At 35.3% G+C, this 72,089-nt stretch overlaps 1 protein-coding gene across 3 annotated transcripts; it reads left to right on the top strand.

Moving 5' to 3' along the window:
- Positions 1-30,948: 30,948 nt before the first annotated feature.
- Positions 30,949-34,799, top strand: LOC127118023 (ATP-dependent 6-phosphofructokinase 6). 3 transcript variants are annotated; one of them, XM_051048164.1, is made up of 14 exons: positions 30,949-31,005; positions 31,318-31,451; positions 31,850-31,896; positions 32,006-32,045; positions 32,232-32,294; positions 32,390-32,527; positions 32,612-32,770; positions 32,853-32,906; positions 33,012-33,080; positions 33,199-33,328; positions 33,439-33,704; positions 33,803-33,851; positions 33,956-34,110; positions 34,344-34,799. In XM_051048164.1, the coding sequence occupies exons 2-14, from the start codon at positions 31,359-31,361 to the stop codon at positions 34,554-34,556; spliced, it is 1,476 nt and encodes a 491-aa protein (XP_050904121.1). In that variant the 5' UTR covers positions 30,949-31,005; positions 31,318-31,358; the 3' UTR covers positions 34,557-34,799. The 3 variants fall into 3 exon arrangements, with proteins under 3 accessions (XP_050904121.1, XP_050904116.1, XP_050904129.1); XM_051048172.1 differs by lacking the exon at positions 30,949-31,005 and adding an exon at positions 31,012-31,212; XM_051048159.1 differs by having other exon boundaries at positions 30,990-31,451.
- The last annotated feature ends 37,290 nt before the right edge of the window (positions 34,800-72,089 follow it).

The following is a 72,089-nucleotide window of genomic DNA, read 5'->3' as shown; positions in this document are numbered from 1 at the left end:
CTTGACAGAGTGCTCATTCTCTTAGATGCAGTCAATATTATGGATTGTATTAACTCTATTCAAACTCGTAATGTTCTTGATCCAATTGCTCTAGATTCTAGAAAATGTTGAGAATGAACATGAGGAAATCCCAGTCCATATATTTTTTGTTTTGCCTTTCTCAAAACATGTTCTCGATGACTATTGACCGAAACATCTTACCTAAAAAGACAAAACCGTGGATGTATGAATTGATAAACTTCCATCCCTAGTTAGAAGAAGTTATCAACTTATCACTTTAATTAGTTAGTCTCATTACTATATATTAAATCACACAAATAATGACCCAAAACATTGTTCCACGTGAATCGCTTTAACGCATTAGAATCATGTGAATTAACAAATAAATTAATCATTGATGTGAATTTTTTTTCAAAATAACTAACATTTTCAAATTAAATACGAAAATAATCATCTTTTCAAAAAAAAAAAATTAAAATAATCAATTTTTGTGAGGATGCGCGGGGGCAGTTGACGCACCCCAAAAAATAAATGAAGAGGTGTCAGCATGACCCTCCAAGAGGAGGCGCTCATGCATCTGGCGTCTGTGTGTGTTGCTTGTGAAAAGAAAACTTAATTTTGCAGCCAACAAGAATTAAACACACAACCTCTGATCAACCGTCACACACATTACCAATGCACCACAAACCCTTCATGTTAATTTGTTTCATCATATATTTAATATACCGTGTATAATTACAGTAGATTAATAAATTACTTAAACTTAGTTGAAATTTTTTTCACTTAGTTTTAAAATAATGTATAATTACAGTAGATTAATTTGTTTCATCTCTATATATTTGTATTAATTATTTTCACTTAGAACTTTTATACCTATTTTAAAATTTTAAATTAACTAAATATATATTTAATTTTATTTTATCATTGTTTTAAAATATATAAGTTAAGAATATTATTTAATATTTGCATTTTAATTTCTTAAGAGTATAATCGCAATTTTATATTATAACATTAAATATAAAATATAGATAATATCCATTCGACATATCAAATATGAACGTAGATAGTTAAAATATTTATGTTTATTTAAAATTGATTATAATAAAATTAAATAAAATATATATTTTTTATTTTATAAAAAGAATTGTTTAATAAAAAAGAGTATTGTATAAAAGAATATTTTAATTTTATAAAAATAAACATTAAATAAAATAATGGATGAAACATAAATAGTGACAAAATTAAATCCCAATTCTAAATAAGCTATTATGTACAGTGATATATTTAGTGACAAACTCATTGACGTGATGGATTTTAATATAATTTTTCATTTTATGTAAGGGACTTGACAACTAAACTAACATCTCTGTATATTAAATTAACATGAAGGAAATCAGGAAGAAATTAATTAAGGATTTACATGCATTCTTTCGACAATCGACATCATCAGGTGTTTGTGTGTGATCTTTCAGTAGTCGGCTTGACTTTGTTTTTCCCTTTGATGAAGCTCACTCTAGAGGAATTTAGAGGCTTGGTCTCGGGGTCGGTAGGGCGACAATATTTATTTCATGATGGACATTCTCTTTCCATATTAAACTGTTGTGTTCAACTTCAAAAGGTTTTCGTATCTAGGATTTTCTTGAAACCATGATCCAAAATTTCTTTAGATTTATACCTCTTTCATATGTCGAAGTGGATCTGGATTCCTTTTTTATCCAATGGCATATATATCTCCATCCTGTTGTTGACACATTATATTGATAGTTCGATTTAACTAGTGGTTATTTCACTGTTCCTTTTCGGGTGTGCTTCTCCTAAAGAACCTGGGTACTATTTACTTGCCATATATAGTAGAAACAAATTCGGAAGAAATGCCTTCCTTCATAAAAGGTCGACGAATTCTATAGATGCATGAGATTTTCCCTTCTCATTCCCCATCAGCTTGCATGCTGAGAATCTACCTTCATCTTCTTCTCGAGTAACATTTGCATCGGTCAAGCTCCCACTACAACTTGAGCCTTCTAAAGTGGTATGACTTTTCGCGATCATAAGGACAAATTTCAAATTCGCATCGGAGATTCGTTTACTCTATCGCGATAGCATAGGTTCACAAATTCTTTCGGTTTATCTTTTCGATAAGGTGAGACCTGGTGGTAGAAGATCATTATTGTTGTAGTAGTTTCTTCCTGATTTTCTTAATTACAGTAATCATAATCACGGTATATTAAATATATGATGAAACAAATTAACATGAAGGGTCTGTGGTGTAATGGTAACGTATTTGAAACAAATACGTTACCATTAAAGGGGGAGATAATGATAGGTTAAAAGTCTTATTAAAAAAAATTACTAACATAAATCAAAATGAAGTTTTCAATTTATTAAAAGTAGAATAAGAAAAAAAAATTCAACTAAGAATATTTTATTTTAAAATTTTTTTAATTGACCAAAATTAGAAGGGGGACAAAATTTTTTTATTTCATTTGTCTTCCTATTATTTAATTGACCAAAATTTTATTTGTCTTTCTATTATTTTAAAATTTATGCCATAAATCGTATACATAGTAATGTGAGCGTAACAAAGATGTTAAATAATATTAAATAATATTAAAACGTAAATATTAAATAATATTCTTAACTTATATATTTTAAAACAATGATAAAATAAAATTAAATATATATTTAGTTAATTTAAAATTTTAAAATAAGTATAAAAGTTCTAAGTGAAAATAATTAATACAAATATATAGAGATGAAACAAATTAATCTACTGTAATTATACATTATTTTAAAATTAAGTGAAAAAAATTTCAACTAAGTTTAAATAATTTATTAATATACTGTAATTATACACGGTATATTAAATATATGATGAAACATATTAATATGAAGGGTTTGTGATACAATGGTAATGTATTTGACTCTTGATCAGAAGGTTGTATGTTTGATTCTTGTTGACTGCAAAATTAATTTTTTTTTTCACAAGCAACACACAAAGTAGGTTATTTTGATATTTATTTTAAAAAATTGATTATTTTCGTATTTTATTTGAAAAAGTTAGTTATTTTGAAAAAAAATTCAATTGATGTACAACAAACCTTTACATGACACTAATAATTAATTATATTATGTTATCGACTTCTTTGAACAACTTTTAATATGGTTGTTCTTTCTTCTTCTTTTTTTAAATCTTGGTTGCTCATTTATCGTGATAAGTGATAAGTGCGATCGCATCTTCAACTAATTTTAATGTTTTTATTATATTGTTTTATTTTCTTTGTATATTGTGATGTAAGTGAAATAGTTCTATTGCACTAAATAATCATTTCTGTATCAATAGTAAAGAAAAATTAAAATTAATTTGAACTACTTCATTCATCCTATATATGAGAGTTGGCTAAATATTGTTCTGTCCTTTTCATTTTTGTTTATGTTTTGTCAACTAAATAATTTGGACATCGTTGTTTAATATTTATTTTTATGAAAAAATATTAAAATTTAGGTTTAACACATATTTTAATCTTTTAATTTAATTTAATATTTTATTTTAATTTTTTAATTAAAAAATATTACAAATTAATCTTTAACTTCACTTCGATTATTTTATTTAATTTCTTCAGTTAATTTTTTTAAAAAAATATATTAAATTTTGATAATGTGATGTAACAATAATATTATTGATTTGTTATTTAAATTGTGATCTAAAAAAACAAAACCCTTATCATTTAAACATTGTATTGATTTGATTTTAACTATATATTACCTTAAATTTGTATTAATCATCTTGTTATCACGTCATATCATATCATTGAATTTAAATTTTATTTGTCATTAATTATATCTAAATTTAATTGTAATACGAATTTTTTTCTGAAGAAAACTAAAGTGACATGTAACATGCGTAACAAGTTGTCGCCTTTTTATATAATATTTTATTTTGGATAAGACTTCTCATTTATGATTATATGTTATTATAAGCTTTTGGTTTCGAACATTACATCGTCCATCCAATAATTTATACTTGCGGAATGAAATTTGCCTCCCTGGGACATCTTTTGCCAATAATGACAAATAAAGTATTACTATTAAAAATTTAAATTACAATTTCTGAAAGTTATTCAATAAAAGAAGCAAGAAGAAGATTAGCCAATTTTCTACTGACAATTCACTAACACCATCAAATATATTGTGGTTGGAATTCACATGCGAACAAATGAGAGGTTTCGGATTCAAATTCATATATTTGTATTTGATATTCATGTATAATTATTAATTAAATTATTTTAATATTACCGACAAATCGAAGTTTTGCATAAGAATCCACATGATATTGTACTATTCATTTAATGAAAATTTAGTTGGATCTATATTATATAAGTAAAGTATTCGAAAATCTTTTTCTTCTAATTGAATTAAGAGTATCCAACATCAAGGAAATACTAAACATTTCAATGAAATTGACACCCTTAGAGACTTATATCCTCTATTCGTAGCTCATACATATATAGATAAATAAAAAGAAAAAAATATCTATAAAAGAGGGAACTAGATCAAAATCCCAAAACAAAAGTATAGAAAAGAATGCAAAATTACGAAAGTTAGTATTTAGAATGCAAAAATATATATTCGTAATTCATTTCATTTGTATTTAGAGTTTGAATTTTAATTTTATTTATAGACTTTGATAGTTTAAATACTGAAAGTTAATTTCAGTTTGAGATAAAATTTCATTTTGTAATCAATTCCAATTATGTTAAAGAAAGTTAGTTACAGATTCAGATTCACTTTCTTTCTCTTCCATCATCTTTTTCATCTTCAACCTTGTGCTTCAACAATTGGTATTAGAGCCTGGTTCAGATTCAGGTCGGAAAACATGAGTGTACGTGAGACGTGTGTGATTGATTTCGTTTCTAAAATTCACGGTGAATTGAAGTTTGAAATCGAAATAGAATCACATTTCTTGATTATGAGGGATTGGGAAACACGACTGTTAGTGAGATTTGAGTGAATTTGCACAAAAATGAAGATGGGTGGTGGAAATGGTAACTTGAACACAAAGCTTCCAGTATTTGATGGAAAGAACTGGAATCAATGGATGATTCAGATGCATGTGTTTTTTAGAGCTCAAGATCTTCTTGATCTCGTCAATGACAGTTACACAGCTGTTGCAACAGATGCAATTGAAGCACAAAGAAACATGCATAGAGAAATATAAAAGAAAGATCAAAAGGCTTTGTTCTATATCCATCAGTGTGCAGATATGAATGTATTTGAGAAGATCACTGATTCAACGACGGCGAAGGCTGCTCGGGATACACTAGTACGATGCTATGGTGGTGATGCATTAGTGAAGAAGGTGAAACTTAAGTCTCTATGAAAGCAGTATGAGAATCTCAATATGAAGAACAATAAGAAGGTACTTGATTACATCTCTAGAGCGATTCTAATCACAAATGAGATGGAATCTTTTGGAGATACTATCTTTGAACATGTAATCATTGAAAAGCTATTGAGATCACTTACTCCTCAATTTGATTACATTGTTATAGCAATTGAACACTCTAAGGACCTTAGCACCATGAGAATTGAAGAACTGCAAAGCAGTCTAGAGACATAAGAGTTGTGTCTGACTAAGAGAAACTCTGAAAAAGAAGTAGAGCAGACTTTGAAAGAGTCTTCTGGTAAGAAGAATCAGAAGTAGTCTTGGTCATAGGCCAAGAAGAGACATAATGGTAGTTATCATAAGTCAGAAGTCTCTAACTCTGACGAGAAGAAACGTTTGAAGGGAAATGAGAAGTTTGACAAGAAGAAAGTTCAATGCTAATGTTGTAAAACATTTGGCCACTTTGGTAGAATGGTGGTATTTGGGCACTGGCTACTCAAATCACCTATCTGGAAACAAACAATGGCTGATTAAATTCGACTCTAGAAAGAGGACAAAAATCAGATGTGTTAATGATAAGTATCTAAATGATGAAGGAATGAGAAATGTCAAGGTCATAGTGAAGAATGGAAAAACTATTTTGATCAAGGATGTTTGGTATGTTCCTGGCATGAAAAGCGATTTGATGAGTGTATGTCAGGTACTTGAGAAAGATTTCTCAGTTACTATGAAGGACAATCTCTTGAGGTTATATGATTCTGATCAGAAGTTGATTATGCAGTTTGAACAGGGAAGGAGTAGAACATTCAAGGTAAATGTGGAAACATCAGAAACTAAATGCCTTAGTGCAGAAGGTACTGAAGGTGACCTGTGGCATAATATATTGGTGGCATGTTACCTTCAAAAGCTTAGGGCATATAAGTTCTAAGAAGTTGGTACATGACATTTCTAAGATTGTGAAACTTGAGAAGTCATGTGAGATATGCATGAGAGGTAAGCAACCTAGATTTCCATTTGCATCAGAAAAGACTCCAAGAGCCAAACATGATTTAAGAGTAGTGCATTCTGATGTATGTGGACCATTTATAGTACCTTCACTTGGAGTAAACAAGTACTATGTGTCATTTGTAGATGAGTTCACAAGAATGATATGGATAACACTCATCAAGTTTAAGCAAGAGGTGTTTGACGAGTTTTAGAAGTTCAAGGTGAAGGATGAAAAAGAAAGTGGTCAAAAGTTGAAAATTCTCAGAACAGATGGTGAAAGTGACTACAACTCTACAGAGTTCAAGAAATAATGTGAAGAGAATGGAATTAGCATGATATTACTGCTCCACACACTCTTCAACACAATGGTCTTACTGAAAGAAGAAATAAAACTTTGCTTGATATGACAAGGAGCATGATGAAGGAGAATGAGCTCCCTTACACCTTATGGGGTAAAGCTGTTGCCACTTCAACATATGTGCTTAACAGGTTTCCAACCAAGAAACTAAAGGAAATTGTTCCTTTTGAGACGCAGACTAGAGACAAACAAAGTGTGAGCCATCTGTAGGTGTTTGGTTATGTTTGTTCTAAACATGTCCCAAATGCTAAGAGAATGAAGTTGGATGACAGAAGCAGAGTCATGTTAATTATAGGGTACCATAGTACATGTGCTTATAAGCTTTATTATCATGTCACCAACAAATTTAAATTCAACAAAGATATCATTGTGAAAGAATCAAAAGCACGGGATTGGAATAAGTCTCAATCCAACTCTGGTGTAATGTTAACATCTGAGTTAACTTCTGAAGATATTTCAGACTCTGAAGGAGATTTTGAGTCTAAAGATGAGTCAGGGTATGAAGGTGACTTTAATGCTAAAGTAGAGTCTAAAGGCGAGTCTGAATCTGAAGGTGAATCTAATTATGATCTAGATTATGATGATGGTCTAGACTTTGGTGGTAATCATGTCTCTGAAGGTATCCATGCCTCTGATGGTAGTTCAACCTCTGAAGGTAGTTTAACATCTGATATTTTTCCATCAACTAAATAAGATTTTAAACAAGTTCAGAGGCCACAAAGAATTAGACAAATACCAAGAAGATTTGCAGAGTTTAACATGTTGCAAGATACTGAGATAGACTCTGAAGGGCAAGTCATTCAGTGTGCCATGTTGATAGACTATGAACCAGATAATATTAAAGAAGCTCTCAAGAAGAAAGAGTGGTTGAAGGCCATGAAAGAAGAACTTAAGGCTATAGAAAGAAATAACACTTGGGAGTTAACTGAGCTTCCAAAGCCATCAGTGTGAGATGGGTTTACAAGTTGAAACAAAAGCCAAATAGATTAATTGGAAAACACAAAGCAAGGATAGTAGTTATAGGATTTCTACATAAATATGGATTAGATTATTTAAGGTGTTTGCACCAATATCTAGACATGAAACAATCAGACTGGTGATTGTTATAGTTGCAAATAGAAATTGGCCTCTGATGCATTTAGATGTGAAATTTTCATTTCTGAATGGTCATTTACAAGAGGAAGTGTATGTGTCACAACCTCCTGAAATTTTGAAAAATAATCGGGAAAGGATGGTGTACAAGTTACATACAACCTTGTATGGACTGAAACAACCTCCTAGAGCTTGGAATCTGAAAATTTATTCATTTTTCAAGCTTCAAGGTGGGATAAAGTTTGGTGTTTATGTTCAACATACATCTGATAGAAATATGATTATGGTGTGTCTCTATGTTGATGATATATTGCTAACAGAGAGTTGTTCATATGATATAGCTAAGTTCAAGAAGGTGCTGATAAATGAGTTGAAATGAATGATATAGGAAAATTGGTATATTTTCTTGTGATGGAGATTTTGTACTCTGATAAGGGTATAATCTTGCATCATATAAAGTATTAACTTGAGATTCTTAAGATATTTGAGCTAACAAATTTCAAGTCTGAAATTCTAGTTATCAGACTTTCGATGTCACACGGGTTGTTATGACATCCAATTCTGCACAGACAAGAATTATGCAGAACTTAAAAGTAAGTGCAGTAAATAACACAAGTAATTGTTTACCCAGTTCAGTCCAACATGACCTACGTCTGGGGGCTACCAAGCCAGGGAGGAAATCTACTATTAGTAGTATTAATTCAGACCTTAAACCAACTGTTTAACCCTATCACTTAATACCTACCCAATGCAATTTCAATCTTACACTAAGATCAGAGTTCCTACTCACTCCCCCTCAATCACCTCAGTGATTACTACCTTTAATCAATATTAAAGACAATTATGAAGTCACACTTCAAACAACTCTTGATTGTGCTTAACAACTTTAATCAAGATACACAGCACTCACGCTTAAAAGCTTAGAGTGACACAACACTTACAACTCAATGAACACCCTATACCAATGCAATCATCTATGTGATAATAGCTTGGCTTACAAGATATGTCTAATACAAGACTCACAAAAATACAGCAGTGAAGTATGATGGACACACTAAATCTTCACGCCTAAAATCCCCAGTTCTGAATGAAGGAATGACTTCCTTTTATATTTCAGCACTTGGGCCTTGTACTTGTATTCTCCTGAATTTAATGTCACGCGAGTTCCCCTAAATTCCACATCTAGGTTACTAACAAATAGGCTATTTGTTAGGTTCATTAAATGTAGCTTGGTTGTTGGTTTCCTGGATTTTCTCTTAGCTGTTGAATCCCTGAAGAATAGCCTGAGAAAAATGTTGAAACAGAAAAACTAAACAACCTGCAATATAGCATATGCTGTCAGGAATGAATGTCACAACATTCAGTTTGACATCCAAAACAAGGACCATATGCTAAGTCTGTTTTTCCTGAAAACAGACTGTACAAATTTGTTGAACTGTACAGGACCAATCTGTCCATACCTCAGTATCAGCGTACATTAGTAAATGTCAAGACATCCAATTTGACATTTACACAATTAGCCTTATGTCAGGTCTGGTATTTCCTTGATAACCAGACTGAAAGTAAATACTGAGTTATAGCAGAACACCAACTGTTCTATTCCTCAGTATCTGCTGACAGGGATGAATGTCATAACATCCAGTTTGACATTCAATAAATCCTGTATTAGCTAAACCTGCAGTATACTACTCAGACTGTCATGACATCAGCCAAGACATCAGAGTACAACTAGATATTCTAACATACAATGCAGTCAAACAAACATCTCCACATCATGTCATGACATCAGTCAAGACATTAGAATCCAGCTAGTGTTTTACCATACAATGCAGCCAATTAAACATCTACAAACTCCCCCTTTGGCAATGTTTTGGCTAAAACACTTTGGTCTCACAACAGAGTCCATAGCAGCGGAAATCTCACATCTAGCAGGAAATTAACCTAGGTAATACACTCAGAGTGGCAGCACACTCACACAAATGGAAGTTAAATAAAAACTTCACATATCAGCACACATACAAAAGTTAAATAAAAACTTCTAATTGCAGCACACACATACTGAATATCTGTCCTGAATATCTGTTTAGCAATAAGCAAAACAATCTGTTGTCCTGGGGTATCACCTGTTACTCCCCCTTTTTGTCAAAAATGTTGCCAAAGCAACACTTTAAAATACAGATCCACATAACATAAACAGAATTACACATAAATGACAGAATTACAGACTTGGTTTCACTTCACAGTTTCACCCAAGTCAACACCCACTTGATCTTGCTTCACATCTTTGATCAAGTAGTCACACACTCTTGCTTTACAGTAGGTACCACCATATCAGATGCCATGACTTTGTGTCTGACATCCAGAACCACTCCTGCATGAACATTGTCCTTGAACTCCTGCAGGTGCATAGGCCGCCTCAAGGTAGGATATCTCCTTAACCTCTTGTTGCCACACTTGTTGCAAGTGACATAGCTATGATTTGTTGACCAATCAGAGCACACTTCCATTTGTTTAATAGGCAGAGATATTAAACAATACATCCCAAACATCATTGGTTGCTATAAGTTCTCAGAGAGACATATTCCCAGTTTGCCCCTTAAGTTTTCAAACTGAGTAACATCCAGAGCCTTTGTAAATATGTCAGCCAGTTGGAGTTCAGTGGCTACATGTTCCAAGGTAATCACTTTGTCTTCCACCAGATCTCTGATGAAGTGATGTCTAATGTCAATATGTTTGGTCCTGCTGTGTTGGATGGGATTCTTGGAAATGTTGATGGCACTGAGATTATCACAGAACAATGTCATGACATTTTGAGAGACATTGTACTCAGTGAGCATCTGTTTCATCCAAACCAGTTGGGAACAACTGCTTCCAGCTGCTATGTAAATTCAGCCTCTGCAGTGGACAGAGATACATAATTCTGCTTCTTGCTGAACCATGATATGAGATTGTTTCCCAAGAAGAAACATCCTCCTGATGTGCTTTTTCTGTCATCAGCACTCCCAGCCCAGTCAACATCACAGTACCCAGATAGGACAGGCTCAGAACCATGTGAGTACATCATCCCATAATCACAAGTCCCATTGATGTACTTGAGAATCCTCTTGACTTGATTCAAGTGGCTCACTTTGGGTTCTGCTTGGTATCTAGCACACACTCCAACTGCATAGGAAATGTCAGGTCTACTTGCAGTTAGGTATAGAAGACTACCTATCATGCTTCTATACAAACATTGATCAACACTGGGCCCTCCATCATCTTTGGTTAACTTTAGATGAGTAGGTGCAGGAGTTCTCTTGTGCCTAGCATTATCCATACCAAACTTCTTAACTATGTTTTTGGCATACTTGCTTTGGGAAAGAAACATAGAATCCTCCATTTGGTTGACTTGCATTCCAAGAAAATAAGTCAGTTCCCCAACCAGACTCATTTCAAACTCAGATTGCATTTGGTGAACAAAATGTTTTACCATTTGCTCTAACATTCCACCAAAAACTATATCATCCACATAGATTTGAGCAATCATGATTTTGTCATCTTCATCCTTCACAAACAAGGTCTTATCTATCCCACCTTTTCTGTATCCATTTGAGGTCAGAAATTCAGTCAACATTTCATACCAAGCTCTAGGTGCTTGCTTCAATCCATACAAGGCTTTCCTCAACTTGTACACATGTTTAGGTTGGTTAGGATCACAGAACCCTTTCGGTTGTTCCACATAGACTTCTTCATTTAAGTAGCCGTTTAAGAATGCACTCTTCACATCCATTTGGAACAATTTGAACTTCAGAATGCATGCTACACCTAACAACAATCTGATTGACTCAAGCCTAGCAACGGGTGCAAACGTCTCATCAAAATCAACCCCTTCAACTTGAGTATATCCTTGAGCTACTAGTCTTGCTTTATTCCTAGTAATTACTCCTTTCTCATCAGACTTGTTTTTGTAGATCCACTTGGTACCAATGATGTTAGTTCCTTCAGGTCGTGGAACTAGCTCCCATACTTCATTCCTTTTAAACTGCTCCAGTTCATCTTGCATGGCATTGATCCAATATTCATCAGTCAGGGCTTCTTTCACATTTTTTGGTTCAACCTTGGATACAAAGCAGGAATTTGAACTAATTTCCCTTGATCGAGTAGTCACACCACTATTGGGATCTCCTATGATAAGATCCTTAGGGTGGTCTTTCTGAATTCTGATAGATGGCATTTTGGTGGGTGCATCTACCTCACATTCAGTAGGAGTCTCTTGTACTTCTTCAGACTTGACCGGTATGTCTGTTGTAATATCAAGGAATGTTCCAACATCCTCTATGACATCAATTCCTTCCTCTTTATCATCCACAATAACATTTATGGATTCCATCAGGACATTGGTCCTGTAGTTGAACACTCTGTACGCTCTGCTGTTAGTTGAGTATCCTAGGAATATACCCTCATCACTTTTGGGATCCATTTTCCTTCTCTGTTCACGATCTGTGAGAATGTAGCATTTACTTCCAAAGATATGAAAGTACTTCACAGTGGGTTTTCTGCCTTTCCATATTTCATACAGAGTGGAGGAGGTTCCTTTTCTCAAGGTGACTCTATTGTGAACATAGCAAGCGGTATTCATAGCTTCAGCCCAAAAGTGCATAGGGAGCTTCTTTGCATGAATCATAGCTCTGGCAGATTCTTGAATAGTTCTATTTTTCCTTTCAACTATCCCATTCTACTGAGGAGTTATAGGAGAGGAGAACTCATGACTTATTCCTTCAGACGAGCAAAACTCATCAAACTTGGAATTTTTGAACTCCGTACCATGATCACTCCTAATTCGGACAACACAACTGTCCTTTTCCCTTTGAAGTCTGATACACAGGTCTTTGAAGACATCAAATGTATCTGACTTCTCTCTGATGAAGCTTATCCACGTGTATCTGGAATGATCATCAACCACCATATATGCATATCTCTTTCCACCCAGACTTTCAACCTGCATAGGTCCCATTAAGTCCATGTGCAACAGTTCCAGAACTCTGGAAGTTGTAGGATGTCCCAGCTTCGGATGTGACATCTTGGTTTGCTTGCCCATCTGACATTCTCCACAGACTCTTCCTTCATCAATAAGCAGCTTTGGGATTCCTCTAACTGCTTCTTTGGAAATGATCTTTTTCATTCCCCTTAAATGTAGATGACCAAGGCGTCTATGCCACAGCTTCACCTCCTGATCTTCCTTGGCAGAGGAGCACATTGTGGAAAAGTTTGAGAGCTTAGGTTCCCACAGATAACAGTTATCTTTGGATCTGGATCCTCTCATAACTTCTTGATTATCTCCATTTGTCACCACACATAGCTCCTTAGTGAACTGAACATAGTATCCTTGATCACACAGCTGGCTTATGCTGATGAGGTTGGCCGTCAGTCCTTTTACTAATAGTACATTATTCAGTTCTGGGACTCCAGAGCAGTCCAGCTTACCCACACCTTTTATTTTTCCTTTAGCACCATCACCAAAGGTCACATAACTGGTAGTGTGGGGTTGTATATCCACCAATATATTCTCCATACCAGTCATATGTCTTGAGCAGCAACTGTCAAAGTACCAGTCTTCTCTGGTAGATGCCCTTAGAGCTGTGTGAGCTAACCTAGCATACCATTGTCGCTTCTTGATGGGGACATAGTGTCTATATGTCTTATGCTTAGGTCTGACATGAGGGGCTTGGTTAGGGTAACCATGAAGCCTGTAGCAGAAGGCTTTTATATGGCCAAGCCTACCACAGTGGTGACATTTCCATTTCTGGAATTTCCTCTTCTGATGATTATTCATCCTGGTTCCCTGATGTTGAGACGTTGGGTGTGACCTCCGCTTGAATTTCTGAACTTTAGCCTTTGGGCGTTTGAGTTCAGCTGAGGCTTTTTCCACAAAGCCTAAACCAGATATGGTTCCAGACTTCTGTCCAACCTTTAGGATTTCTTCCAAGGTGTCAGTTCCTTTATTCAACATTCTGATGGATTTAGTCATTTGATCCAGCTTGGAGGTCAGCAAGGTTATTTCACCATTTAGACCCTCTATGACTGTCAGATGCTTCTGTCTCTCATCTTCCAGCTCCTTGATGAGCTTCTTCTGCTTTTCTCCATGTACACGCACTTCTGCACTGGTGACACATAGCTTCTTATAAGCTGTAGCAAGTTCATCAAAGGTCATTTCATCTGCACTTGAGTCATCATCAGTGGCACAAACACTCGTTAGTGCAGTGACATGTTTAGCAGATTCTCCTTCAGATTCACTTTCAGAATCTCCATCAGACCATGTGACAGCTAGCCCCTTCTTTTGCATCTTGAGGTAAGTAGGGCATTCAGCTCTAATGTGTCCATAGCCTTCACATCCATGAAATTGGATTCCCTTGCCTTGGTTGAACTTTTCTTCAGAAGTTGATCTTTTCCTGATGTCAGACGAGATGTTCTTGACATTTGGTCTACCTCTTTGATCAATCTTCTTCACGAACTTGTTGAACTGTCTCCCAAGCATGGCTATGGCTTCTGATATGCTTTCATCACCTCCAGTATATCCTGCTTCTGACTCCTCTTCAGTATTTGATACAAAAGCTATGCTTTTGTTCTTCTTTTCAACATTCTCACACATGCCCATTTCAAAGGTTTGGAGAGAACCAATGAGCTCATCCACCTTCATATTGCAGATGTCTTGAGCCTCTTCTATGGTTGTGACCTTCATAGCAAATCTCTTAGGTAAAGACCTGAGAATCTTTCTTACAAGTTTCTCTTCAGCCATTTTCTCACCTAGGCCACCAGAGGTGTTTGCAATCTCAAGAATATTCATGTGAAAGTCATGAATAGTCTCATCCTCTTTCATCCTCAGATTTTCAAACTTGGTGGTCAGCATCTGAAGTTTGGATATCTTCACCTTGGAGGTACCTTCGTGAGTTATCTTGAGGGTATCCCAAACTTCCTTAGCCAGCTCACAGTGGTGCACCAGTCTGAAGATGTTCTTACTGATTCCATTGAATAGTGCATTCAACGCCTTAGAATTTCCAAGGGCTAATGCCTCTTGCTCCTTGTCCCACTCTTCTTCAGGAATCTGCACACTGACTCCATCTTCACCTGTCTTTGTTGGATGTTCCCATCCTTTGTTGACAGCTCTCCAGACTTTGCTATCTAGAGACCTTAAGAAGGCTATCATACGAGGCTTCCAGTCATCATAGTTAGAACCATCCAGCATGGGTGGTCTATTTGAGTGTCCTATATCCTTGTCCATGGTACTAGAAAGTAACTTCCCTAGATCTCACCCAGAAATTAACAGGCAGGGTGCCTGCTCTGATGCCAATTGAAATTCTAGTTATCAGACTTTCGATGTCACACGGGTTGTTATGACATCCAATTCTGCACAGACAAGAATTATGCAGAACTTAAAAGTAAGTGCAGTAAATAACACAAGTAATTTTTTACCCAGTTCAGTCCAACATGACTAAAATCTGGGGGCTACCAAGCCAGGGAGGAAATCCACTATTAGTAGTATTAATTCAGACCGTAAAACCAACTGTTTAACCCTATCACTTAATACCTACCCAATGCAATTTCAATCTTACACTAAGATCAAAGTTCCTACTCACTCCCCCTCAATCACCTCGGTGATTACTACCTTTAATCAATATTAAAGACAATTATGAAGTCACACTTCAAACAACTCTTGATTGTGCTTAACAGCTTTAATCAAGATACACAGCACTCACGCTTAAAAGCTTAGAGTGACACAACACTTACAACTCAATGAACACCCTATACCAATGCAATCATCTATGTGATAATAGCTTGGCTTACAAGATATGTCTAATACAAGACTCACAAAAATACAACAGTGAAGTATGATGGACACACTAAATCTTCACGCCTAAAATCCCCAGTTCTGAATGAAGGAATGACTTCCTTTTATATTGCAGCACTTGGGCCTTGTACTTGTATTCTCCTGAATTTAAGGTCACGCGAGTTCCCCTAAATTCCACATCTAGGTTACTAACAAATAGGCTATTTGTTAGGTTCATTAAATGTAGCTTGGTTGTTGGTTTCCTGGATTTTGTCTTAGCTGTTGAATCCCTGAAGAATAGCCTGAGAAAAATGTTGAAATAGAAAAACTAAACAACCTACAATATAGCATATACTGTCAGGAATGAATGTCACAACATTCAGTTTGACATCCAAAACAAGGACCATATGCTAAGTCTGTTTTTCCTGAAAACAGACTGTACAAATTTGCTGAACTGTACAGGACCAATTTGTCCATACCTCAGTATCAGCGTACATTAGTAAATGTCAAGACATCCAATTTGACATTTACACAATTAGCCTTATGTCAGGTCTGGTATTTCCTTGATAACCAGACTGAAAGTAAATACTGAGTTATAGCAGAACACCAACTGTTCTATTCCTCAGTATCTGCTGACAGGGATGAATGTCATAACATCCAGTTTGACATTCAATAAATCCTGTATTAGCTAAACCTGCAGTATACTACTCAGACTGTCATGACATCAGCCAAGGCATTAGAGTACAGCTAGATATTCTAACATACAATGCAGTCAAACAAACATCTCCACATCATGTCATGACATCAGTCAAGACATCAGTCAAGACATTAGAATCCAGCTAGTGTTTTACCATACAATGCAGCCAATTAAACATCTACAAAGTCTGCAATTCGACCTGCTGAAATAACTCACAAGCTGGATTCTAATGTTGAGGGTAATGTTGTAGATGCTACAACTTTTAAATAGTTGGTTGGCTCATTGAGATATCTCTGCAATACCAGACCTGACACCTGTTATGCAGTTTTAATGGTGAGTAGGTTTATGAATAAACCAAAGTGGTGACATTACTAAGTTGCTGTCAGGATACGGAGGTATATTAAGGGAATCCTGAAGTGTGGAGGTTTGTTCCCTTCTAGTGTTGAATCTGATTTTGAGTCGATATGATATTCAGAATCTGATTGGTGTAGAGAAAGAGTTGACAGAAGAAGTACTTTTGGATATTTTTCAAGTATCTGGGAGGTCCCATTTCTTGGTGCTCCAAGAAGAAACCAGTGGTTGCTTTGTTAACCTCTGAAGCTGAGTACATTGCAGGTGCTTTGTCTTCTTATCAAGGTGTTTGGATTCTGAGCTTGTTGCAAGATCTTAAGATCAAGTTGATCAAGCTTATGAAGTTGATGATTGATAGCAAATTATCTATAAGCCTTGCCAAGAATCCAGTGTTACATGGAAGGAGTAAGCACATTGACACAAAGTTTCACTTTATGAGAAATCAAGTTCATAGTGGAGTGCTTAAAGTTGTTTTTTGTAGCATTCAAAAGTAACTTGCAGATGTTCGGACTAAGGCTATAAAGACTGAACACTTTATCCATTTGAGGGATGGAATTGGTGTTGTTGATTTTAGTTAGCTGAATATGAATTAAAGAATGGTGTTAATTATATTTCATTTCATTTTCATTTATAGTATGAATTTCAATTTTATTTAGAGACTCTGATATTTTAAATACTGAAAGTTAGTTTCAGTTTGAGATAATACTTCATTTTTGTAATCAACTCTAATTATGTTAGAGAAATTTAGTTACATATTAAGATTCTCTCTCTTTCTCTTCATCATCTTCAAAGTTATGCTCCAACACTAACGAGTAAAATCCCACCAAAAGAAATCATCCACCTATTATTCCAAGGAATCCAATTTATCAGCATAAACACATTGTGTGAATCTCATTATGTAGCTTTGAAACAATATGAGCTCCTACACAATAAAATTTTTAGCATGTGACACTAGCACAAAAACTTCAAGGCAATTTTTATTTCAGGACTGCCAATGCTCCTGAAGTTCCAATAAAGGAACTTCACAATGAAGGTTGTGAGAGAACACCCTTAGATTGGATGTGGTAGGAACCTACACATTTGGCTTCTTTATTACTCTTCTTTTTTATGTTGTTTCGACATATACACTGTGAATCCATCGTTACACTCAGCCTGTGCTCTATTAATATTGTTTAGATCCGCTTTAACACCTTGAGGAAGCAGGGATCTATGTCGTTAATATTGTCGTCATGCCTTTGATCTATTTCCACAATAACTTTATTATTATCCTTGTGAGAACTATGAAACTCCTCACAGTTATCTGATTCCTACATGTAAGTGTTGTAAACATTTATCTTTGCAACTTCCTTGTTGAAAAACAAAGACTCCTCTTCCTGAGTGTTTAAACCATCATCATGCTTATCATTCTCCAACAATGCATCCTGCACCACTAATGCAGTATCATTGTCCACCTTTTGATCAGTCATATTCTTAGTAGTTTTGTTTATTACAATGTTCTTTGTATGTCCCAAGTTATTCCTTGATGTTCCATTTCGCACTAGTATTCTTGTTTCATCATCATGCACCACATACTTCACAAACAGTGGCGGAACTGAGGGGGGGGGGGGGGGGGCGTGGGAAGGCCACGACCACCCGTCAACTTTTTATTTATTTTTTAATTCATATATATTAAATTACTAAAACATCCTTATTTTAAATTAAAATTAATTTTTATTTTTTCTTTTTCATTCAAAGTTAGGTTAAAATACAGATAAGGTAAAAAGCTCCTACCTTTCCTTTCTTTCTCATATGGGTTTGCTACCGGTACCGGAATCGGAACAGATTAAAGTGATCGACATCTAACAGGTAAAAAACTTTATTCATTCTTCTTTTATAAAAAGTAACAAATTAAAGTGATTGCTTGATTTGTGTTTTTGAGATTTTTAGGATTCTTCTTTCTTGATGTGTTAAAATAATCTATATGAGGTTTATTAAGCCAATTCATAACATTGTAATTTACAAATATAATTATACACTGTAATAAGGTTTATTTAATCATTGTTGGTGCTAATTTCTAATAGTGAAGTTACCGGTATTTGAAAACGGATTAAAGTTGATTAATTAAGTTTATTAATTTTTTTCTCTTTTAATTTTTATGTTCTCTAAATTGATTTTTGGATCTGATATGATATTATAGGAAGAGTAAAGATGAATAATAGGAAAATTGATTCTTTTTTCAAAAGGAAAGCATGTGAAATTGAAAGAGATGAGAGAGATGAAGAAATTATAATCCCGACATCCGAATCTGAAACAGTTCTTGAGAATCCAACAATTGAAGAGCATCATGGTTTTGAAAATTCTTTGGAACGCGATCCTGGAAAGCGTCCTCCGATTTGGCAATATCCACCAAATCAAGTGGATGCAATACGAAGAGCTTATCTAAAATGGGGTCTATATCAAATTCATTTAGAAAACTATCCTTTGTCCGATAACGAGGATCATCCGAGAAGGTTTCAACATACTTGGTTTAGCATATTTCCATCATGGTTAGAATATTCACCATCTAAAGATGCCGCATATTGCTTACCATGTTACCTTTTTAGCAAAAAACTAAGTGGACGTCCCGAATCACTTGTCTTTATTTCTATGGGTTTTAGAAATTGGAAGAAAGTTATGAATGGAAAACATTGTTCCTTTCTTAAACACATAGGGAAGGATCCTTGCTCACCACACAACAATGCAACGAAAGCTTGTCAAGACTTGTTGAATCAAGATGGTCATATTAGAAATGTTATTCAAGTGCAAAGTTCAAGTCAAAGAATGAATAATCGGTTACGACTCAAGACTTCAATTGACACTGTTCGTTGGTTAACACTACAAGCTTGTGCTTTTAGGGGTCACAACAAAAGTAGCAAATCAAGAAATCAAGGTAACTTTCTTGAGTTATTGAAACTTTTAGCATCCTACAATGATGAAGTTGCAAAAGTTGTGTTGGAAAATGCTCCACAAAATTGCAAGTATACTTCACATCAAATTCAAAAAGAGCTCTTGCAAATTCTTTCTAGTAGGGTGAAAAAGAGTATTCGTGAGGAAATTGGTGATTCCAAATTTTGTATCGTTGTTGATGAAGCTCGTGATGAGTCAAAAAAGGAACAAATGGATCTTGTATTAAGATTTGTTGATAAAGTTGGTTTAATACAAGAGAGATTTTTTGATGTGGCACATGTTAAAGACACCACATCTTTAACTCTTAAGGAAGCAATATATGATATACTTTCTCGACATAACCTTGATGTTTCTAACATTCGTGGCCAAGGGTATGATGGTTCTAGCAATATGAGAGGAGAATGGAATGGTTTACAAGCCCTCTTTATGAAGGATTGTCCTTATGCATACTATGTTCATTGTTTTGCTCATCGATTGCAACTTGGATTGGTTACATCATCAAGAGAAGTCAAACCTGTTCATAAATTTTTTGAGAAGCTGATCTTTGTTGTGAATGTTGTTTGTTCTTCTACAAAGCGTCATGATGAGTTACAAGCTGCCCAATTAGAAGAAATTTCTTATTTGTTAGAGATTGATGAGATTGTAACTGGTAAAGGTGCAAATCAAGTTGGTACATTGAAACGAGCTGGAGATGCTCGTTGGGGATCACATTACGATTCAATTTCTAGCTTGATAAACATGTATGAAGCAACTTGTTTAGGTTTTAAAAAAATTGCAAAAGATAGAGGGAGTTATGCTACACGTGGGGATGCAGATAGTTGTTACAATTACTTGAAGGCATTTGATTTTATATTTATTTTGCACTTGATGAAAGAAATCATGGGAATAACATATATGCTTTGTCAAGCCTTACAAAAAAAATCAAGATGTAGTTAATGCTATGAACTTGGTTCGTTCAACAAAACATCTTATTCAAGGTTTGAGAGAAAATGGTTGGGATATATTGTTTACTAAACTGGTATCTTTTTGTGAAAAGCATGGTATTGAGATTCCTGATCTTAATGATGTTCATTCAACAACAAGATTTGGACACTCCCGTCTTGAAGAGAATCAAGTCACAATTCATTACTTTAAAGTTGAAATCTTTTTCACTACCATTGACAAACAATTACAAGAGTTGAATAGCAGATTCAGTGAGCAGGCACTGGATTTGTTAACTCTTTCTTGTTCTTTATCTCCTAAGGATGGATATAAAGCTTTTAGCATTGATACTATTTGTTCTTTAGTTGAAAAATATTATCCTATGGATTTTAGTGATCAAGAGAAGAATAATTTGCAATTTCAACTCCAACATTTTCTATTTGTTGCTCGTCAAACATGAAACTTGAATAATTTATCGACTATTCAAGAACTATGTTCATGTTTGGTTGCATCTGGACAGGCTGAAACTTACTTCTTGATTGATAGACTACTTCGTCTTATCATGACTCTTCCCGTTTCTACGACCACAACTGAGAGGTCTTTTTCAGCAATGAAAATTATTAAGACTAAGTTGAGAAACAAGATGGATGATGGGTTTCTTGGAGATAGCATGACAGTATGTATTGAAAGGGAGATTAGTGCAAGCATTAGTTCGGAGTCAATTATTGACGATTTCAAGTCACTCGGAACGCGTAAAGCATTACTTTAAGGTAGTTTTAAGTCATGTAATTTAAATTTTTAGTAATTAACTTTGTATTTATTTTAACTTTAATGTTTTATTTAAAATACTATTTACATTTTATTTATAATCTTTATTTTACGTTAGCGGCCATCCCAATTTTTTGTATCTGGCTCCGCCACTGTTCACAAATTCATTTCCCTTTTCTATCGCATGTTCTATTTCGATTGTGTTTTCATGGTCTTGTTTGTCCTTCATGTTCTCATTCTGAAAATGTGACTTAGTTTCCTTTTTTACATATTGGTTATGAAATCTAGGGAAAGTATTTTTAGGCACTTGATTTTCCTCCATTGATGTCTTCTTATTTATTTTGTTACAACTATTATCTGAGTGTCCAAAAGCAATACAATGCATAAAATACTTCGGAAGCTTATTGTAAACTATCGTCACATAAAATGTGAAACCATATCTATCAACCATGATTTCATCAAACAGTCTTTGAGATAGATCCATGTTAATCAACACTCTTGCATAGTGCCGGAAGGAGCATTTTGTTGTTGCTTCGACTAACATTAACATTGTACCAATTCTGCCAAAGATTTCTAAGAGAATTGCGACCTCTATTATTCTTGCGACAAATCGTATATTTCTATCCAAGCTTATACACGAGTTTGTCTTTGTGTATGTGGGTTACATTCTGGTTCCCATTCTACGAATCGAATTAAACATGGCTTCAGATTACACGCTCCCATCACCCACGCCTTCATCATGCCGTCTGCATTGCTGAATCAAAACTCAAAGAACCCTTTTCCAAGAGGCAATATTTTCCATTCCGCCACGTCGGACCAGATATCATGCAATTTTTTTAGCAATATCATGTGTTGTTCAAGGCTTGTCTCCCTTCCCCATTATTAAGCAGACACGCAAATGATTTTTGCAGTTTTCTAATCTCTTTATATACTCTTCTTGAGAGATCTTTATGCTCATTGTCTCACCCTTAATGGTATGTTTTAGAAAGTTATATGTCATTGTTTCCCGTTCTTCACGTTGTAAAACATGCATGAAGTTTTTTTGGCCAATCCAAAAGATGCTGACGGAGTCGCACATGAAGGTGGATCTGGAGAAGACATACACTTCCATGCAAACTTGAAAACTTGATTGTTCATGATAAATATAATAGAAGAAACCATAATGTAAAAAGAACACTAGAAGAAAGAAACCCTATCATAACTCTCAAGTGTTATGAAATCAATGTAGATCAAACACGTTAAAAAATATGATGTGTGAGGATAAAGAATATTGGCAAAAAACACTTAATAGTCTTAAACAAAGTTTACTTATAAACTGGTGCAAACAAAACCACACAAGATAAAAGATGAAAATAACCACACAAAAAAATATTTACGTAGTTCGATCTAAAATCATTCTACTCTTAAAGAGGGAAGAGTTTTTCAATCCACTACCAACAACGAGTCTTTTATATAAGATTGCAAATGAGTTAAAAAAACTTTCCAAATTCATAAGAACATTCTCCTATTTTCTACATGATTTGTGACTCAATCTCTCATATTCTCGATACATAAATCACACAATCACAATTTTTTTATCATAAGTGTTTCACAACACTTAAATGCCCCAAAGATACTTTAATTATTAGGATTATAAATATATGAGAATCACTCTCTTTGTCCCTCAAAGTTTCATTATGTAAAAAAATAATCTCTTCCTCCAAAAATGGCTGAAAACCTTAAATATAATACAACTTCTAAAATGAAACGCCCAGCGCTTTATCAGAAGGCCTCACTAATGGTCCAAAACACCTAGTATTTCTCCCTAAAACACCTCACATCAAACACCTCATATTTGAGGAAGCCCTACAATTATTCAAAAACACATCGTTGGATCATCTCACGTTCATTTCATAATATAAATGGATGCATTTGCATCTTTTTTTAGAGTTTTATTTTGTCACACTACACAAATATTCACCTTGACTTACCAAATGGCAACAATGTAAATTTATCTGACAACTTAGCTTTCCTATTTCAACGGGACCACATCCTCAGTGTTGTAGGTGACTTAAATAATAATTTACCATATGATTGAACAAAGAGTTATATTATATGCTCACACGACATGAAGGGGATATTCAACCAAATTTCTCTTTGTGTTATCTAACCTCCGCGTAAGACCCATCAATAGTGATATATTTTCATAATCTTCATGGCTTATTTTTTTATTTTTGTTCGTGGATGCTCCATAGATATGAAGTGTTAGATTATGCGCATGTTGTTAACCAAGTCACAATCAATGAATTGTTTTGTGTTTTCAACCACCAAGTCCTTTGGGATGATGAACTTAGTGAAAACATATCTCTTAAAGAAACAAAGGATGTTATACCTAATTATTTTTTTCACGGGTTCGTCCTCTATCAATTTTGTGAAGTACTCAAGTAACACAATTAGATAATAATTAAATGGGAAACCCTAAAATATCCATTATCCACCAAGCGAACGACCATGGTGAGGGAAAACATTCATCTCTTTTGGTGGGGCTATGTGAATGTCCTATCACCTTTGTCATTTTTTTTCCATTTATGAACGTGTTATTTGCGTTATCACTAATCGTCAGCCAGTAATACTCAAATCTCCGGGTTTTCTTCCCTAGGGATCTTCCTTCCAAATAATGATTAGTTGCCCATGCGCGTATTTCCTCTAAACATTATTTATTTATTTTTTCTTCTATCAAACACTCTAATAAATTTTTAGTGAAACCACATATGCATCAGTAAACATGTATCAAAGAATATGAGAAGACTCGTCTTCGTACCTTAAAGGTTTCCTTCATATCCTTATGTTGTTCCCAGACTAAGATGTATCTAATTATTGGCTTCATCCAACTGATTAGTCATGATTCTTCACTTACCTCCCCCATGGAATCCACTCTATCATTAACAATGCAGGTGTATAACATTTCATGTATTACAGTCTTATTGTATTCCATTTCATTAGAATTGGAGAGTTTATATAGGACTTGCGTCTTTGAGTATTTCTCTTTGGGAATGTGTTGAATTTTTATCTTGTTGAACTTAGCCATATCGGCCATCACAATTTTCAAGTAATTTATAATGATTGTATCTTTATCCTAATACTTTTTCTCTATTTCTGATGTGACTAGCTATGAGTCAAATTTAATCACAACTTCTTTGGCCTTTATACTTGATAAAAAAAAGTACATATACATCTCACCCCTATACTCGTAGAGGTGGCCGTAGACTTTAGAATTTAAGGTGGTTTAGGGTAAGCCGTTGGTGAGATACCTTGTTTTGAGGTATCATTTGTAAGGTTAGATAAAGCTCAAAAGGGGGAGACACTATGTATTTAGGGGTATTTCTTGGTGAATTCAAAATCTCCCATCAACCCTAAGGATGCGATGTTTATAGAGGTTTTTGGGCCTGGATTTGAGGATCCCTGAGAAGTAGTAACCGTTGCACTTTGACTAGGGGAAAATTGAATACCTACTTGTTAGGGAATCGTGACGAGGAATTTATTGCACATGCATTTATAGACTATGTACATGTCATCCTCCACGTTTCTCATCAGGGCGAGCCATATAATAAGTGGAGGTCGCGCTTGAGCGATACCTTCTAGGGCAGGCGCCTGATGAGGATTGGTCCCGTATTTCCCTATTGTGGTCCTTTACAAATATATCACTACAACCTTCATTTAGAAATCCATGTTATATGTGGCTATGTAATCCTCATACTATGCTTGATTATTGGACATTGGTAATTCAAATCTTACTGCTACCACCAAGGAGATCCAACTTCGATTTCTAAAAGGATCTTAGGTTTGCTAAACTTTACGTTAGATGAACCATATATTAACATCACCCATCTTGAGGGTGCGTATGGAATCTTGTATATGACATCATCTCTTAGAGCTTAGTCAACATGGCTTGGGACTCGGGTGTCCATTTAAATGTTTAATCTTTCTTCAATATCTTGTAGAACAGTACGATGTGATTAGTTAGTTTCAAAATAACCCTCAAAAGGATGATTAACATACCGTTTAATAATTAGACCCCTCTCTTAGTTTTCCAGGTCTCCACATCTATCAATACCTTAAATTTGTATAGATTGACCTTTATCCCATTTTCTGTGAGATAATATATTTGGAAACTACTGATTTTCACCCTGGATATGAACTTCTAAGTTTGTAACCATGTGTTTTGTCTTTTGATTTAATTGAAGATGACCTATATGTGGTTTGTATGACCTTCCTTGTTTGACTTCACCATCATATCATCCATCTATATTTCCTGCATGTCACTTATTTGGCCTTTGAAGATCATGTTCATCATTATTTGGCACGTTGCTCTTGCATTCTTAAGACTAGAGGGCATCACTTTGTAGCAAAATTTGTGCACGTCAGTCATGAATGTTGTTTTAGCGTTATAATTTGGATCCATTTGAATCTAATTGACGTGCATGTGCCAATTGTTGTTTGAATTTTTCATCAGTACAACATTTGATACCCAAGTGGTGTACTTCACCTTAACAATGAATCTGAATTTGAAGAGATCTTCCACTACCCTCTTAGCTACCTCCTCATTCTCTAGTGATTGCTTTAGATGGCATTGGGCCATATAGGGGATGTTATGTTGCAAATTAAATGAGTGACAAGCGATCTCGAGGTCTAAGCCAAAATATTCTTTCTGGACTAGAAAAAAAATCAATGTTGATATGTACACATTTGATAAGTTGATCTTTCACGACCTTGGGTGGGCCGACTCCTATTGTAATAACCTTTGAAGGACTGCTCCTTATGGAGACATTAATTAACTCTCTTTGGGGCTCTTGTCACTTGACCTTTTTTCTATCTTCCAAAAAAATCATTTCTCTGTCGCCATTTTTATCTCTAGGGGATTGCTTTTCTAGAAACACACCAAGTTCAAGTGATTCCTTATCTACAATTTCAGAGGTCTCATATTCTTGGGATAATTTATATTTTGCAAAAAAATACTAAAAAAAACAAGTGCGAAATTCATCTAAGTGCACTTCGAGCATAAGTACATTGCCAACATCAGTGTGAAGCTTTAAATTAAGGTGGATCGTCGATGACATGACACGCAACTCCCCCAATGTTGCCTTCTTGATAATGCAATTGTAGTCATATTTATATCCGACTGTCGGGATTTTAACTCTGATGATCCTTCCTTGTGTGTTATCCCCAAACACAAATGGAAACTCTACATACCCTCAAGGCTTGGTATTTGAGTCGTCAAATTCTAATAGTTACCGCGGGGTTAAGGTAACAAATTTTATCAACCCATAGCATTTAATAGATTTGCATAAATGATAGGTGATTGACTCTGACGGTTCAATTCATGTCCCATTAGAGCGTTTATAGGTAAATCCTCCTAGGATGCCTAAAGTTGTCTTGCGACGCTGGCCACATTATGGATAACGTCTCATTGCATGAATATTCTATCAAAGAGAATGAATTTTAAGAATAGATTCATCCTCCTCCTCTTTCTCCCTCACTACCCTCTATGTTGGTTCTTCTCTCAAAATTTTCGTCTTTGACCCCAAGTTTCTTTCAGAAGATTCTTCAAAAAAAAAAATACTAACGTCTTTCCCATGTAGTATTTCTCCGACCGTTGTATTTCCAAAATTCTCCATCGATACTGAAACGAGTTAAAAAGTTACAAAACATTTCCCACATACAACATCAAATAATATGGTGACAAAGTCTCTTCTTCGAGGTTAGTTTCTTCATATTCATCAAATTCCAGTCACCATTAGATTTTTTAGTTGGCTTTGTCCCTTGATTTTAAAATGGTTGGTAAAAATCTTTATAGTAAATGAAGTCCTCCATTTTGGATTTTCTAATGAAGTAGTTTGAAGAGATTAACTTAATAATTATTATTAATGTCATCGAGGTTAACTCATCCATTGTATATAACAAAATTTACATTGTGTGGTGAACTGAAACTCTAGATAACACTTGTTCGAAAAACTATTATTTAAATACACATGATACAAGGCCAACAAATAATTGGTTATCTCATGATCGTACTTTTCCCAATAATAACAACATAACAATAAGAATATATTCATTGTATGATTAATGAGAATGTAAAGATTTAGTTATTATAATCCTACAAATATCATGGTATCTAAAGCTCTCTTTTGAATTTGTTCTTTTTCTCATAATGTGTGTCTAAGGCTGGATTCAAACCTAGGATATTTGATTAAGGTGTAAAGAAATATTTTACCATATTATACAAATATTCTTGAGTGAATATTTTTTTTCTCTTTTACATATCTGATTCATTTTATTCTATTTATTAGTTTTTATTTATCAATCATACATTTCCTCAGTTCCAAAAATAAAAAATCTAACACATGTTTGAGTTTTTTAAACCAAAAGAGGGCATTAACCTAATATATTAAAGAAAATTTAGGTACAAAAATGAGGGAAACATAAATCCAAAACCTCAAGCTTATCTAATTCTAAAGTTAGAGATGCCAAGCTTGCTTCGATTAAAATCATGCGCTACATCAATGTGTATACCAGCCCACCACGTAAAATTAGAAACTAAAAATCCTAACTTAGCTAACTTATCTGCACAGTGATTCCCTTCCTTGTAAATATGAGTTGCCAAAAAATTGAAATCTCTAATCTTGATCATACAGTTGCCCCATTTGTTCCTTAACTTCCAACGCACTAGATATAGTTTACGGTAGGATTTAACGAGTAACACTGAATCTTTCTCCAACGACAAATTAACCAGTTACAACTAACAACATAATCCATTGCAAGAATGACTCTCATAATCTATGCGTAAAACACATTGTTCGGAGGCAAATTGCAAGCAAAACTATCTAAATGCTCACCAAGATTATTTCTAAACATACCATCATAAGTTGCTCTAAGAGGCGTGCCACATCAGGCTCTACCAATATTCACTTTGATTCAACCTAGATGAGGAGGACTCCATAATATTTCTTTCAAACATTTGGGGCTAGAAGGGTGAATTTGAGTAGAGAAAATTTTCATGATCACAAATTCTTGCATGGAAGAGTTGGGAGAAAATTTGTAAATATTACCTGCCATAGCAAACATCGAAGCAATGAAGGAGCAAGTGAACTTCCATGGAATACACATTTTAAAACCTGACCTAATTACGCGCATGCTAAATACAACAACAGTAGTAAATACCAAATTGCACCGCAGAGAAGCGCTTCCGTCCATGACAAAAAAAAACTTCCAAACAACCAATAGGTGAACATAACTCAAGCATATGTTGCAGCCAGTTCCAAAAACCTCTATCATAAGTACAAGAGAAAAACAAATGAGCTAGATCCTCCTTCCCACTGAATCATAAGCTGCAGATAGAAGGCAAATGCAAACCCCTTAAAACAAGCTTATCATTTGTAGGAAGTTTCACAAGGCTCAAGCTTCAAAAAAACAAAGAATAAGATGGAGGAGTAAAAGAGATCCATATAAGCATGTCCCATTTAGAATCATGAGTGTTACCTTTTAAATGAATGTAAGCATCTTTAACTAATACTTGGCCACTATCATTCAAGTTTCGAATGAGCTTATCTTCCTGCCTGACATTTGGATAAATATTCGCAACTAGCTAAGGAAAATCTGGCTATAACTGAACTTAATTACTAGGCAAAAGAATGGAATTCTCTTGAATAATGACACTTAACTTCACATCCAAATTATGCAGACTACTATTGGGAATTTGTATTAGAGAAACTAAAGATTTATCACACAAATTATCCTTGCAAAGACTGATATTCTTTCCATTTCCAATCTTCTAGGCCAAATTATCCATAAGATTTCTCAAGCAGGCTTTGGTAACAGTCCAAATAGAAGAAAAGACATGATATCGAATCTGTCTCCCATGTTTGAAAACTCTAGCTTTCAAAATAGAACCCTAAGAATCTATTTCATTAACTATGGACCAACATTGCACAAGGTTAGTTCCCTCATTGATGGTTCTAAGAGATCTCAATCCCACACCACCACTTTTGTAATCATTGCAACAATTCTTCCAGTACATCATCACCATCTTACGCCTTTGAATGTCAGCACTCCAGATAAAATTCCTACACCATTTTTCTACCATATGAATGAGGGTATCTGACTAAGAATAGATTCTAGTAGAATACATTAACATACTTTGAATGACCGATTTCACCAATTAAATTCTACCAGTTATAGATAGGAGGCTAGCCTTCCACGCTGCAAGTTTACATTTGATTTTGTCAACAATAGGGAGAAAATGAACGGATTTAGACATTCCTTTGAAAATAGGGACACCCAAATAAGAAAATGGCAACTGCCCCACCCAAAAACAAATCTTGTTGGCTAGCATACTATGCCTAGAAGAAGACATAGACCCAGCAAACAATATAGATTTTGCAGGATTACACACCTGTCCAGAACAAGCAACATAGTTTGTGAAAAGTTAAATTATAGCATTAAGAGAACTAACACAATCTTTAGTAAATAACATGATGTCGTCAGCATACAAAGCATGAGAAGGAACCAAGACACCCATGTTGGCTTAATAAGTTTGATCTTATTAGTTGAAACCAGATGAGACAAACCTCTGTTAAGAACATCCTCAATTATACAAAATAGTAAAGGAGATAAAGGGGCTCCCCATGTTGTTGGCCGGAAGATTAGACACTTGTAGACTTTGTAACAACTTCCTTTTCAATATATTGCCTTATTAAAAAAAATTAGACAAGACTCTACTTAAATATTTGAGATTATTATTGAGACTATATGAGAAAACTCTTTTTCCAAAATCATTTAATTGAAAAAGTTTAATTAGAGAAATGACTTTTTTTAAAATAACATCTTTTTAAATTTATATATAAAAATAACCACCATTTAAATAAATTATTAAAGTAATCAGTTTTAAAAAAAAATTAGACATAAAAGAAGGTGTAGTCACTCAAAGTGGCGTATACATCAAATGGCGTATACATTATAAAATTATACATAAACATCATTTGGGATGGCGCATGTATATGATATCATTGCAACTGGCGCATATATGCATCCACTAGAAACATGCGCCACTTTGGATGACTACTCCTTTTATGTTTTGTAATAATTAATAATAATAATAATAATAATAATAATAATAATAGTTAAATAAATAAATAAATAAATAAATCTTCATTGTTACATTTTTATGATTTGCCTTTGAATACTTTAAATGTGAATCTTAAATAAATATAATATAATTAATAAAAATAGAAATTTGTATTTTATTTTAAGAATTCTAGAATATCTCCTTTAAGTAACTTTTATAGTTAAAAAACTTGAAATTCAAACATTTTTTTTATGAATATCTTAATTTAAAAAAGTATAAATAAATTACTTAAGAATTAAAAACTTTATACCTTGTGTGCTTCTCCTATATTATTAAAGAAAGAGTTCAATATTTGACCAAAAAATGGAGTATTTATTTTTAGAAATAATTTAGAATAGGCCTTAGTATTTTATATTACCTTACATTGAATTCAACATCAGTACAAGACTACATTCTACATAATACAATGTCTCTAACTTTTTTCTCAAGACACAAAAGTTAAAAATTAAAAAAAAAATTAAAAAAAAAATCGGAATCTCCAAAGTTTATTCTAGAATAACACACCGTAGCATATACCACTAGTCTTATATCACTCTGTGTTCCACGCACCTTCTTCTCTGTATGTCAACTTAGACTTTCTTCTTTTCTTCAAAAATTCTTCAAAAAACCATTCAAAAAAATAAAAAATAATTTATTCCTTTTTTTTCTCATCTTTGTCAAGTTTTCAACTACCTATTAAAGTTTCCACTCTTCTTTTCCACTTTCATAATTTTTATTATGATCAAATAAAGCTTTTTTTTTTGTGCCACCAATTTTGATTCATATGGTAAAAGAGTTTGCTATATATATTACTCTATTTAATCTAACACTTGTTTAAAAAGGCTCATAGATTGTTTGTTCTTTTGCAATCAAAATTCATCATCAACCGAAGCTGTTACCGAACCTAAGGTTGTTAGTTCCGAAGCTGTTAAGATGGGTTTAACCGAACCTAAAGTTGTTTCTGGTCCTTCTGGTTATATCCTTGAAGATGTTCCTCATTTGTCTGATTACATTCCTGATCTTCCAGTACGTCGTCGTTTCACTCTCTATGCTTTTCTCTAACGCTACTGTTCTTGGTCAATGACCAATTATGTTTCACTTTTTTTCTTGTTTTTTTTATCTTTAATTTTGTATTTCTGAATAATTTTTTAAAAAATACTTTTAAGATTCTTTTTTCTTCTGCCGACTTAAATCATTCTTATTATTAATTTTTAATTACTTTGTACAAAAGACAGATTAATTAATTATTATTGTTTTTGTTGGAATTTTTGGTGTTTTTTTCCTGCTTACAGATCAGACATGAATAATTGTTTTTACAGCTTTAATTTTTTTTGAACTGTATAATTTTTTAATATTTTTTTGGGTTTTTTTATTTTATTTTGTTTTTATCATTTTTAGTGAAATTGTTCTTGGTGTTTCTGCAGACATATCATAATCCTTTGCAAGACAATCCTGCTTATTCAGTTGTTAAGTGAGTTTTTTCTTTTCTTTTCTGATTTATGTGGTGATTTTGATTTAGTTTGCTGAATTTCTGAATTTCTGAATTGAGTTTTACTTTTTAATTTTTTTTAATTTTTCAGGCAATACTTTGTGCATGTTGATGACACAGTTCCTCAGAAGGTTGGTATTTTTTTGCTTTTAATGTAATTTTCAATTTGTTGTGGAATTGATTATAATTTGCTTTTAATTTTCATCTGCATAGAGTGAGTATTTAAGATTGATTCAAAATTTTGTTATCAAGAGATTTCAATTAAGACATCATTACCTTAATTTATGTCTGAATTTCCATTTTTTTATTCCTGTCAGGTTGTTGTTCACAAAGACAGTCCACGAGGGACACATTTTCGTCGCGCTGGACCGCGCCAGAAGGTAATTTTCTATGCTATGTGAATTTATTTCTGCAATTATTAATATATTTTGTGGTTTTTTTATTTATTTGTTGCATTTTGAAATTGGATATTCAGGTGTACTTTGAATCAGATGAAGTTCAAGCTGCTATTGTTACATGTGGAGGACTATGCCCTGGACTCAACACTGTGATAAGGGAGTTAGTTTGTGGCTTACACCATATGTATGGTGTGACTCGAGTTCTCGGAATTGAGGTAGATCGATGTTTATGACATTAACTTGCTGTTGTAGTTTTTTGTTTTGTCTGCATTAGCTGATGAAAATGTTTTGATGTGAAGGGAGGATATAAGGGCTTCTACTCTCGCAATACAATCGCTTTAACTCCTTCGAGTGTTAATGGTATACACAAGCGCGGAGGAACTATTCTCGGTACTTCGCGAGGTGGACATGACACCAATAAGATTGTCGATAGTATTCAAGATCGCGGAATCAATCAGGTTTGTGTTTCTCTTTATTTAACGATATAGTTTTTGGGCGTATGTATAATATATCAGATTTTAATATTGCTTTGAGTTTCAGGTTTATATAATTGGAGGAGATGGAACTCAGAAGGGGGCATCTGTAATTTTTGAGGTATCGATGATTTAAACGAGACTATCAAACTTGTAGGTTTATGGTTTAGGGAATGTTGTGTTGAAGTAACAATTTATTAATAGTTCAATTTGATTATCGATACAGGAAGTCAGAAGACGTGGTCTCAAATGTTCGGTTGTAGGAATTCCCAAAACCATCGATAACGATATCCCGGTGAGTCATTTTTCTTACACATTGTAGTTTCCGCTTCATATGATTTGAATCCATTTTTTTCGAACCATTTGCATCACTAATTGGTAAATTTCTTATACTTCTCTTTCATGATTAATAGATTATCGATAAGTCCTTTGGCTTTGACACTGCTGTTGAAGAGGCTCAACGTGCTATAAATGCAGCACATGTTGAAGCTGAAAGTGTCGAAAATGGTATCGGTGTCGTCAAGCTGATGGGTCGAGACAGTGGTAAGTTTTCTAGGTGTTTATAACACCTTCACTAATCAGCTTAATGGTGAAATTTGAGTAATCTGCAATTTTAAGCGATCCGCAACTAACAACACTGACTAAACGTGCAGGATTTATTGCGATGTATGCTACTCTTGCAAGTAGAGATGTCGACTGTTGCTTGATTCCGGAGTCACCGTTTTACCTTGAAGGTCCCGGTGGACTTTATGAATATATTGAAGAAAGACTAAAGGAAAATGGTCACATGGTTATTGTGATTGCTGAAGGAGCAGGACAGGAACTTCTTTCCGCGAGCATGCAATCCGACAAAAAAAAGGATGCTTCTGGAAACAAGGTTCTTCTAGATGTTGGGCTATGGATATCTCAAAACATTAAGGTTTGTTTGTTATTTGTATTATTTTTAGTCCATGCGTCAAAAGATAAGTACTCAAATAATATTTTCTGGCTCTTACTTTAAGCATTTCGATCTTACAGGATTATTTTGCCAGAGAGAAGACACTGGCTATAACTCTCAAATATATAGGTTTGTAAAAATTAAGATTCATAAAAAATTGCACGCGTGCGTAGACACTCAAAGGAGAAATCAATAACTAAATGAATATTGCTTTCCCGTTTTGTGCGTTACAGATCCAACCTATATGATCCGAGCTGTTCCAAGTAACGCATCAGACAATGTGTACTGTACACTTCTTGCTCAAAGTGCTGTCCATGGAGCGATGGCAGGTTACACTGGCTACACAAGCGGACTTGTCAATGGAAGACAGACTTATATACCATTCTACGTGAGTTCATTCGTTATGAAATTTGTTAGTTTTCATAGATAGCATTATGATTGTTTATGGTTTCGTTCAGGAAGAAAAACCAAACTGTTAATGGTTCGTCTCGAGCCGAATTGAATTTTAAAACTATATTGAAAAGAACCAAACTTTGACTGATACATAATCTGAGCTAAACTGAATGTTCACGAACTGGTCTTTTGAATAACTCTCATATGTTTTGTGGCAATGTTATGCAGAGAATCACAGAGAGACGGAATAATGTTGTGATAACTGATAGAATGTGGGCCAGGCTGTTATCTTCAACAAACCAACCAAGCTTTATAGATGTCGAGGTTTCCAACGAAGACGAAAATGGCAAAAACCCATTGGACCAGTTAGCCGATGGACATTGTTTGGAGGACACTTTGGTTGATGAAAACGGCAGCATTTCCACCGCAATTGCTTGCTGATTGTTACTCATGTCCATCTATTGAAGCATTTTAAGAAGTATATATTATAGAGTTATCATTTTTGTTCTTCCATGTCCATAAGAGATGGCTGTGGAAAACTCAGCCTGACAGGATCGTTATATTAGTTACAGTTAATGATGTTTTGTTTAATAATGTGAATGGATTCTGGTTTGTCCAGAAATGAACTTTGTTAGTTTGAATGTATTGTCTATGTTTAATGGCAACCATTGATTCTATACTGGACATACGGTGAGGTTGTCATAATCACGACACAAGACAATCTTAAACTTTTAAGACTATTGTGATTTTGTGAAATTTAACTTTATGTGAAATTAGGAATCTTTGGAAGAAAGACTTTTCCAAGCCCCGTAGATATTGATCCTGTGTAGGTTTTACTTTAATGTTCATGTGTAGGAAATTAGAATAATATTAGAATAAAGATGGTGGATCCAGGGAGAAAGATATCTAAAATTTGTTTCCAATCGTAACTAAATCTTCCCATTTTTTTATTTGTTTTGTATAGGAGAGAGTGAAGCAAAATAGCTATTAAACGATTTTTTTAGTTTACTAGAAACATCAACATATTTTTTTAGCTCGACGGAAATTTTATTCTTTTCCTAAAGATTCTATCAAATAGAAATAGAGAACGAAGTAACTAGAAAAAAAGAGATTGTTCAAATCCTCGTTTTCTATAGGGATCATCTAAAAAGCAACATTAATTGTATTCATACCGAAAGGCTGACATAGATGTTATGGGTGATTTTTTGTAATGTATTCCATCTATCTCTAAAATTATTCTGTAAAGGAGCTGAATGAAACAAAAGTTTCACGTTCGATTTTGAATTAGAGACGTTCATTCATAAACGTCGACTATAACAACGTCGAATGTTTTTTAGAAGCTTTCATTGGGTCAGAGCATCCACTGTTTATAACAAAGATGACAAAATAATTAGACTTGTGAAAATAAAGATCACAAAAGAAAATTTATATAATAAAACATTAATGAACTAAATTATCTTTAACTCAATTATAATAAAAAAAAGTTTATTACACATGTAACCTCTCTTCTCAAACTCACAATGTTTTAACATAAAATATTTAATAGAATGAAGTATCAAAAATAATTATTTTATGTTGAAGATGGTGATAAATGAAGTGACAATCAATCTCACTGTGTTTGATATATATTTATGAAATATTGAATGGTAGGTTATTTGAATGATATTTTTGCTATCACAATCAAGGTCGTCTTTGAGGGTGTGGTGGACAGGCTACCGCACAAGATCTCAAATTTTTTATGGTTAAACTCTAATTAAATAGGGTCTTATAAATATTTAGCATTGTAAAAATGTGGTTAAATAGGGTCTCTAATTGTTTTTGTCATGTTTGAACTTTGATTAATTTACACAGGGCCTCAAAAAACATGAGATGACTCTAATCACAATATATGAGAGTTGATATAGAAAGAGAACACCTATATAAGAAAATAAGCATTGCAATCGAACTATTTCAATAGTGATAAATGTCATAGCACGATACTCAATTTCTATAGAAGAGTATAACATAATATCTTATTTTTTACTTTTTCAAAGAATAAGAGAATCTACCGAAATGATACCAAAATGTGTGATAGATTTATTATGTGTGGAGTTGTCAACCCAATCAACGTCAAAATAAGCTTGTAACTCCAATGAGGATGGCGGGAAAAATATAAGACTTTAAAATTGAGGTCTTCAACAACGAGGAATGTGAAGAACAATTGGCTAATACTCCCTCCATATTCTTTTATAAGCAAATTTTGATTTGTAGATTTATTGAATAATTGATGTATCTGATCTATATATAGTCTAAATATATCATTTATTAAATGAATCTAAAAAATAAAATTTACTTATAAAAGAGAATTGAGGGAGTATATTATATTTACATTGGAAGAGACAAGGAAGTGACTGACAACATGAACATCATAAGCAATATCAAATTTAGTGACCGTAAGATACATTAGGCTGCCAACCAAAGTACGATACAAAATATAATACAATGTATATTGATGAGAAAGTTGATTTACTTAGACATTCTGGAAGTGTTTCAAAAACTGAACCGAATCGAACGGTCGAACAGAGAATCGAAGGGATCACCAATCTATTTGATTGTTGGATCGGGTAAGCTATTGAACCAGAGAGAAACAGTCAGAAATGGAGGTGATAAAAATACACAAGAAGGGGCTTGAATTGTGTATTCAAATTCTTTTTGAACTTCTGAAGTAACCAGATTCACAATCTGAATAAGTTCAGAGTTTGAACATAGAGTAAGGTTGCATCAGAAAGATAAACAACCAGAAGAAAAAAGTAAATCAACACACAAAGTTTATCTTGGTTCCTCTCCTAAACTGAGGGTGATACAGTCCCCTTGTCAAACAAAATATTTTCACTATAATCAATCCTGATTACAACTTTGCTCAGTCAATCTAGAAATAGACTTCACTGCTAAATCAATCTTGAAAGAGACTTCCGGCCAAACAATCCTGCAAGAGACTTCTGCTCAAGCACACATGCAAGAGATTTTACTGCTCAAGCACATAGGTAAGAGACTTTACTGCTCAAGCAAACTTGCAAGAGACTTCCTCTACTTTAAATAAATAGTTTAATATAAATAATTACAGTTATACTTTGATACACAATCAAAAGTATAGAAGTATTGCAACAACTATAATATTTTTAAACACTTAAGATTTCTAAGGTATACAAAGATAAAAAATCTTAAGAGCTTGTGCAAATGAACAGATGAAACTTTAGCTCAAAATTTATACTCAACGCGTTATGTTAGATTGTGTAGTAGTTGTTATTACTTTCATTCAAGTCTTCAGCTTCCTTTTATAGAGGCAAATAAAACAATAGTTGGAGAGTTGTTTGCACAAGTGAAACTTTTGAAATGCAACAACTCCAAGAGAGAGTCGTTGAAAGATAAATCATGTTAAGATCTTCAATCAAAGTGTAATAACATAATCCATTGCATACTAGGTATAAACCAGACAAGGAGGGTGAACTGAACAAGTCTCGTCAACTTTTCTTGAGCCTTGCACTAAGGGACTCTAGTTGACTTTTACTCTAAGTTTTGTGTTGACAAGATAGGTATGCTATAGGGATAAAGTATGAACCAGAGGCTGAGATTTTCAAGTTGAGGTCTCCAGATTCTGAGTTGTCACCAGAGGCAAAGGTATCATGACCAGAGTCTGATCCTTTAGAGGCTGATCCTTCAGAGTCACCAGATTTTGATCCATCAGAATCTGAGACATTCAACTTGTCAACAAATGCTTTCAGCAAAGTCAACTTTGAGTAGACTTTAAGCTTTATGATCATGCACACTTGAACATATATTAGTATATCCACTCGTTCTTTAAGTACTTTGCTATCATTAAAATCCAAGGGATGTGAACAAATCTTATTCCAACAAGAACCACTGAAATCCGACAAACCGACGAATTAAATGTTTGCTTTTGTTTTTCCTCAGACAAAACAACGTCGTTTTGATAATTTAAAAATAAAAATAAAATATAAGTAGACTTTATTCAAAATTTATGGAATAACTTTTCCTCATTGGAATTATATTTATTAGACACTACAATTATTTTGTTATTTACTTTATGTTGCAATTAGATTTTTTTTTTCAAATTTTATTTGAATTTGTATTTTGTACTATTTTGTTGTGTGTGATGATTATGTTTAGAATTTGAATTTAAAGAATGAACTTGTGAAATTATTATATTTTGACATTTTAAAATTTTGTAGGTGTCGTGATTTATTTAGAGACGTAGTCTGGTTTGATTGGTTTAATAACTATATACTCCCTCCATTCTTTTATAAGCATATTTTGACTTTTAGATTCATTGTATAATTGATGTATGTGGTCTATATATAGTCTGAATACATCATTTATTGACTGAACTTAAAAGTCAAAACATGCTTATAAAAGACAATGGAGTGAGTAGTTTTTTTATATAAACTAACTTATTCAATCAAGTTATTCGGTTTAATCCAATTTAATCATGCAATTCGACCAGTGACTCAGTGGTTCGACCAATGAACCAATGACTCAGTACCCTCATCGGTTTGATGACTAGTCTGATTTTTAAAACATTGCATTCTAGGTCAAATATAATTTATGTGGTAAATATGGTGAATCAGCTCATGCATGACCCATATGAAAGACATTTGCAAGCTATTGATCAAGTTTTACAATATCTCAAAGACACCCCCAATAAGAGATATCTTACTCTAAAGATGTGAAAATTTACTATATGGACATACACTAATGTTTATTATGTAGGTTCAATAAGTGATTGAAGATGTAATTCTAATTATTGTATTTTTTGGTGTTGTCAGTTTCGAGAAACAAGAAGCACTTAAGCAGAATTTAAAGGTATATAAGTATGAACTTATGAATTATTGTTGATGAAACAACTGCTAAATGATTTGAAGATAATTTTTTTCAACATTTACAAGACAAAACACATTGAGATTGTCCAATACTTAAATAAAAAGAAATTTGATAGTAGATTGATAATTACTACCTATATTCCTTCAGAATAAAAGTTGACAGATGTGTTAATAAAGAGTTTATCAATCGAATGATATTCAATTCAACATACTTACTTAGTATAAAATTTTACTTATTTAAGCAATGTTTAAGTATGTTTCTAGTTTCTCAAAATATAAGCCTTTTTACTTTTAATCCCTAAAAACAATTTCGTTAAAGAATCGTCCTTTTAATATTTTCCGTCCATACTTTTGGTCCCTTCTGTTAATGTATGTTAATAGATGTTGGTGTGGTACGACACATAGAAGATTTTTAGTGAGTGGGTGTACACGTGGCAGTGGCATCATGTCAAATATCCTAACGTGTCATGTCATGCCACTTAAGGCCAACACCATAATGAATGGGGTGCAAACAATGGTCATGTTCTTGGGCCCAAAGTGAAAGCCCATCCATCTTAACACATACAACCAGGGGTGTATGAGTAAAAGATGGATAACATCAGCAATAAAATGGCACAATCCCAAACACACGGAGCCTAATACGAAATATGCATTGCAATGGAAATGGAAATGGCATTTGGAAGTGAGTCAACATCCACATGGGATTAGTGAATCAAAGTTAATAAAAACATGTGATTCATATGCTTAAAAAGAACTCAGAGCAAAAAAATTCAAGCGCGTCTCCCTCTTCCCCGTTCTCCCTCCGTCGTTCCGGAGGACATCTCCGACGGCGGAGACACCTCTAAAATCTCAAATGAAAACATCACCTGAACCAATACTATATCCTGAATTCAGAAATCGCCATATCTACACCTAATTCAAACTGATATGCTCGAATTTGAAGAAGGAAAGAATCCTAGATCTGAAAATTGAAATTAAACTGTGCTCATTCGGAGTCAAAGCGCTAGATGTTATGGCTTTGAATCCCTTAACATAGAGCTACATGCTGGTAACTTTTGCACGGCGAAATGATGAAGATGAAAATGAAAACGAAGACTTACCTAAGAAGATGTAGGGAACTGGAATCGGGTATTCAATCTTCTTCCTCTTGAAATTCCTTCCTCTTATTCGTTCTTTTCTTCTACTTCTCAATTCTTCTTAAAATTCTCCTAATTGTGAGTCTAAATCGTGTATTAGATAGATAGATAGATAGAGAGAGAGAGATAGAGAGATAGAGAGATAGATAGATAGATAGATAGATAGATAAATAGATAGATAGATAGAGATAGAGAGTGAGGTCAAGCTCTATTGTTGAAGCTTCAAGCTGAAGCTTCAATGAGTATATCGGAGGAGCTTTAGCTGAGGGTGAAGAAGAAGGTTCTGAGAGAGTGAAAATCGAAAATATGAGAGTGATGAAAAAATGAATTATGCCTCTAAGTTGAAAGGAAATTTAGAGTGAAGAGTGCTATCCCTCTGGTGCTCTATGATTTTTGTGATTTTTTATTGAATTAATGAAGAGTTTCTGATCTATAGAGTTGATTTGCAGTTAGAAATGAAAATGAAATTCACCAAAAATTTACAAGTCAGTTGGAAATGAAATGTTCTGTTAGAGTTAGCTATGAGTTTAATTTTAGTTAGTAGGTTTGTTTTGATTCCGTGTGGTGTGTTATCATGACTTATGGTGGAACTCGAATTTTGTTATGTTACTAAAAATGTGCAGGTTCTGTTCTGGTGGACCATGGCATGTGAATGAGCATGTTTTGTTAACAAGGTGCTCTGTTTGTGGTGTATGTGCAGGTGGATGTGTGAAGGAGCTTGGGTTGGTGTATAGCATTTTGCAGGGCTGTGGACATGTCAATTTGTATGCTGCTTGGAATCTTGCAGGGAAATGTGTGTAATATAAATTATGCAATGAACTGTCTAGTTTGTAGGGAAATGTTTATTGATTTTCTGTCATGGCATGTTGCTTGGTATCTTTGTTGTAGTAGGATTGTGGAGTTGTTGGATTCGATTTAAATTGGGATTTTTGGATTAGATTATAGGACTTGTTAATTTGGTTATAAGATTGTAATGAAATGAATGTTATGAATCGAATGTTATTTGAATGAATGTTATGAATGGAATGTTATTTAGGGCAATGTTTTATGGTTTGTATGAACATGGTCTAAAAGGTGTATGTAAAGTCACTTGATTTCAAATGAACATGGTTATGGTTTGTATGAATTGATGCAAGGCTTGTTACTTGAGGTTTTCTTGCAGGTCCAAGTGGTGGTATGGCTGGTACATTTGGTGGTTCATGACCTGGTCTAATTGGTGGTCCATTTGGTGGTCTGACCTGGACATGGACCAAGTTACTTGGCCATGAAGAAATCCAAGGAAAACATGAATTTTGGTGATGACTCAAGGAAAGATGGATGGAAATAGGTCTTAGGGAGTGAAGGGAGGGTCAGTTGACTCCAAAAAGTCAATTGTTGATCAAAAGTCAATTATAGCAAATTTTGGTCAAAATGTAATTTTTTGTATGTTATGGACATTTTTGTAATGAAATGATGGAGTTTGATATTTGAATTGAATTTGAATGAAATTGACTAAAATTGAATTGATATGAACTGTATAAAAATGACTGTGGACTTGATTGAATGATAATGAATTGACTGGACTAATGAAAATGAATAGTGTAGGAATCCAATGAACCAAGCATAAGAACCAAGACCTAGAAACTTTAATGTGCCATGAATGAATGTTTGAAACAAAATTGAATGGATCAAAGAGCAAGAGGCCAACCATAGAGACAATAAAAGCAATAAAGTATACTTGCATGACCAAAGACCAAGGACTAATGAAAGCATGAATCCAAGAATCAATGGACAAGGACTAATGATCTTGATAATACCATATGGATGGAAGCAATGAACATGAATCAAAACTTAAGATCTTGAAAGCACCATATGAATGGATGCAAACAAAACCTTGATCCAGATGAAATCCCAAACAAGTGGACATATAGGTTAGGTGAATGAATCTCATGCACAATGGCAAGTTTAACGATTGATGATGAATGACAAGATGTATGACAAGATGGTCAAGGACCTCTTCCCAATTAGATAGGGTTTCAGTCAATTCCATGGTCAAAGTCAACTCAAAATGGCACACAAGATCAAGCATCTCTGATTAGGGTTTCAAGATGCACACCTCTCAATTAAGGTCTTCAAAGTAAGCATGAATCTCTAAAATCAATCCCTTAATACATGGGACCACAATTAGGGTTTAGTGGTCAAACTAATGCTCAAGAGATCAATCACAAAGTCCTAGAGGAACAAAGCCAAGAACTAGGGTTTTGATGTACAGATGAATGCCAAGTTGTGATCTCCTTGCATCAAACTCCCAAAGATCAAGAAATTAGGGTTTTGCCCCAATGATTCCATATAAAGAGACATATCACACCTCTAAGGCTTGATCCACAAGTAAACCCTGGCTCTTGTTAGCCACAAGCCTTACATCTATGATGATTATTAGCGGGTGTTAACATAAATGAATGATGCACATGAATAAGGAATGAATGAGTATAGATGAATCTAAAGTCAAAGGTTAGATGAAAAATGAAAAGGGAAGGGCAAATTTTGGGGTATGGCAAGAATCTTAACCTTCAGAAGTCCACCTCCAGAGGCATGACCACCGTTAGAGGTTGGATTACCACCAGAATCTGAATTATCATTAGATTCACCTTCTGAGTCTTCTTCAGCTTCAGAGTTACAATCAGACTCTGACTCATCTTTAGAGGAATTATTCTTTTCAGAAGCAGATTCTCCTTCAGGGTCAAAAATCTCTTCAAATTTCCTTGGTATTTGTCTGATTCTTTGTGGCCTCTGAACTTGTTCATAATCTTCTTCAGATACTAGATCAATATCAAATTATGGAACCCCAGAAGTACCACATTCAAAGGCATGACCACCTTCAGAGTTTGGATCTCCACCAGAGTCAGAATCACCATCAGAATCTGGATCAGAATCAGATTCACCTTCAGAGTCAGACTCGTTTTTAGAGTCAGGCTCACCTTCAGAACCATCTTTTGATTCTGATTCATCTTCAGAAGTTGGCACTACACCAAAGTTGGATTGAGACTTAATTCAATCCCACACTTCTGATTCCTTCACAATGACATCTCTGTTAAATTTAACCTTGTTAGTCATAAGACAGTAGAGCTTATAAGCACCTGTACTGTTGTACCCTACAAGCAACATAACTCTGCTTATGTCATCCAACTTCTTTCTCTTAGCATCCAGAACATGTTTGTAACAAACAAACCAAACACCTTCAGATGGCTCACACTTTGCTTATCTCCAATCCACTTCTCTAAAGGAACAATTCCCTCCAGTTTCTTGATTGGACACCTGTTGAGCACATATGTTGCAGTGGCAACAACTTCTCCCACAAGGTGTGAGGTAGCTTCTTCTCCTTCAACATGCTCCTTGTCATATCAAACAAAGTTCGGTTTCTTCTTTCAGCAAGACCGTTGTATTGAGGAGTGTATGGACCAATCACTTCATGCTCAATTCCACTCTCCTCACAAAACTTTCTGAACTCTGTAGAGTTATACTCGCCTCCACAATCAATTATGAGAATTTTTGGCTTCTGACCACTCTGATTCTCGGCCTTGAGTATGAATTTCTTAAATTCAGCGAACACTTTATGTTTGAACTTTATAAGGAATACCCATGTCATCCTTGTGAACTCATCAACAAATTACATAAACTATTTATTCCCTCCAAGTGAAGGTACTGGAAATGGTCCACACACATCAGAATGCACCACCAGAGCATGCTTTGCTCTTGGAGGCATTTTAGATGCAAATGACAATCTTGGTTGCTTTCCTCTCATGCACACATAACATGACTTCTTTGGCTTCTTAATTACAGGAATTCCATGTACCAACTTCTTTGAATTCAAATGCCCTAAGCTTCTAAAGTTCAGATGACCAAATTTTTTGTGTCACAACTCACTTTCCTTCACAACACTTGATGCACTAAGGCATTCAGAGTCTGCAGTTTTAACATTCATTTTAATGTTCTATTCTTCCCATATTCTAACTTCATAATCAACTTCTGATTACAATCATACATCTTCAAAGGATTGTCCTTCATGGTAATTGAAAATCCTTTCTCAATTAATTGACATACACTCATCAGATTGCTTTTCATGCCAGGAGCATACCACACATTCTAAATTAATGTTGTTTTTACCATTATTCAGAATTAATCTGGCATTTACTATACCTTCAACATTGAGGTATTTATCATCAACACATTTAATCTTTGTCCTCTTTCTAGAGTCAAAATCAACCAGCCATTTCTTATTTTGCGTAAGATGATTTGAACATCCAGTGTCCATATACCATAAATCTGCCAAATACACATCATCATACTCAGAAGCCATCAATAACACAGATTCATCATCATAATCTCCTCTGGCTACGTTTTCTTCTTCTAACTTTCTTTCCTTGTTTGACCAACAATCAGCAGCGAAGTGACCAAACTTCTTACAACAGTAGCACTGAACTTTCCTCTTGTCATACTTCTCCTTCCCCTTCTGAGCACTCTTCTACCTTTCAGAAGTTAAGGTTTCTGACTTTTGAACACCATCAAATCTCTTTCTGGCTTCTGACCAAGATTGCTTCTGATATTTCTTACCAGAAGCTTCTTTTAGAGTCTGTTGCTCTACCTCCATTTCAGAGTTTCTCTCGGTCAAACGCAACTCTTATGCCTCTAGACTGCTTTGCAGCTCTTCAATTCTCATGATGCTAAGATATTTAGAATGTTCAATTTCCACCACAATGTAATCAAATTGAGGAGTAAGAGATCTAAGTATCTTCTCAATGATCCTTTCATTATAGAGAGTTTCTCCACATAACTTGATCTCGTTTGTGATCAGAATCACTTTGGAGATGTAGTCAGGTACATTCTCATTGTTCTTCATGCTGAGGTTCTCATACTACTTACGCAGAGACTAAAGCTTCACCTTCTTCACTGATGCATAACACCATAGCATTGTACTAGTGTGTCCCGTGCAGCCTTCGTCGTTGTCGAATTAGCGATTTTCTCAAACACGTTCACATTCACACACTGATGGATGTAGAAAAATGCCTTTTGATCCTTCTTCCTCAGATCATGCTGAGCATTCCTCTGATCATCCGCTGCATTTTCTGGAAGTGCAACCAAAACGTAACTTTCGTTGACGAGATCAAGAACATCTTGAGCACTAAACAACACACGTATTTGGATCATCCATCGATTCCAGTTCTTGCCATGGAACACTGGAAGCTTAGTACTCATATTACCGTTTTCGTTCATCTTCAATCTCGTGAAAATCACTCAGATCTCCCCAAACACTAGTGTTTTCCAATCCCGCAGAATCAATAAATGTGATTCTGTTATGATTTTGATCAGAAATTCCACACGAATTCAAGAAACAAAATCAATCACACAACGCCTCACCGTTCACTCGTGTTTCCCTGTGTTTTCCCGTGGATCTGAATTGGAGCTCTAGATACCAATTGTTGATGCACAAGGTGAAGAAGACGAAGATGGAAGAAGAAAGAAAGAAAGAGAGAGAGAGAGAGAGAGAGAGAGAGAGAGAGAGAGAGAGAGAGAGAGAGAGAGAGAGAGAATAACAAATTTTCACAACTCTTACAAAATGGTTACAACAAATGGTTATGCATACCCACTATACAATGCACACACTCAGTACGTTACTCATACTGTTGTACACATTGTTGACAGCTAGACTTGTTTATATATACAAACAATAATGTCACGTAGATAAAAGTGCTAACCTACACTAGCTAGGTTAAGCTTAAAAAAACTACTACTACTACTACTGAATATGAATTACTTCTAACATTGTCCATGTTTAATGACAAATTGGCAACCATTGATTTTATACTGAAAAAAGTAGATTGGCTTTCTACTTGAATAAAGTAGGAAAGAATAATGAATTGTGTTGGAGTAGATATACTTCCTCTTCCTTGAAATAGAATCAGAGCGGAGACGTTGACACCATCTAGTAGATAAAATAGAACTTGTTAAGAGTCTCATATCAGACAATATATGATTTGAATATGTCTTTATAAATGGTGGAAGTTCTCACCCTACAAGCCGGTTTTGTAGGATTGAATTAGAATAAACCACATTTCTTAACATAGTATCAGTGTCTGATTTAAGATCCGATCGATCCGGTTGACCACCTGTTATCAGGTTTCCGCTATCGAGACATCCATCGTTTATTTTTGCACTATAGATGTTAAATCTTAAGCGTAAAAAATTTGTTAAGAGTCTGCATCGAATAATATATAACTTAAACATATCTTTATAAGTATGGATAATTTTCACTCTATAAACCAATATTAGTTAAGTTATGCAAATCACATTTCTTAACATAACTGATACACTCTCCATCCCGTTTCTTTAAATAGAATTTAAAAATCTTAAAAATTTAAGGTTGATACGAGACTTATTTTAGCACCTCTACGTGTACACATGACATTTCGCATATTCAAATTGCAATGCAATCAACATCCACATGGACTAGGAAATTCTAATAACTACTATAAGTTAGATAGAAAAAGAAAAATATTTGGCAACATTCATTAATTTTGCTAAGACTAGTTATTAAATTATTCAAATAATGGGAGCTACTTATCTAAACGAACAAATATTTGTATTTATTCTAATAAAAAATTTGTAAAAAGAACTTCTGATTATTATTTAATAGAGCAGATGGAATATCAAGTAAAGTGACAGCATGAGTAATTCATTTGCATGAGAAGACAAAATTGCAAAAGAAGGACATATTTTATTTCATTAAAACAAGTACTAATTATTCCGTATGCAAGGTCTAATTAAACTAACTATGATGATATTGTTAGGTAGATTATTTAGGAAAGTGATTTTTTAAAATAAGCTAGAATGGTGAGGTAATATAACAGCGGTCAAATGGGCCTGTCCATTGAACCAATCCACTAATCTTATATTTTAGCAAAAAAATTTATCCCATATCCAATCATTTAGGGCCTGTTTGAAATGCATCTTAAAAACTCTTTTTTAGTTTTTGAAAATTTAAAATTTAAAAACTTGTTTGAATATAATATTTTGCAAAAGTGTTTTTAAAAACTCTTTTCTATTTTTCTATTTTTAAAGGTAAAAAAGTGAAACAGTTTAGTTGTGTTTTGCTTCTCACTTTTTAGTTTTTAGTATTATAAAACTTGAAGAAAAAACATAAAAAATTTATAATTTTCATTAATAACATTAATGTGATTTTAAAAGATTAGATTATCAAACAAGTTTTTTCATTTTCATATTTTTAAAACAGTTTTTAAAAATTACTTTATCAAACAATTTTTTTATTAATTTTCTTCTTAAAAATAGTTTTTTAAAATAGATTTGAAAAACAAATTTTAAGAACTAAAATTGGAAAGTGTTTCAAACAGGCCCTTATTCTGCTACTTCTACATTATATTTTTATTATTAAAATACTATAATATATCTAATTTATTAAAAGTTAAAAACTATTAAACAATTGGCTATCAGAACTATTTTGCAAAGTCTTCCGATACACAAAATAAAAGTTAAAAAATGTTTAAAAACGAACTATCAGAACTCTTTTGCAAAGTCTTCCGGTACACATAAATATTGAAGACGTTTTTCTGAATTCGTCGGATAGAAGTTGGGAGCTAGAACAATGGTCAGGTAAAAGAAATATTTAATTTGGTGATTTTCGATTGTTATTGTGCGACTTGTTGTTTGTGGAAATGTGCAGTTTCAGACAAGTTACTTGAGGACAAGCAACGATTCAAGTTTGGGATTGTGATGACAGTTTGTCATTGCATATATTTAGTCGAAGAAAATCGGAGTAAAACAAGTGACAGTCGAGCAAATATGAGGAAGAGTGACCAAAGAATGAGGGGAAAATAACTAAGTGTGCAAATTATGGACTTAGTGAAAATTTGAGTGAAAAAGGAGTAAAACAAAGTGAAGCTTCGGAAATAATTGCATCCACCATCACGCAGCATCGCGCGCGCGATATGACATTAAAAGATGCATTGCGTGCGATGGTAACTTTTCTAGGGCTTTTTATGACGCGTTCTAGTTCATTTTGACGCCTTTAAAAGAGGATTTTCTGCACTTTCACAAAGGTTACAATTTTGGGAGATTGAAGCACGAATTAGAGAGCACAAGTGGCAATTTTTTGAGCATTTGAAGCAATTTGAGGCCATCTCTTCAAGGGACTTCTTATGTTATCTTTGTTTATCAGTTGTGATATTTTTAATTACACTATGAGTAGCTAAATTTGTCTAGGTTAGGTTGTGTTATGATGAATCTATTTCTCAATTGTTGGATTCTATGTTGATTTGACCACTGTATGAACCTATTGATCTATAATGTTATTCAATTGATTCTTGTTCGTAATGCTTTTTATGTGAGATACTCTTGTAATCTGATTTTGGGCACATAGGGAATACTGACCATTAGCCTATGTGTTGGACCTAGGGAAACTGTTGTACTTACGCTAGTTGAATAGGGATAGGAGACCCCGAGTAGTGGCATAAAGAATAATGTTATATACATCGCCTAATCTTTCTTACGCTGGAAGACTAGGAATAGAAATCTCTGAGTAGTGGTTAGTGAGTTATTTCGTGAGGGATCAGCTATAATAGTTTTGTTAATTGGCCGTGAGGTTATAATCATTAGATAATTCATACAGAACTTCAAACATCAACAAGGGAGGAATATGAGATTCTACAACGCAACCTGACCACTTTTGTGATATTGTTTTCTCGTTTATTTACTTTTCACACTGAAACTTGACCCCCCCCCCCCCCCCCCCCATTTTTACAAGTTTTTATAAATTGCACATATTTTGTCTTGCTTGGAGGCAATCCCTGTGGATTTGATCTTTTTTATTACTTCGACATTATCGGTACACTTGCCGAGAAGTCATCAAGTTTTTGACGCCGTTGTCGGGGACTGTTGACTTTCCAACAAGACGACATTTGTGCAATTGATTTTATTTTTATTTTTAGTCTTTTTAATTTTTATTTTTATTTCGTGTTAATCATAGAGAAGAAGTTGAAAGAACCGCATGTGCTCTCAGAAAAGCAGTTAGAGAAGAAGTTATGGATGAAGGAATACCAGAAGAAGAACATTTATCAAGTTCTTTTGACTCTGAAGAAGAAGTCATGGCAGTTGCATAACCTTTAACTATAGGGGACTACTGTAAACAGGCAGACGAAGGACAAGTTTCTATGGGGGTTGTACCTGCAGACCCTGCTAATTTTGATATTAAAAATTATGTACTTTCAGGTCTAAGAGAAAACTCGTTCGATAGGAACGCGATTAGAGATCCATAGACGCGTCTTGCACGCTTTTATGAAACAACTTCAATGTGAAAACCTACTGATGTCACTGAAGACCAAGTTAAATTGAGGTTGTTTGGGTTCTCACTGATTGGAAGGACGAAAGATTGGTTGCTTTGCTTTTTGAATGGAACAATCCAGACTTGGAAGGAATTAGAGGATAAAATCCTTGAAATATATTTTTACTACTACTCAGTTTACCGAGCGCTGAATAGAAATTGTTAATTTTGAGCAACATGAAGTTGAGTCACTTTATGATGCTTGGGAAAGACTTAAGCATTTGTTGTGCAGATTCCCAAATCTCAACATGAACAATATGGAGCAGATGTAAAACTTCATCAAAGGTCTCAAGAATCGAACTCGCATGTTATTGGATGCTTTCGTGGGAGGTATTATCCGCCAAATGACTGAATCATAAGTAAAAGACCTCATTGAGAAGATGTGTATGAATGAGTACTATTCAAAAAGTGAAAGGTCGGTCAAGCTTGAAACGATGGGCACGCCTAAAGATATGTTACCTCTTGATACCCATACTTCACTTTTAGTTCAAATTGAATTATTGAATAAAAAGCTAGCTGAAGGAAGCTTAGGTAGAGCTAACGTGAGCCAAGTATAACAACTTAGGTGTGGTTTCTATGGAGGAGAACATGCAAACGGAAGGTGTTCGTTGGAAGGAACAAGTTAAGAGGTCCGGTTTGCTAATTTTCAAAAGAACAACTCGTATTCCAACACATACAATCCGGGTTGGAAAGATAACCCAAATTTCCATTGGAATAATAATCTGAATTCAAATGCCAACCAAGGGATGCAACAAAGCCAACAAGCTTCATTTCAAAGGAGGTCATCATAGTTGGAAGAGACTTTGCAGAATTTCATTAAAGTTACTGAAAGTAGCTTTGACCAGGTAACTAGAAACCATGAAATTTTGAGCAGAAACCATGATGCGTCAATCAAGTATTTGGAGACTCAGATTGGTCAATTATCCAGACAATTAGTTGCTTTACTAAGCTCAAGTGGAGGATTCACCCGTAACACCGTTGATAATCCTAAGAATGAAACATACAAGGTTGTGGAAATGAATTTTAGGGTGGTTACTAGGAAGGAGGAAGATGAAAAAGTTAAAGAGGATAAAATTGAAGAAAAGGAAAGGGAAATTGAAAAGGAGGGGAGTGAGAATCAAGGTGATGAAGAGGAAAGAAGAGTCACCCATGATCAATTTATAGATAAACATTATCATTGGAAGATAAAAAAGGATCAAATTATGAATGAACCAAAACCACCTTTACCAGATTACATAAAACTACCATATCCCATTATTAAGAAGAAGCTGGTACATGAGGATAAGGCTGAAATGTTTGAAAAATTTAAAGAAGTGTTGAGAAAACTTTAGGTAAGTATCTTTTTCCATGAAATTTTAGAGTTAATTCCAAAATTTTCTAAATTTATACGGATATTGCTGAAAGGTGGAAAGCAAAAGTTGACTCGAGAACAGGTCAATTGACAGATAAAGAGGATATGGTAGAACCGATGGAAGTTCCACCAAAGATGAAGGATCCATGGGAGTTCAACATCACTTACACCATTGGTGGGTTAAAAATTCGACATGCTTTATGTGACTTAGGATCGAGCATCAATGTTAAGTCGCTGAGCAAATTTAAGGAATTTGTAATAAGAAAGATCATACCGAGCAACATGACACTCACTTTGGCCGATTCATCGGTGACTCGTCTGCTTGGTATTGTACAAGATGTTCTATTTCATTTTGATGGTTTGACCTTCCCCACATAGTTTTTAGTGATTGAATTGAAAAATGACTCAAAATGGTCAGTGATTCTCGGGCGTCCATTCTTGGCAACCGGGACTACAAAAATAGATGTGGAGACATGTGAATTAATTTTAAAGTTTAATAAGGAGGATGTAGTGTTTAATGCATATTAATGGGCACCATATATGGAGGATCTTGAGACATGATATCAATTGAAAGAGAAAGATAGTGAAGTTCACAAGAGAATGAAAAAAGGAGTTTTCACTGATGTGAGAGTATCCCTTGCGCCTGGTGTGTTTTGAGAATGAGACGTCAAGCTATTGACGGAAAAGAAATGTTGGGTGGGAGGAAACCCATTATTTTTAACTAGTTTTGTTTTGCATAATTTATTTTATTTTATTCAAGACCATACACAGAGGAAGTAGCTACTCAAGCATAAATTTTCCATGAAGACCTCAATTGTCTTTAACAAACAAGTTTGTAGTTGTTTATGTGTTTTTTCAGATGCAAGTTTAGCACTTTAGAATTGAACAAGTGATCCAAAAGACACTTGATCATTATAATAGAAACTTAGAACTTGAAGGTGAAGGATGAGAAAATAATCAATAGACTTGTACCCAACCTACAAATATCTCATCTAGTAAGGTTTGATCCAAATACTTCCATTGCTCACTTTTGTTTCTTTATGAGTGTATCCATGCATTATTCTTTTATTTGATTTGATCTATTTCCGATTAAGTTATCTGGTTTGAACAAGACACACTGAGGCAATTTTTTTGTTTATAACTTTGAGCTTTTGTAAATCACCCTTTAGTGATAGGTGTATCCATTGCTAAACACTTTGAGCCCAAGCCTTTTTTTTGGTGACAAAGCCTAAAAATTCTTAGCCATATCACTTGAAAGATCTTTTCTTTCCATCCTCTCTTTAGAGTTAGGTAGAAGTATAGTCTTCAAGTATATTAAAAAGGTTAAGTTTGGGGTTGCTCTTGGAAGTGAGCAAAGTTTTAAGTTTGGGGTTGGGGTACTAGAGAATATGATCCAAGATTTCAAAAAAAAAATTGCTATGAAAAAGAAGTGGAAAAAGACACTTATTTAAAAAAAATATGAATGAGAAAAGAAAAAAATGATGGTAGAAGAACGGTAAAAAATCTCTAGTACTAGCAAAAAGGAACAAAGAGGTATGAAGATAGAAGGAGAACTAGGAACCTAACTCCAAAGGTTTAAACCTACTTTCATAAAACTATCCTACCTAACATAAGCCAAGTTTTATAACCTGAAAAGTCCTTTAATGTGTGTGTTGTGATTTCTATTATTGACTCTATTAGAACATGATCAAGCTATGTTTAATTGATTTTGCATGTTGATTGAGAGATTACCATATTCATTGAGTGATTATAGTGATCTGAAGGACATGTTGAGGACGTTTTTCTGCATTCGCCGGATAGAAGTTGGGAGCTAGAACAATGGTCAGGTAAAAGAAATATTTAATTTGGTAATGTTCGATTGTTATTGTGCGACTTGTTATCTGTGGAAATGTGCATTTTCAGGCGATTTACTTGAGCACAAGTAACAATTCAAGTTTGGGGTTGTGATAGCAGTCCATCATTGCATATATTTAGTCAAAGAATCGGAGAAAAACAAATGAAAGTCGAGAAAATATGAGGAAGAATGACCAAAGAATGAGGGAAAAATATCTAAGTGTGCAAATTGTGGAATTAGTGAAAAAGGAGAAAAAAAGAGTGAAGCTTCAGAAATAATTACATCCAACATCGTGCAACATCGCACACGCAATAAGGAATTAAAAGCTGCATTGCGCGCAATGCAACATATCATGCACGTGATGATCACTTTTCTGGGTCTTTTTCTGATGCGTTCTAGTTCATCCTGACGCCTTTAAAAAGGGATTTTTTGCACTTTCACAAGGGTTACGATTTTGGGAGATTGAAGCACGAATTTGAGAGCACAAAGTGGTGATTTTTGGAGCATTTGAATCCATTGGAGGCCACCTCTCCAAAGGACTTCTTTGTTATCTTTGTTTATCAATTATGATATATTTAATTACACTATGAGTAGCTAAACTATTCTAGGTTAGGTTGTGTTATGATGAACTTGTTTCTCAATTATTGAATTCTATATTGATTTGACCATTGTATGAACCTATTGATCTATAATTTTATTCAATTGCTTCTTGTTCGTAATACTTTTTATGTGAGATACTCTTTTAATCTAATTTTGGGAACATAAGGAATACTGATCATTAGTATATATGTTGCACCTAGGGCAATTGTTGTACTTACGCTGGTTGAATAGGGATAGGAGACCCTAAGTAGTGGTATAGAGAATTAGTGTTCTATACATCGCCTAAACCTGCTTATGTTGGCGGACTAGGAATAGAAAGCTCTGAGTATTGGTTAGTGAGTTATTTCATGAAGGATTGGCTATAACGGTTTTGTTAATTTTCCATGAGGTTATAATGATTAGATAATTCACACAGGGCATCAAATATCAACAAGAGAGGAATATGATATTCTACAACACAACCTGACCGCTTTCGTGACATTGTTTTCTCGTTTATTTACTTTTCCCACTGAAACTCGAACCCCTCCTTTTTACTAGATTTTATAAATTTCACATATTTTGTCTTGCTTGGAGGCAATCCCCGTGTATTCGATCTTTTTCATTACTTTGGCATTATCGGTACACTTGCCGAGAAGTCATCATTAATCTTCACTTTTTGACCTCGTCTACAACTGGTTTTAATTGATTTCTCCACCATTGTAATGGAGAGTACCATTCAATAGTAGTCCAAATCAAAGACTTGTGGTTCTTAGAATCCATTATGTGTTGATACATGGTTTCAACGGGAATAATAACAAACATAAAATACAAATTGTTGGCACACCAGATATACCATAAATGATTGTTTTTTTTTTGTGAATTTAGCATTTGGTTTATTAAAAATTGGTAGGAGAAAAGTTGTGTATGGGAAATAAGGAGTATGATCCGGGAGTTTATTTCTTATGATTTTTGTCATGTAATAAAAGAGATTGTTCCTAGCATACTGCTTGAGCTGGGACATTGATAAGGATATACTGATTCCTGGAGGAAGATTCTTGGTTGTGGATGCATGGGTTGGTAGTGGTTTAACCATAGAATCAGAGGGAAAATATGCTTGGTTATGATGATCTTGATAGGTTCATAGGTCGGGATAGTAGATTAGGGATCACATTTTGAGTTCCTTTGATATGTTTTATAGATAAATCATATATGGAAAACCAATCTTTAAGGCGAAAGGTTTGAGGATCTGGTGACATCTTATTTTTGAATTCAAGGAGCTTGGGAAATGAGGAATTCTCCATCTGGACTTCAAACTGGTAACCTATTAGGGGGAAGTCAATTTTTTGGATTCCCATTTTTATGGCGAGAGCTTCCTTGTAGGTGGTGTGATAGTGTTTTTCAGCTTCTTTAAATTGGCCATTGGCATGACCACAATAATATATTCTCCCTTCAAGTTCTTCTATCAAGACTGCTCCCCAATCGTGATCACTAGCATCGCTATGTAGAATTGTTTTACCATTCCCTGGGATTTTCAGGGTATGAGGTGTTTGTGTGATCTTGTTTAAAGCCTTAACGACTTCAGTTTGTTTTCTCCCCAATGGTGGTGGCTTTTTCTTGAGTAATTGGAACAAAGGACTGGTATACTTTGCCAGTCTTGGTAGAAAATCTCTGATATAATTGATAATACCAAGGAATTATTGAATTTTGATCGTAAGATTTTCATCTGGAAAGTTTAGCAGCTCTTGAGCAATGTGAGGCGGGGGTTGAAATTTCCCTTGGGAGAAATGTTAATGTAAGCCCTAGAGGCCAATACTTTTGGTACTTGTATCGAATTATTTATTAATAATAAAAGGAATTTTCTTTATTATGTTTGTTTAATAAAGTCCCTAGAATAGGTAGTTCGTTTAAAGTATCAAGTGTGACTTGATCATGAGATCCCATTAAACATAAGGATATTATGCTTAAAGTATCTGTGGTCGAGCTTTGTTGTAAAGTGGGATAACATTAAAGCATTAAGACTATTATGTATATAGACTGATGAGCACATCTCATGGATCATGGATAAGGAGTTATCAAGTCTTAAACATATGTATGAATATTAGGAGTAATATTTATACTAGATTGACCCGCTATGAGAATACTATATAGAATGTTATGCAAAGTACCATAAGTTTTTCTCATGGTGATAGTGGTGTATACCACCCTTCGACCTGAAACACTATGGACCCTAGATGTAGAGTCGAGTGCTTCATTGCTGATCAAACATTGTTCGTAACTGGATGACCATAAATATAGTTGATGGGTACTCCACGAAGCATGATGAGGGACATGAGTGACCTAGATAGAATTTGTCCATCCTGCGTAACAGGATAAATGTCTAAGGGTCCAATATTGAACTGGACAAGGATGACATGGTCTATGCCTTGTGTTCAATATAGACATAAGGATAAAAAGGGTAATTGTACACACAAGTATTATCACAAAAACGATTTGTCATATCACATGACATTTTCGTGTCTTAGGTAGCAGTGATGTATTGCTAGATACCGCTCACTTTTTATCATGTTAAATATATGATTTAATATAATTGCCAATGTCGCGAAAACCTATAGGGTCATACATAAGAGGACGGATTGGTGAGAGAAAGAGTAAATAAGAAACACCATAAGGTACGGTGCACTTAAGCGAATTTTAGAACATCGTACCTTATGGTGCACTTAAGTAGAATACAAAATATGGTAAGGTACCACGCGCTTACGTGATTTTCGGTATACCATAAGATATGGGCACATACGCTTAAGTGGACTTTTTAGCTTGCATCCCACACAAGTGGTTCTATAAACAGAACCCTTATGCAGAAACATTTGATTTGATGAAATTTAGTTTCTCTCTCTCTCTCTCTCTCTCTCTCTCTCTCTCTCCTTCTCTCTCTTTCTCTCTCACTCAAAGCCTTCATTCATAGCAGCTAGCACTGAGATTGAAGGAATTCGTTCGTATAGACTGAGTAGAGGCGTTGTCACCATTCAATGCTCGTGATCACTCCTCATATGTGCATCAAAGGTTTCAATCTCCACAAGAGGTAAAGGTTTCATTTGCATAAGCAGGTTTCTCTTTCGCCAGATGTCTTATTTGTATTTCTTCTGTGCTTCAGCCAAGCTGACTCATCGATACAATACCCATGCCAATCACTCAAAGATTATGGGGCATCTAGAACAAGAGAATAGAGACTTGAAGGATGAGATCGCCCGTCTGACTGCCATGATGGAGTCAATGCTAGTCGCTCAGAGCCAGCCTTCTCCAATGTCTGCAACTCCTCCTCCTCAGAGGAATGTTATTTCCAAGGTTTCTACCTCTACCATTCCTGCAACTGCTGCTCACTTTGCACCCAACATGCCTGCCAGATTCCTGTGGGGAATGCCGCCTAATTTTGTGCCTGAAGGTTTTGCGCCTACCTTTGCTTCCATGCCGGCATCCAGCCCGGTCATGTCTGTGCCATCGCTTGTTGTGGATACTCTACCCCATGTGGAAGACACCATCTATCATTCCGAGCCGTCTGAAGGCCTTGATATGTATGAGAAGATGGACGAGATGAAGGATCAATTCCTTGAGCTGCGAAAGGAGTTGAAAACTTTGAGGGGTAAGGATCTGTTTGGAAAGAGTGTTGTGGAACTTTGTTTGGTTCCAAATGTGAAGATCCCGGTGAAGTTCAAAGTGTCTGACTTTGAAAAGTACAAGAGGAATACCTGTCCACTTAGTCATCTTGTGATGTACGCCAGAAAAATGTCTACTCAAACCGATAATGATCAGTTGTTGATCCATTATTTTCAAGACAGTTTGACTGGTGCCGCTCTGAGGTGGTACATGGGATTGGATAGCGCGAGCATTCGCATGTTCAATGATTTGGGCGAAGCATTCATGAAACAGTACAAATATAATGTTGATATGGATCCAGATAGGGACCAGTTGAGGTCATTGTCTCAAAAGGAAAAGGAGACGTTTAAAGAGTATGCATAAAGATGGAGAGAGCTTGCTGCTCAGATTACCCCTCCTTTGGAAGAGAAGGAGATGACTAAGATTTTTCTCAAGACCCTGAGCTCATTTTACTATGAGCGAATGATTGCCAATGCCCCTAGTAATTTTACCGAAATGGTAAACATCGGGATAAGGCTAGAAGAAGGTGTCCAAGAGGGACGATTATCTAAGGAGGAAGCCTCATCCAGCAAGAGATATGGTAATAGTTTTGGTAAGAAGAAGGAAGAAGAGACTAATACAGTGTCTGTTGGGAAGCAGAAGAGGCCTCATGTAAGAAGAAGTCAACCACCCCGTCAACACCATCATCAAGTATCATCTGTGATCCCCGTATTTTCAACCAATCAGTCAACACCAATTCAACAACAACAACAACAACAACCACAACGAACGAACACTTACAACAACAACAATACCAACAATCATATTCAACAAAAATCAAATTTTGAGAGGAAGAAGGTCTCTTTCGACCCAATTCCTATGACATACGCAAAATTGTACCCATCTTTGATTCTCAAGAACCTGTTGCAACCGACAAACCCTCCACAGATTCTTGAACCACTTCCATAGTGGTACAAACCGGAACTCCGTTGTGCCTTTCATCAAGGAGCTCCCGATCATGATATCGAGAACTGCTACCCATTAAAATATGAAGTCCAGAAGCTGGTTAAGAGTGGAATGGTGTCCTTTGAGGACCGTGCTCCGATCGTCAAAGCAAACCCACAACCTGCCCATGGAAATTCATCTGTTAATATGGTGGACGGTTGCCCTGGCGAGTTCAAGATATTTGATGTACGCTTCATTAGAAGGTCCTTGGTGAGGATGCACAAGGATATTTGCTTGGTTAGCGATTGTGAGCATGATCATGATGGTTGTGCTATTTAGAGTGTCAGTCCCAGAGGTTGTATGGTTGTGAAGAGAGACATCCAGAGGTAGATGGATGAAGGTTTGATTCAGATTGTTCAGTCCCGTCATGTAGATGACGATGTCAACGTTATAGTCCCGATTCTCAAAACTCCTGAGAGAGTAGTTATTCAGTATGACAACAGCAGCAGTAACAACATTAGCAACAAATTAGTATGCCGTTGGTTATACGGTTAGCGGGCCCCGTCCCGTATGCATCTGATAAGGCTGTCTCATATCAGTATAATGCTACCATGCTAGAGAATGGTCAAGAGGTTCCTTTGCCTACGACCAGTTTCGTTGTAAGTATAGCTGATGTTACTAATGTGACCCGTAGCGGTCGTGTCTTTGGGTCGTTGTTCCCGAAGAATGTGGAAGTTTTATCTGTTAGCAAGAAGGTTGATGTACCAGTGGTAGAGTCTATTAGTGCTCCAAGGTGTCAGTCTGGTGAATCGAGCAGCTTGAAGCCAAACGATAACGATGAGGTGCTCAGATTGATAAAGAAAAGCGAGTTCAATGTGGTGGAGCAGTTTCTCTAAACTCCCTCCAAGATTTCAGTACTGTCTCTATTAATGAATTCAAAAGCGTATAGAGAAGCACTGTAGAAAGTTCTAGAGCAAGCTTACGTGGAACATGATGTTACGATGGATCAGTTCTACCATATTGTGGCAAACATCACTTCCTGCAATAATCTCAGTTTCTGTGATGAAGAACTCCCTAAGGAGGGTAGAAATCATAATTTGGCTCTGCACATCTCAATGAACTATAAAGATGATGCTCTATCCAATGTATTGGTAGACACCGGGTCTTCATTGAATGTACTTCCGAAGTCAACTTTGTCCAGACTATCATACCAAGGAGCTCATATGAGATATAACGGCGTGATCGTCAAGGCATTTAATGGTTCTTGCAAGACCATGATTGGTGAAGTTGACCTTCCTATGAAGATATGTTTGAGTGATTTCCAAATTACTTTCCAAGTAATGGATATCCACCCGGCCTATAGCTGCTTGTTGGGAAGGCCATGGATTCATGAGGCAGGAGCCGTTACTTCAACGTTGCATCAGAAGCTGAAATTTGTTAAAATTGGAAAGCTTGTCATTGTTGGAGGGGAGAAGGCGTTGTTGGTCAGCCACCTGTCATCTTTCTCTTATGTAGAAGCTGAGGATGAGGTTGGAACTCCGTTCCAAGCCTTATCTATTGCTGAAGAAAAGAAAGTTGGGGAATCCATGTCCTCATTCAAAGATACAAAGAAGATTATTGAGGATGGTCAGTCTGATCAGTGGGGACAAATGGTAGAGGTCTCCGACAACAAAAGCAGAGCCGGTTTGGGTTTTCAACAAGGTTCATCTATGATTAGATCTGAACGTGCGCAATCCAGTTTCCGTAGCGGAGGGTTCATTCATGGTAATGAACAACACTTAGTTGTGGTGCTAGAGGGTGATGAAGATGAAGACTGCACCAATTTTGTGACGCATGGAAAAGCTTGTAACAATTGGACTGCTGTTGATGTTCCTATTACTGTGCATCGATCTAAGTAATTGCTTTTATTTGTTTTTGAAAATCCTTCTCCTATGCCTAAGGGAGAAGTGAGCATTATTTGGGCATTTTCAAATTTGATCATCAATAAAATATAATTCTATTCATCCACATCTATGATGTTTTATTTTCACTTTTTGCTTTATTCTGAAAATGGTAATCCCAAAAAACATAAATAAATAATATAATTGTCAATCTGCATAATATTTGGTCACAATTCACTTCTCTAAAATCAAAGTATCGAACCATTATGCAGGTTGGTTTCTAACCCCATTGAATACAATGATCCTTCTCCTTCTCCAAATTTTGAATTCCCTGTGTTTGAGGCTGAGGAGGAAAGTAATGAAGAAGTAAGTGATGAATTGTCTCGTCTTCTCGAGCACGAGGAAAAAGCCATTCAGTCATTCGAAGAGCAGATTGAGTTAATCAACTTGGGTTCCGAGGATGATGTGAAGGAAGTCAAGATTGGGTCTCAACTGTGTCTAGAAGTGAAGAAGGGATTGATTGATCTTCTCTGAGAGTATTCAGATGTGTTTGCTTGGTCCTATCAAGACATGCCTGGGTTGGATTTTGAGATTGTGGATCATAGATTATCGTTGAAACCAGAATGTCCGCCAGTCAAGTAGAAGTTGAGGAGAACTCATCCTGATATGACAGTAAAGATCAAAGAAGAAGTGAAAAAGCAGATTGATGTTGGTTTCCTGGTGACTGCTGAATATCCGCAATGGGTGGCCAATATTGTGCTTGTGCCGAAGAAAGATGGAAAAGTACGCATCTGTGTCGATTATAGAGATTTGAATAAAGCCAATCCAAAAGATGATTTCCCTCTGCCACACATTGATATGTTGGTAGATAATACAGCTAAATTCAAAGTCTTTTCGTTTATGGATAGGTTTTCCGGATATAATCAGATCAAGATGGCACCCGAAGATATGGAGAAGATCATATTCATTACACCTTGGGGAACATTCTGGTATAGAGTGATGCCTTTCAGTTTAAAGAATGCTGGTGCAACTTACCAGAGGGCAATGACTACTCTTTTTCATGATATAATGCATAAAGAGATCGAAGTCTATGGTGATGATATGATTTCCAAATCCATTGATGAAGAGGAACATGTTAAGCATTTGTTGAAGCTATTACAGCGTTTTAGGAAGTATAAACTCTGCTTGAATCCCAATAAGTGTACTTTTGGTGTTCGTTCTGGTAAGTTGTTGGGCTTTATTGTCAACGAGAAGGGTATTGAAGTTGATCCATCCAAGGTCAAAGCAATATAAGAGATGCCTGCGCCCAAAACTGAGAAGCAAGTCATAGGTTTTCTCGACCGCTTGAATTATATCTCAAGATTCATTTCACACATAACTGCCACATGTGTGCCTATATTCAAGCTTCTTCAGTTCATGTGATTGGACCGAAGACTGCCAGAAAGCTTCTGATAGTATCAAGGAGTATCTGCTTGAGCCTCCAATTCTGTCTTCTTCTGTTGAAGGAAAACCATTGATCATGTATTTGACTGTGCTTGAAGATAGTATTGGTTGTGTTCTAGGTCAGCAAGATGAGACTGGAAAGAAATAATATGCTATTTACTACCTCAGTAAGAAAGTTCACCGACAGTGAGACTCGGTATCCTATGCTTGAGAAGACTTGTTGCGTATTGGCTTGGGCTGCTAAGCGTCTGCGTCAATATATGTTGAATCATACCACTTGGTTGATATCCAAAATGGATCCAATAAAGTATATTTTTGAGAAGCCTGCTTCAACTGGGAGGATTGTCCGTTGGCAGATGTTGTTATCAAAGTATGATATTGAATACCGATCTCAGGAAGCGATCAAAGGTTGTGTCTTAGCTGACCATCTGGCTCACCAACCAATTGAAGATTACCCGTCAGTACAATATGATTTTCCTGATGAAGAGATATTATACTTGAAAATGAAAGATTATGATGATCCATTGCTTGAAGAAGGGCCAGAGCCTGGTTCCCGTTGGGGCATGGTATTTGATGGAGCTGTTAATCAGTATGGTAATGGCATTGGGGCAGTAATCATTACCCCTCAAGGCACACATTTTCCATTTACAGCTAGATTGACTTTCAAGTATACAAATAATATGGCAGAATATGAAGCTTGTATTATGGGGCATGAAGAGGTCATTGATCTCAGAATCAAGTATTTGGACGTCTATGGAGATTCAGCTTTGGTTGTGAATCAAATCAAAGGTGAATGGGAGACGAATCGACCCGGTTTGATACCATATAGAGACTATGTGAGGAGGATTTCAATTTTTTTTACAAAGGTTGAGTTTCATCATATCCCTCGAGATGAAAACCGTATGGCAGATGCTCTTGCAACGTTGGCTTTAATGATTGTAGTGAAATATTGGAATAAAGTTCCTAACTTGACTGTGATACATCTTGATAGGCCAGCTCATGTGTTTGCTGGAGAAGAAGCCAAAGACGAGAAGCCGTGGTATTTTGACATCAAGTGCTTCCTCCAAAGTCAGATTTACCCGCCTGAGGCATCTTTGAAAGATAATAATACTTTGAGAAAATTAGCCGGAAATTTCTACCTGAATGGTGATGTATTGTATAAGAGAAACTTCGATATGGTCCTGCTCAGATGCGTGGATAGACACGAAGCAGAATTATTGATGACTGAAGTCCATGAAGGTTCCTTTGGTACTCATTCCAATGAAGATGCAATGGCGAAGAAGATGTTGCGAGCAGGTTACTATTGGCTGACAATGGAATCTGACTGTTGCAAGTTTGTGAAGAAATGCTACAAGTGTCAAATTTATGCAGATAAGATTCATGTTCCTCTGACACTGTTGAACGTCATTTCCTCTCCATGGCCCTTATCCAATTAGGGGAATTGACATGATTGGCATGATTGAGCCCAAAGCTTCAAACGGACATCGTTTCATTTTGGTGGCTATTGACTACTTCATAAAATGGGTTGAAGCGGCATCGTATGCGAATGTAACCAAGCAAGTCGTTGTAAGGTTTATCAAAAATCAAATTATATGCCGGTATGGTGTTCCAAGTGAGACCATTACTGATAATGGATCTAACTTGAATAATAATATGGTGGAAGCTCTTTGGAAAGACTTCAAGATTGCACACCATAATTCTTCTCCCTATAGACCTAAGATGAATGAGGTTTTTGAAGCTGCAAATAAGAACATCAAGAATATCATTCAGAAGATGGTTGTAACATATAAGGATTGGCATGAGATGCACCCATTTGCTTTGCACGGGTATCGTACATCCATCCGCACTTTAACAGGGGAAACCCCTTTCTCACTTGTGTATGGTATGGAAGTTGTGCTCCCTGTAGAGGTTGAAATCCCATCATTACGTGTGCTCATGGAAGCCAAGTTGATTGAGGCTGAAGATGTCAAGCCAAGTATGACCAGCTAAATTTGATTGAAGAGAAGAGGTTGACTTCCATGTGTCATGGTCAGTTATACCAGCAGAGGATGAAGAAAGCTTTTGACAAGAAGGTCAAACCTCGTGTGTTTAGAGAAGGTGACCTTGTGCTCAAGAAGATTTTATCTTTCAAACCAGATTCTAGGGGCAAATGGACTCCTAATTATGAAGGCACATATGTTGTTAAGAGAGCCTTTTTAGGCGGTGCTTTGATTCTTACAACTATGAATGGTGAAGAGTTCACTCGTCCTGTGAACACAGATGCAATCAAGAAATACTTCACCTAAAAAATAAAAGAACAAGTCGCTAAATTGAAAACCCAAAAGGGCGGCTTAGGCAAAAATAAGCGTCTCAGTGGATTGAAAACCCGAAAGGGCGGTCCAGGCAAAAGTTAGAGACATAAAACAGAAAGAATTATCCCGATAAATTGAGTACCCCACCTTGGGGCAATTTATGAAAAAATTAGGGATTATGGCAGGAAACTACATCCTGCTGACCTTCAGTTTTGAAGACTTTCTTGAGCACATCATCGGATTTTGATCCCCAGTGGCAGCCAAGAGCATAGTGGATATCAATAAATGATAGAAGGATTAGTGATCGTTGTATTCAATGTAGCCCATTTCCATGTAAATTACCATTTTTAATTTTTGTAAAGATCTATGGAGTCTTGTCAATTACAGACTACCATTCTATTTAAATAAAGTTGAGCTTTTATCCAATTGTTTCTACTCTTATTTAATTCAGCCAAATAGTTTTAAATTTTATTATGATCATTTTGAAAATTAAAATTTAATCAAAAAGCATATTTTCTTAAACATATAAAACCATTAATTCTAAGCAATCGATTTCATTAAAAAGGAATATCAACAGTGGTCTGAAAGCAGTAAGCCCTAAGTGTGGAGCATTATTGGTTCTCCCCAAGCAGTAGGAGTGATTCCTCTTTCATTCCTGGCAGTATGTTTAGCACCCGTTGTTTGTTAATTTCCCCAGCTATTAATTCTCCGCTGTCTCCAGCTAATTTATGGTTGTTCCCCAACTAAGTGAGGGCATTTCGTTGTAGCAGTTTCCATCAGTTTCGGCAGAACTTTGATTTCCCCGCAAGTTGCCATCAAATTTGCTCCCAGTCCGATTTCTCTACTGGTTTCTTAGCAGCTATTTGTGTTTATCCCCTACAGGGTTGTCTCCAATTTGATATGGTGTTGACCTAAAATTCCCCGCCGAGTTAGTAGCAGTTTCCTCAGCAGATCTCCTATCATCTTCCCCAGTTAGGGTCGAGCCTTTGGGATGTTAATCTCTCTTTTCTCTAGCAGTTGTTTCCCTCTTTTGTGGATTGGCCGAGAATTATATCGATGATTCAAAATTGCGACATTTTTGTATCCCTTGCAATTGTTTTGTCAGCATAATTATCATATATACATATACATATGCATATCATATAACCTCATTATTGCATCATTACACCTGTTAATTCATTTTTGAGATTCTTATCCCCTGCTATGGTGACACTTTATCCCGATTCAGGATCGGCACGTCTGTCCTCCTTCTATTATAGAGTGTCATCCCCCCTTAAGCAGAAAGACTTTAACCTTTCTCCTTTCCCCACTGAGTTATTTCCTCGTGGATGATTATTATTTCATCCTCCTCTCTAGTTGATTATTTGGATGGAAAAATTCCCCTTGAGTTACATCCTCATTGGGTTAAGTCTTGATTGACCGTTTCTTTCTAGATCTTACCTAGATAGATATTTTGGTGCCCTAAGAGTCTATTACCCAGTAACTGGTAGTATTCTTGTTAGTTTGCAGTTTGTTACTTCTCGCCCAATACCCGACAAAATTAACCTCTTTTCTCCCCAACGGATTCGTTTTCACGTCTTCCCAGGAAGTATATCCTTGATATGTTCATCCTAACCGATGACAGATATTTTCTTCCCCTGCTTTGAGTTTATCCTTGATATGTTCATCCTAACCGTTGACGGATATTCTCATCTTTGGTATTCCCCACAGTAAAAAGGTAGTTGTAATCCCTATTTTTTTCCTAGAGAGTTAATCATTGATATGTTCATCCTAACCGATGACGGGTTTCCTTCTCTTTGCAGTCTTCTACCCAGTAGCCGGTAGTTGTAAATCCTGCTTTTTCTTCCCTTGCAGAGTTTATCCTTGATATGTTCATCCTAACCCATGACGAATGTTCTCTTTGATGGTATTCTATCCAGTAACTGATAGATGTAATCCCTATTCTTCCCTCAGAGTATATCCTTGATATGTTCATCCTAACCGGTGACAGATATTCTCTTTGATGGTATTCTATCCAGCATACCATAGATGTAATTCCTACTTTTTTGTTCAGGTGGTTTATCCTTGACATGTTCATCTTAACCGATGACGGGTATCCTCCTTAACATCCCCAGGAAAGTCTATCCTTGATATGTTCATCTTAACCGGTGATCGATTTTCTTTCCTTTGAGTCTAACCTTGATATGTTCACTTTAACCAGTGAAGGATATTCTCTCCTTTTTGGTCTTCTGGCCAGTATCCGATAGTTGTAAATCCTATTTTTTTAGTTTCTCCCCAGCAAGGCCATTCTTACCCAGTAACCGGTAATGAATACACCTCATGAAGGCCCTCAGTGAGTCATCCTTGATATGTTTACTCTAACCGGTAACAGATGTTCTCCCTGTCAGATTTTTATTATCTCCTTACCCAGTGACAGGTAGTGGATAATACGTTTTCTCCTCCTCCTGTGTTTGAAGATTATTTCTTTCCTAGTTGAGTTAAGTGTGTATTTCCTTAGTGGAATCGCTTTTCCTGCATGGTTCGAGTATTTCAACTTTGTTCTGATTTATCCGTTTCCCCTGTAGATGTTCTTTCCCCCCGGTTGAGTCTTTCCATTTTGGTGGAATTCCTCATGTCCCCCAGAAGTTTTTAATTAGTAGCCTGGCCTACGCGCAACCCTTTATTCCCCAGAGTCTCTGTCTCCCCAGTGAGTTTTCCTTACGGAATGCATTACGCTTTTGCGGACTTTCAGTCTCTCTGAGTTCTTTTCCTTTGTGGTAACATTTCCCCACAAAGATTTATTTTAAACATTCATAGCATATGCATCATGAGGTCTCTTAGGGACAAAAATTTGTTTCTATATGTTGTTATTTAAGTCCATTCTACTGAGTCGATATGAAGATTTTAACCTTCGCCTCCTCAGTTAGAATGTCCCTAAATAGGGGCAGCTGTAAGACCCCAAATTTTGACCCTAAGATCCCTCATGCTATCTCATCATATGCATTATCATTGGGATCATACCTTGGCATCCTCCTTACCCCTCATTCATTGGGTTTGCTTTGGGAGACATCACCAAGCACTATGAGATTGTATCATACTTTGTATTTTATCATCTTTACTAACCAAAAATACCAAAAATATGTATTTGATTTGTCTAACTCTTTTGTAGGTAGGGCACTTGATCACCTTTGATCTATCAAGCACACATCTAGGGTTTAAGACCCTCATTGCTAAGATCTCAACCAAGAAATGATCCACAATGGCTCTAGGCATCATATATGAGTCCCCATCATCTTTGCATGTTATTTTGATAAAGAATTCTTCAAGAGTTTGGAATTGGTTTGCCTTGGAAACCCTAGTTCCTCTAGGTATCTTGTGTAACTTCTTCAACAAGTTTCTTCAACAATTGATCAAATATTTCAAGGGACACTTCAAATTTCATCATCTTATGCATATATGATCTCCCATGAGTCCCAAAAGTCAAGATAATTGCAAGTTTGCAAGGTAGTTGATGGTGGTTGACTAGTGTAACACCCCAAAATTTGCCCTCCTCATTCATGCATTCATTTAGCATTTCATATTGCATTTCATCATGTCTATCAGAATTAGATCCAAGAAACTTTTTTTAAAAAAAACTAAAAAAAAAACTAAAAAAAAAAAGAAGAAAAAAATGAAAAAAAAAAGAAAAAAAAACTAAAAAAAAAAAAAGACGAAAAGAAATTAATTTTTTACAAAATAAATAAATAAATAAAAATAATAATAATAAATAAATAAAATATAACAAATTTTTTTGGACTTGGGTCTCTCTCATTTGAGCTCACAAAGCCATGAAATTCAGTCTATAAATACCAAGGCTTCACTTGAGAAAAAGGAGGAGAAGCAAAATACTCTGGGGTTTCCTTGAAACAAAACCCTGGACAAAACCTGGAGAGAAGAGCTAACAGAGTTTAGAGCAACCTCCAAACCCTGAAGGGAACTCAACTGCACAGAATCACCTCTGCCTCACATAAACCATAAAGATTATTTTGTAAACCTCACGGGTGCAACTCAATTTCAATCAAGTTCTCCAATCAAGTTTGCCCTTATTCCCATTACCTTTGTGCTTTGAAGTTGAATACTCTGAATGTTTGAGGTATGATGGATGAATTTCATTAGGTTTTTGCCCACGAGTTTATAATTATGTATGAATGTATAAATAAGGCCTTGAATGTTTAATCACATGATTTCTGAAATGTATGCCACAGGGTTTGAGGTTTCTGAAACCATACTGTTATCCATGAAAAAAATGCTTATCGTGTTTCACTAACCCTTTTGTTGAGTTTTTGTGAGGGCTCACAGACTCTTGCAGAGATGGTTTGCGTGGTTTTCCCACTTTATTTGTGGGATACCCCCTGGAGGTTCATTCCGATTACCTGTACTGACTCACCTTTCTTTGATGGCATCAGCTTGGGAGATCCCTGGGTTTCTTACTCCTTTAATTGTTGTTACTTCGGATCTTTATCCGTGTGGTACTTTTACCTCTTTTCCGCAATTTATCGCTTTCTTAGTTGGAAGACCTCGATAGGAGGCATTTGTTTTCTTTTGTTTATTTACTTCTGAGCCCCTTGTTGGCACATTTACTTTATACATGTTTGTTTTGTATGTGTTCGTATCCCTGCAGGTAGCGTGGTTCCTTCGTCAAGGACTGCCTTTTTGCCCTTGAGCATCCCAAACCCTAAAACCCAAAGCAACACGTTAACTCCTTCTACTACAGGCGAGTAAGTCTCCAAAGGTCGAGCATCCGGTAGATTGCGTAGTGACGTCGTTCGTCCAAAACCCAATCCATAACCCCATAGTTAGCCGAACTACGTTTTGCTCTGATTCTCAGGCCAAATGAGATACGTAGGCATAAGACGCGATGTCTTAGCGAGCACACATCCCCCCAACCCATAGGTCAGCCGAGCTACGAAGACTCTGATTCTCATATTCAGATGAGATATGTATGCAGTGGATGCGACATCCGCGCGAGCCATTTTCATTTAACCCCCATTTTTTAGTAAATAACACATTAGATAAACCCACACCCTTTAGACAAGAACTACAAAAGTGGATCCCGTAGAGTACTACGGATGCGTAGGGGTGCTAATACCTTCCCTTCGCATAATCGACTCCCGAACCCAAGATTTGGTTGCAAGACCCCGTCTTGTCCTTTCCTTTTTCAGGTTTACTTCGAGCGTTTTCTTTCCCTCCTTTGGGATGAATAACGCACGGTGGCGACTCTTCTGTCATTTTCTTTCGCCGGTTGTTTTTCGCGCACCGTATTTTTCAGGTTGCGACAACTAGAGGAATTCATCTTATCAAAACTGGGGTCCCCTAGACCCTATCTCCTACAATTTTCATCATATGAAAATGATTCCAAGCGCAAAGTTACTCTAAATGACATTAAAAGCAACTTTAATTTTTATGTCTAGAGCTACTTTTGCTTGGAAAGTCATTTTTTATGTTGAAAGATTATAGATCATTTTGTCTAAACCCTAATTTGGAGGTCAACTTCCCAAGGCCATAACTTGTTCAATTTTTATGATATGAAATATTTCCAAGTTTCACAATCAAATTCAATATGTCTAATTAAACTTTTATGTTTGAAGGAAGATCTAATTCAACTTTTATGAGCATGTGATATGAGGATACATTATAGGTCATTTTCGACCAATACCATTGAACAAGTGATTTTCCTCAACTTCAAAAATGCATAACTCATTCATCCCAAATCCAAATGAGGTCAAATTTGTGACCATTTTTAAGGTATTTGAAAGAGATACAACTTTGATAAAGACATTTTTCTCATTTGAAGCTCACATAAAAAGTTAGCCAAGGTGGAAAAAATGAACATATGGCTTAACACTTAGAAAATGTTTTGACATGTTGAAGTTTCCAAACTTCCACCTCAAAATTCGTTATCATACAAGCTTTAAATGGAAAATTGTTCAAAATAAGAGTTGTTTCTATTGATCTAACCTTTCCAAAGAGTCCAATTTTATTCATTTTGGATAAGGTTTGAGTGGTATGCGCATGGCTTGAACATGGTATCACTCCCATTCACTTTCAGACTCAATTACATGTGATTATGGACTTTCAGACTCAATTACATGTGATTATGGACTTAATTGAGTAGCTTCATGGGCCTGTACACGCCCATGCAAGCATGCATCACTCATTTGCCAAATTTGGAAACAACTTTGAAAGGTGCAAATATCACTTGCTTCAGCTATAAATAAGAGCCTTTAGCATCATAATTAGGGACCCTTGGCGCGCCAGCTTTGCCTCCACACTTCAAACCCTCACAATTGAAAGGAAAACCTGAGAATTTTCTTTTGAAAATTGAGTTTGAATCTCACTGTTTGGAGATTCAAAACTCCAGGGATCCAAAGCTTTCTTTCAATCCTAAGCCACTCCTGCAAGCTTTCTGAGGGAGATCAAGCAAGAATTGAAGCAAGAGAGATCGAGTTCTGCACAACATTGAAGGTATTTTCGAGATATTTCCTTCTCTTCGATTCTCTCTCAGTTCTTACCAATTCTCTTGGATCCGTGGTTGTCTGAAGTCCTACCAATGTAGGAAAGAATATTGAGTTACTTTGAGGTCAAATTGAAGCAACTCAGTTCATGTACCTCAAATTTCAACTCCATGTATCTCTCAATATACTTGGAGTTAGGATGAATTGAGGCCAGATTCGTGATCAGTGCCATTTTTACTTTAAAATTATGTCCTTCTTTTTCATTTTTGTGATGGTGATGAGAGAACCAGTCCGACCAAGGTCGCTTGAGAAGACGACCGATGGTTTGCTTCGGTGATGAGCTGGATAGGTTCTGAGCCACAGGACCAAGTTATTTTGTTCTAATCATGAGCGTTCCTTTTGAATACCAACTGTGTGGTGCACTGACTCAAGTGCACGATGAAACGCGTGTTTTGGTCCACTTGATCCGCCACCTCAATTAATGAGGGAGATCAAGTGGTCCACGTTTTTTCAGATTAATTGATTTTCATTTTATTTGTTTTATTTTCATTAGTTCATATTAATTTTAATATTGATCCAAAAAATATGAGAGTTTCACCAATTTTTTTTTAAATAAAATCCTCTTTCATTTTCTGAATTTAAATTATTTTTTGGATCATTATTAATATTTTTCATGATTTAATTGATTTTATGATTATTTTTAATTGTTTAAAAATACTTTTAAGTTTCCAAAAATTATGAATTTTTTTCTCTAAGGTCCTTTGACCTTGTTTGACCTATGATAAATCTCATGGCCATTTCTTTGGTGTTTTGATGAGGTTTTAGGAAATTGACCAACCATAATTTAATTTAATGCATATTTTTATTATTTTTAATTGTTTAAATGCCAAATTAATTGTGTAGAGCCATTTTAATTGACTTTGTGAGTTTGACTTGTGTTGTTGGGTCTTGGTCAAGGTTGATTTGACTTTGCTAGGTTAAGATCATTGGATTTTGGGGATTGATGGAATGTACATTCCATCTCCCAAAATGAATTAATGATCTTAATTTGGTAAAAGTCCTCCTTTGACCAATTTGTGTTGAATCCATTCTCACTCCCTCTTCATCTCATTCCCCTTTTTTATCCATTCATGTTATGAACCTATGATATCTCTATATCCTAAGGCTAGTTGATTGCAAAATCAACATAAGTATGGATGAGATTAGGTCCCCCATTTTGCATATTCTTTTTGTGTGTGGCATGTTTCATGAGCATAATTCATCATACTATGTCTCTAACATGTATTAACACAAAAATTCTATTGCCCGGTCTCAAATAGTTGTGACTTCTACATAAGTCCAATTACGATTGCTTAACATAACGCTAAATTTGTGACATAAAAGGCATATCATTCTAGTTAGTGAGATTGTAAGTCTCCCATCTTTCATGATATTGTGTGGAAACTTGGCCTTTTTTCCTTCCTTTAGAAGATGTCTTGGTTCAAGGATCCATGCTTGTGATAAGCGGGTTGAGTGTTCTCCAAAGAATGACTTAAACAAAAACAAAGAAAAAGCAATACTAACTTCTAATCAACTAACAACTAACATTTAATTTCAAGTCATTTACTTTTAATGCACTTTAATTTTTAAGCTTTATCCATTTGCCATTATTCATACCATTCTAGTTGTTTACCTTAATGTCATTTTCCCTTTGTCTACTTGGACCATGTTTTGTGATATATTGTGTTTGTATATACTTGTGTGTTTGTGTGGTATTTTTACCTTAATGTACATAATAAGAACAAAAATCCTAAAAAACACTTTGTGTGGACTGTTGGTTTGATCTGAGACTATTGGACTTAGAATTTAGGCAACATTCCATATGCAAAGGACTTAGCCAATGCCAATTTTCATGAAACCAAGTGCTTGTGAAGTGAACATTCATCTGATACAAAATTGAAGATCCATTTGAGTTCATCTGCAACATGATCATTGTAAAGCTATTATTTTGAACCTGCGACTAATTCCATCTTTGAAGTCATCTGATACATGGGAAATATTGAAGAAAATCATGGGGTTGCTAAGCTTGGATGTGGATATCTTTATTTGATGCCTTGCTCTTCAACTTGCTATTTGTATGTTGATTGTTGCTTGATTCTAAAGTCCAAGGGAAGTTTGGGTTTCTA

This window comes from Lathyrus oleraceus, chromosome 1 (genome assembly GCF_024323335.1).
Source record: "Lathyrus oleraceus cultivar Zhongwan6 chromosome 1, CAAS_Psat_ZW6_1.0, whole genome shotgun sequence".
Taxonomy (NCBI): domain Eukaryota; kingdom Viridiplantae; phylum Streptophyta; class Magnoliopsida; order Fabales; family Fabaceae; genus Lathyrus; species Lathyrus oleraceus.
Note: the sequence above shows the minus strand (reverse complement) of the source record. Positions and strands in the feature narration are given on the sequence as shown.

Excerpts from the sequence above, each read along its gene's own strand:
- LOC127118023 (XM_051048164.1), top strand. The coding sequence starts at position 31,359 with ATGGGTTTAACCGAACCTAAAGTTGTTTCTGGTCCTTCTGGTTATATC. Across the intron at positions 31,897-32,005 it reads CCTGCTTATTCAGTTGTTAA|GCAATACTTTGTGCATGTTG; the intron begins GTGAGTTTTTTC and ends TTAATTTTTCAG. Across the intron at positions 32,771-32,852 it reads AAGATCGCGGAATCAATCAG|GTTTATATAATTGGAGGAGA; the intron begins GTTTGTGTTTCT and ends TTTGAGTTTCAG.